Source organism: Epinephelus lanceolatus, chromosome 8 (genome assembly GCF_041903045.1).
Source record: "Epinephelus lanceolatus isolate andai-2023 chromosome 8, ASM4190304v1, whole genome shotgun sequence".
NCBI classification, from domain to species: Eukaryota; Metazoa; Chordata; class Actinopteri; order Perciformes; family Serranidae; genus Epinephelus; species Epinephelus lanceolatus.
Genome location: NC_135741.1, coordinates 42,875,037 through 42,947,125, shown reverse-complemented (window position 1 = coordinate 42,947,125; position 72,089 = coordinate 42,875,037). Strand labels below are relative to the sequence as shown.

The following is a 72,089-nucleotide window of genomic DNA, read 5'->3' as shown; positions in this document are numbered from 1 at the left end:
ATTTTCCAATGTTTTTGTGTCTAAGTCACTCATGCGAACAACACACAAACCAAATGTCAATCACTGTGTTTTAATAATGATGAACTACGCTCATTTGTATAGCATCCTTTGCTACTCATATAATGTATATCATATGATATATGTACATCACATACACTTGACTATGCTCCCATAAGCATTTAATTGAATAATTACTGGAGGTACTTTAACTAAATATTTATAAGAGCATCTTGTATGATCTTTTGTCCAGCATCTCGTTTTTTTATCGTCGGATCATTGGATGTGTGTGCTTTTCTTAAATGTTTCTAAACCTACTCATGTGCTTTTGTTGCCCAAAAGTAAAGTAGTTAAGGAAGTAAACCTAAAAAAAAGTTGTTGTTACTGATGTTTTAAGTTTATTGTGAAAAAGACTGTATGCATTTAACAAGCAGAAACTGTATATTGCCTGCGAAAACAGTAGTTTGTTTTGAAAAGAGACAATGCATGTAACAAGTGTACATTGACGAACCGCCCCTGAACACCGTCCACACAGGAGGACGCAGGAGAATACCTAGTGTGTCATATTTTGACATAACCGGCCACTGACTAGCGTTGGTATTTGATGAGTTGGGAGTGAGAATGTGTTGTAACCTGTGAGCTGCAGTGTAATCTTCAGGGCAATAGCACACCAGTGTACGTACACTAACAGTTCTTGTTTGTGTTTGCCACTGTCAGGTTCAGATTGTTATTGTAAATGTTGGAAATAAAATATTTTTCTTTACTTGTCATGTGATCTGGTCTGTTTGTTATCGTATCGTAAGTCTCGCTGAAGTAGTAGTCTCATTCTAAAGTCTCACAAATTGTTGCAGGAAGACAATAAGAAACAGACCAGATAAAGCGAAAAGTAAAGGAAAACATATTTTCTTTGTTAAACACTTATAATATATTGGGCCTGTCAGTGGCAAAAACAAACACGCACTTAATAGAGGATGTAGACTGGTTCACTACTGCCCTGAAGATTAGCCTACATTGCAGCCTGTTTCACAGCGGTTGACTACAGCACTCTCTCTATACTTGACCAATTTCAAAAACTAAAAATACCTAAGTTTCACTGAAGTGCTTTCATTACATACTCAACTACATGCTAACATATTACCTCTGTATTGCCTCACAAGAAATGCTTTCTTCTCCTCTGGCTAGACAGAGGGACTGTTAAAGTGTATTACGGTAAACAGAATGACAAAAATTATGTGTTTTGAACATTAAATTATGTTTTAGTAGAAACCCAAAATACAAACTGAAACTGAAAATTAGCATAATATGGCTCCTTTAAAGTCACTATGTGCAGAGTTGGAAATAAGTCCACTTTGGGCCTACTGGTAGAAGTATGAAAAAAGACAAAACAAAACTTAATATTCATCCCCACCCACAACAAAACATAAATTGCTATTAGAATAAGACACTATAATTACATACAACTCCACACTGAGAGACTTTGAATGAATGAAATCCTACTGTACGCACAAAAAATACCTGATAGGCTGAGAAAAAAAATCATGTTTTGGCCTAAATAACCTGGTTTTAGGGTCAAGCAAGAAATATTACAACATCTTGTTAAAAAAAAACAGTCACTGATGTTGGTCTCAAGCAGAGTGCTGCTGCTGTCTGCTGCTGGTGTCACACCATCCACACCCTCCACCCCCTGATGAGAAACTCAGTTCACCCACATATAATTTGAATTAGAACTAGAAACATTGCTATGACACATATGAAATGTACAAATGGAGCGTATCCATAGGTTGGCAGAAAAGTACAATTCCAGCATTTTATTCTGGTGACTGGGCTGTGGCCAGTGGAGTGCGCTTAGACCTGTACACGCTTGTCCTTCCTCTGGCTTATCATTCACTTCAAAGAACAGATGGCCTCTGAGGCTATAGTGACCACACCTTAGTACACAATACATGAGGTGATTGGTTTAATGACTCCAGCAGACACATATATTTATGACAAAATTGCAGTCTTTCTTTAGCTTATCTCATCAACTTCAATAAAGTAAGGTCATTGTATGCTCTGCTGTATTAACTACCTTCCAAGGGTGAAAACTCTCTTAATGTTCTTAATTTAACTTAACTGTAATAAGTTTCAGCTATCGAATGTTTCATTTTGTATTCTGCATTTTTCAGCACCAAGGCTGGATTCCAACCTGTCAAAGCAAATAAGTGCCAGTGCTGTAACAAATATCAATAAATGCACAGGCTCCATTTTTCTGCAGTACTTTTACCTAAATTATATAATAAATATAATTGCACCTAAGTAAAAATTTGAATGCAGGACTTTTACTTGTAACAGTATTGCATCAATATATTGGTACTTGTGAGATTAATAAGTAAATATTCTGAGTTCATCTTTGACTGCTGAAAACTGCCAAGGGGCCCCTGAGCCTCGGGGGTCTAAAGTCTCCAGGTTCACTATGTAAGTAATTTAAGATTTGTATGCTAATACTTTTTGTAACACTAAAAGCACAATAAGTGGAGGTTGAATGCAGATCATTTATTTCAAAAAATTCAGAAAAGATAGGTGGAGCTGAGGGGGGGCAGGCGAGCGGCTGAGGAAGGGGGCGGAGTGAAGATTGTCCCTCGCTGCGGGGAGAGAGGAGAGGGCTTCCCCGGAGGTCGGCCTTTCCCCCTGTTCACCCTTCTCCCCATCTCCACACTTTGGGCTCTAGTTTCGCAGACCGGGCGAGGCGGAGGCGCAGCGCACAATCAAATGAGCCCCTCTCCTCGCCCTTAAATGTGCCACACGAAGGCGTGATGAGAGTTTACTCAATTCGCCATGGCAGAAGAGAGCAGCAGCGTCAGACGGCCAAACTTCTCCCAGGAGGAAACTGATGTTTTGGTCCGGGAGGTCCAAGCTTGCAGTGTCCGAATATATGAAACTGCGAGCAGACGTCCACGGGCTGATGATGCAAAGGTAGCCTGGGAGGAGGTCACCACAATTGTAAATCAATGTTGCGTTTCTCTCGTGGGCGCGCGCTCTCTCTTTCTCTCTCGCAGTCTCACTCTATTTCTTTTCTTTTGACTTTTCTAAGATGACAGATGCTGAATATATACTCCCTATCTGATGCTGTGGCTGTTTGTGGTTGGCTGAGAGGGATGTGAACTCATTAGTTTGCAGCTGTTTAATCAAATCAGGTTGGGTTTCCATTACGCGTGCCAAACGGTGCCAATCCCCTTTGTTCTGACATCAGATGTGACGGGACAGTCGATATAGAGATACATTTATGTGCTAATTGCAGATAGTTGCAATGAATAGTGGTTTTTGTGGGTATTTATTGCATGGTTAATGTGCCTGATATTCTGGAAACCTGCCTGTGAGGTTTTGGTGACGTGTGCGCACTGTCCGCCGGTCAGCCAAACTTCGGCTTACACCGGCTGCGCCCCCCCCTGCGTTGACAGTAGACCTGGTTTCAGATGGTGAGCTTTTAGCGCACCTTCGGCGAAGCCTTTTGGCACTAAACTGTCACTGCGCCAAGCTGGATCTGTCGACACCTCCCCCTGCTGCGCTGCCACACCCATCTCAGCGCACCTCGGTCTGCCAAACTACCAAACTGAGTGCGCCTCGGGTTGCGCTGCTCAAAACTAGCTCTGCGCGGGGTTTGCCACCCTGCGCTGCGCCGGGAAACTAGAGCCCTTAGACTTTTTTTCACCCTGCCGACAGTGGAGCTTATATCCATTGTGCCGCTAACTGTGTCACACGGGCAGAAGGGAAGGCGGCCGGAGCTCAGCCGGTCCCCTTCTCCACACTTTGACTTATTTTATCCTACTTGGTTCTATTTCTCCCTTTCTGGGAGCCTGGGCTCACCGCGCAGCAGCCCACCGCATCCATCCATCCACCCCTCTCTCCCTCGCGGCCCCGCACATATACCCCCGAGGCTCGGCTCTCTCTCACCGCACAGCGGCCCTCCACATCCCTCCCTCGCTGCCCCGCACACATACTCCCGAGCCTCGGCGCCTCTCCTTGACCAACTGACCTAAATACTATAAACACACTACTCACTGTAAACCTACACTAAAATACACTATGCTAACAATACAGTTCGACAAATTACTAGCTATTCTCTCTGCTCTGATCCAACCTACTCGTTATCAGTTTGATAACTGCGGACAGGATGGTTTTATAGTAAGGGGAGAAGGAGTAAAGGGAGGAGGGCAGGCTTAAGCATGGACGGTTAGTGACGTCACTTGCCCCGAAAAAGAGTCATTCGCCTCCAATGTAATGTAATGTAAATTCAAATGTAGTAACCAGGTTTCAAGCTGTAGATGGCACTCCATAGCACAGTTTTAATATAAAATGTAGATTTTCAACAGTTTGCACTAAACTGTCAAGATTTTGAGCAGGATCAGTCAGTAACACCACTATACAACCAGAAACAATGATTATCAGCTGAAAAAAATGGTTTCAGGGTTTAGTTACTCTTTAAGTAAACTTTACTGCACTTATTATTTATGTGTTATTTTTGTCTTTTGGTCAAAAGTAAAAAAGAAAGGGGTGGCAGCTTCTTCTGTAACAGATGTTAATAAGATAATTTGTTTCATATTGATCACAAGCCCCTAAATCACATTGAATTGAAATTGTATTGTGGCAGACTTTGTAATATCAGCAAATATCATAACATTGTCCAAAGACTCAATATAATATTGTAATGTGATGAAAGTGGTGATGCTCAGTACTTCCCAAACACATGCATTTTCACTAAAACTTTACTATTGAAAACTGAACTAGAAGTGGAACTTATCTCTACTCTCTGAGACTTGGATTATACTGCATGAGTTGCGTGAGAGTTTGTAAAGAGATGTTTTATATAGTTTTGGTTTTATTAAACATGGTCTCCGATCAATCAATAAATCAATATGGTCGCCATTTTCTGTGGAGGCCTGCAAGAAAAGGTAACATGGTGTGGCTAAGTGATATACTAATGGCCATTTTTGTGGGAGAAGTGTTCCTTTTAGGAATATTTTCACTGAAAGATCATATTTAATCAGCATTTTTGGAACTGATTAAATAATCTTCGTACCAGAGTTTTCTGCAAAAACTGACAATTTCAACTTGTTTAAATATAAATGTTGAAAAAAAAAGTCCTAGCCAGTGTCTGCATCCTGAAAGAACAAAATAAAGAAAGTTGCAGTACTAAACTTTTGAACATGGATCATTTACATTAAGCTTGAAAGGCTGAAATATTCCTACTAGATCTTTTTCTCATGAGCTCCATTTGTTTTGCATGGAAAAATAATCAGCAAAACATGCAAAGAAGCCAGTATCTACAGCTGTCAGGAAAAAAATGTAGTGGAGTAAACCTTCAATATTTCTTACTAAATGTAGGGTAGAAGTACAAAGTAGCAGAAAATGGGGGAAAAAGTACAATAAGTAAAGTACAAAAAAAAGAAGAAGATATACTTTATTAATTCCCAGGGGCAAATTCAATTTTTTTCACTGTGTCATGTACACACAGGCCCGAAATACACACACATGCACAAACAGGACATACACATGCATTAAATGGAGAGATATCAGAGCGAGGGGGCTGCCTTAGACAGATGCCCTGAGCAACTGATGGTTCAGTGCCTTGCTCAAGGGCACCTCTCTAGCTTCCAGTCCACACCCCAAAATTGTAAAAAGGTACAGTAGTTGATAAATATACTTTGTTACATTCCACCATTGAAAAGCACATCCCCTCCATCGGGATTATTTGCATTATACTGAGATTATTGATATAAAGTTGAGGGGCCCAGAATTGAAACTTAGTTTGCTTAACTAAGTTATCACAAATTCATTGTACCTGCTCTGATACCAGTAGTAAGTGATATACCAAGTTGTGAAAACATAAGTACCCTGATGGAAATATAACACCTTGTTTTTGTTTTGCCTATAAAGCAATGGTGTGATGTAGAAAGAAATTAAATGAAGATAGAACATGTGAACATGTGCCATTGAGATCTGGCTGCAGCACTTTTGTACTAACTTTGATCTAGGAAGCCTTTGCTAGCTTTGGCAGGTGTGCAGGAAGTTGCAATAGCTACTGGTTGAGGTTATTTTTTGGATACATTTCATGTCCTCACACATGACGGGCCTCAATTAACCCCCCACCCCTTCCCTAGGCTCAACATCATAATGGTGTGCACTTGTAATGTAAATCTTATGACAGGAAGTAAAAGTGAAGTTGCTTAGATCAAAGTTCTCTGTTCCTCCTGTCATGTGATATTCACAGGAAATGTCACTAACGTCTTTAAAATTCATGCTGCAGTTTTTGGTTCTGGTTTCCCAAGTGCCAGTGACTGTATAGGGCATTGCACCGTGATTTATGATATTTTTCAAATACTGATATCAATGAATCCAATGTAAAGTGAGCATTAAAATGTTAAGTGAATCACAGTTGAGCCTACTCAAATGTGTGGAGCAGCATTGAACTCAAAACAGAAAGAGTATGGTTTATGGAAGGAACACACTCACCACCTGTGCTTGCTGTGGCGTTTTGTCCATTTGTCTTGGTGTAGCAGATGAAATAAGGTATTTATCCTCTGGATCCAGTTTGAATGTTATGAATCTGTCATAACTTTGAGCTTATTCCTTCATCAATAAATTCCAGCTGAAGATGTTCTCTCCTGTAGCACATACAGGCAGTATTAACAACTGTTATCAGTGACGGTGAAAGAGCAAGTGCACATAAGGAAGTGCACTTGCTGAAATGTGCGGTTGACGGACTTCAGTCTCAGGCTGGGATTTCCTCTTTCAATGTTGAACCAAAGTACAGTGACGCAGGCATGGCTGTGGGTGTGTGTATGTGTCTGAGTGAGTGTGTGTGTGTATATATATCTATGTGTTGTTAACTGAAACCTGTTCGTCAGCTTTTGGAACCAGTTAGTACATGGACTACTTGGACTAGGATAACAATCAATATTGTATATTCACTCTACAAACAAGATTCTGCTTATGAATACTTAACATAAATAGGAAGTCATGCTGACACTGAGATCTCACTTACAAGTGAGATGTGAGTACAGGGTAAATAAATAGTTACAAAAATTAAAAATAAAAACGCCAAAATTAAATGGAGCAGCTGCGGCTCAGAGGTAGAGGTCATCTATTTATTGGAAGATCAGTGGTTTGGTCCCAAGCTCTTCCAGTGTTTGTGTCAAAGTATCCTTGGACAAGATACTGAACCCCAAATTGCTCCTGATCAATGTATGATTGTCTGTGGATGTTTAACTGAGCAGAAGGTGGCTCCTTGTACAGTAGCCTCAGGCACCAGTGTGTGAACAGTCCTGGGAATTAATCGATGCCGTACCTACAGTGCTGTAACCTACAAACTTTGTGTTGCTCTGCAGTTACACCTCCAAAACACTAGTTGTCGGTGGGGTTTCTGTGAAGTGCTGTGAAGTTAGCTTATTCAATCCTATGGCATTTTACATTGTATAAACTAGCCTAGCAGCTAGTGGAGATTTCCTCTACTCATATGAAGCCAGGATAAGTCACACCCAAGACTTAAAATATAATAATTTGGGGGCTTTATTGTTTTCACAATTTATTGTTTCTTATCTGTGAAATAAAAGTAAGTAAAAGCTTTGTTTCCACTGAGGGAAATGGTTTCAGCTTACAAAAACAGACAGAAGATGTGCGTCAGGGGAGATACACGCCATACCTACAGCATAGGTTACAGCGTAGACTCTGCGTCGACGCAAAGCCTGCGCCATACCCTATGGCTTAGGTACAGCGTCAATTTTGATGCAGAGGTATAAATCCCGCTTAACTACATGTTGCAGACAAGACAAGAAAATCCCTTAATTGTTGACTACAGGCGGATTTATACTTGTGTGTCAGCTCTTTGCCGAGCATATGCAGAATGCTTTTGGCATATTTCAGACAAGTGTGTCAACAAAACCTTCGGGACAATTCTGATTGCAATATCAAAGCGCTTTTGTTTTTCCGGGAGTTTTCGGCTTTATTGCCCAGTTTAAAACATGTATAACATTTATTTGTAATAAGTTATATTACTTTGATTAAAAAAGCTACGTGACTTTTTACAGGGTAACTAATAATCTGTAATCTATTACATTTTAAAACTTTCGTTCCTAATACTGTGTGTGAATAGGTGAATGTGACAAGTAGCGTAAAAGCACTTTAAGTGGTCAGAAGACTAGAAAGGCGCTATACAAGTGCAGTCCATTTACCATCCATTTACATTCTTAAATATCAATGTCGTAGGTATGAAAAAGGAGTAAAAATACAAGCATATCATATAGAAATATAGAAAAATTCTGTATATGTAGATGTAAATTCACATAGATAAGAGCATACAAAATTATACAATATTTTTGGCATACGAATAAAAATGGAATAAAAATACTAGCATATATATGTAAATATACAATCACATAGACAACAAAATATAAAAATCTAAATAGATCCACTCTAAAATATTATGCCGTAGGTATAAAAAGGAATGAAAATACAAGCATATTATGCAAAACAGTAACCCCTAAAATTAATAGAACCTCTAACAACATTTTTGAATTTTCCTATCAATATCAACATGTAAAGTTTCAGTCTACTCTGTAAATTATTCCAGACAAAAAGGGGCAAAATAAGTCTGAAAGCTGTCTTTTCAAGATAACTATTTATTGCAAGAACATATAGTGTAAGCCAGTCATGGTTTTATGACTGTCCAGACAGATTGAGCATAGCATTAGTTCAGGCAGGCCATGGTGTCAAGCTCAGCTCAAATCCCAGCTGCATCAGCTGATCTCAAGCGGACCAATCAGCTGATTGATAGAGGGGAGTCAGCTAATGGATCACATGATTCCTTTCTACACAACCAATTGGCAAATCTTATTCAGGGCACCCTATTCAAACTGCTTTAGCCTGCCTACTGCTGCTGCCTTTTCTGCAAGCCTCTTTGCAATTCCCCTCCACCCCAGCTCCTCCAGCTGTGTCTGACTAATGTCATTTCTGATTTTTATTGATGGTGGCTCTGTTCTGTATTGGGAGGGTCTTTGCTACTGCTCTTCCTGCCTTACTGTGGATTCCCACCAATAGCTTCATAGTTGCCTGCAGGGGCTCTGGTCGCTCTTACATCACTCACACTGCCAGCTCCAGCAGGCGCTTGCAGCGGCCAAAGGGCGGGGCCGGGCGCTGCAGATGTGCCCATCTAGGCTGACCGGCTGTGCACTTTACAAGGATTAACAAATATACTATCATTTTTGTCTTCACTATGTATTATTAATGACTTTCATTACACAATTAAAATAATGCTAATAAACACAGTCATATAGTCTTCATGAGTCTTTTATTATTATGATTTCACCATGGATCACACTTTCGGAAGCCTCCTTTGTACTGCATCGGCATATTTGCGAGGAAACACAGGGCCCGGAGCCATCTGTCCGTCTGGGTCCACAGAGTCCTGCAAACCCAGCAACTCCACGGGGAATTTCACCGGATGGTACAGCTCCGGGAAAGCCCCTACTGTGCTGATAAGTTTCTCCTCCATATTCGTCTTCTCTTTCAATGTTGCCTGGCTTCGCCTTGAGAATCCTGGTCTGCAATTGGCTGCTGCTTCGGCGGCTGTGCTGCTCATTTGCATAAAGTTCAGCTTCTCTCAACTTCTACTTGGCGCTCTGGTCGCTGGCATCGTGCCGCTCGCAGCCAACGCCCCTGATGCCCTTTGCCGCCAGCGTGCATTGAAAATTAATGGCTGCTAGCCGCTTATGATGCTCATGAAGCTTTTGGTGGGAATCCACGGTAAGGCTTCCATGCAGGCTTGTGGGAGGGCAGAGAGGTGTGCTCTCTCCGCCTTAACCTTTCCACGTAGGCTCGTGGAAGGGCAGAGAGGTCAGAGAATAGAGTTTTACCGCCAAATATCAAACTGCAAATAGAAAAAAGTTTTCTTTGACTAAATGACTGAAATGTGTTACTGGTAGAAAAGTGGTAATGCACTTATTAAGTAGGTATTCACTGATTTATTTTTATGCCTAAAAACCAAATAGAGAGCCTAAAAGAGTCTGACAAGAAACAAAATAAAACGTGTGAATATAGGTTTCAGAGATGGAGAGAAAATGTTAGTTTAGCCTTCTGCTAACCAGAGCTAAATATGTGCCTTCAATTTTATGTAACTAATATTAGAGCCTCAAATCACAGTATGTCTTCAGCCTCACTCCCTGCTGCTACAGACCACCTCAACAGGAGGAAAGTGGGCAGCAGCTCTGGAGACTGACACCCAGTCAGCACCCACAGCAGCCCAAATCCAGCCAGCACAAACCCCAGCTCCGGGGAATGAACAGCCTTTACTCCCTGCTAGATCAGCCAACATTCTGCTGCTGCCATTACACAGGTATGGGAATAGGAATATCGATTGACAATCACTCCAGGGACTGATGATGATGTGGTGTATTTCATTCGCTTAAAAAAAGAAAAAGATCACCTCTTCTCTGGCAAGCGTTTCGGGAGCCCACAGCCGGAACATGGAAGTGGTTCTCTGTCATGGATGAGGCAATAGGTGGCAGGTCATCTATTCAGCCTCTGTGCCTCATTGCCTCAGCCTGAGGAGAGAACCCTTCCATTTCTGGATCAGCATCCCCTGATACAGTACAATCTGAGCAAGAGAGCGTGTCAGGGTCAGAGGAGCTAGGACACATCGTGACACTATCCTGGAACTACTTGAGAGGGAAGAGGAGAGGGCCAGGCAAGACGAGGCCAGGGAGGAGACGCTCTTAAATTTATTGGAGAAAATTGTTGAAAAAATGTGGGGGGAAAAAAGTGAGAAAGAAATTCGAAATTTGTTGTTTAGGATTAATAAAATTGTTTTTCCAACAACTGACAAGTACTGATTGATGTAAACCAATATTTACAAAGCAAATTTCAACATATCAACAGTTCTTTAGTTACAGATTTAAGACAACAAGCTATGACCTTCACTGCAAATACAGGCAGCACTTCCAGAGCCTTGAAGAATATTGAGCAGCACCTGCTCCTCATAATGTGAAATGCCTTTCCAATGATGGAGCGGGCCTTTTCATGGTGCCTGTTGAACCTGGATTCAGCTACACTTTTCACTGGCTCCCTGTAGGGTGTTATGAGTGCGATGGGTCTGGACATACAGGGATAGCCACCATCCCCGAGAATACAGTAGCTTTCTGGTGGGTATAAGCTTTGAACATATAAAGGAATGTTTTAAAGAACCCTGGCATCATGGACTGAGCCTGGATAACCCAAAAAATGTCAAGAAACTGACACTGATGGTCGCACACTGCTTGCATTTGGACTGAATAAAACAACTTCCTGTTCAAATAGCACTGAGCATCTGCACTTGGGGGCATGATTCTCACGACAGCCGTCAATGCTGCTGACAACACTTAAAATTGCTGCAATCCAGCCAATACTGAGATGATTGTTTACACTGTAAATAAAAATATTAAAAATAATGACAGTTGCACAAAATGAAATATGTTACGAAAAGCTATGTGACAACACGTGACAACCACCATATGTGATGTGAAAACAACTGTGCCATGTCAAAGTTTCCCCAGGAGGGGGTGTAGTCTGACATTATATAAAAGTTATATGTTCACACTGAAAGTTCAGAAAAAATAAATGTACAGCTATATTGTGAGTGTGAAGACCTAACACCATCTTCATCCCTTTACATACAAGTTGACAATGTCTTTCCAGTGTAGTAAGAACAGCACGTCTCAGTCGTTTCTGTCTAATGAGTCTGTTTCTTCTCCTTAACAAAAAACAATCGATAGAAGGTGAAAACAACCAAACAAGGATTGAACGTGGATGGCATTTCCACAAAAAAAGCTCTTTTATAAAAAGTATTAGGATATTGTTGATTGGAGTAAGCCTAGGCTTTAGTTTATTTTTCCTGTTTTTTTCCTTATAAAAACACGCACAACATGAATCATTGAGTTCGACTGTGAAAAAAACATAACACAATACAACACAAAAGGACACAAACTACTTTCTATTTATTAATATGGAAAGTACGGTCAAGTATCAGTATAATATAATTCTATAATTATTTATCACAAGAATGCATGTCACTGTTCATTATGAATTGTCCACCAACCAGCATTAATCCTGTACATTTTACTTGTTTGACAGCGATGACATCATTAGCGGCGCTGAGCCAAGGACCCGAGTAGTGTCCGAAAGTATCTTTTTACTTCTACTGATGAGCCTAGATAGTGAGTAGGGAGTGCTGAATGAGTGAATGATTTCAGACACAGCCATAGTCTTTTTTTCCATTGTTAACATACATGCCTCATATTTTTTTACATTCATGCTTGTACCTAAAAAAAGAACATTTACTGTAAGAGTCTGTACACAGTGAAACACTCACAAAACTGCAGCTGCAACTATTTAAGATAGGCTTTGCTAAAAGAGAGTGTACCAGCGCATGCAGCCTATATAGTATGTAGTCATGTGCGCACATTTATATGCAGCACCTCCCAGCAAAAACATGTTCCATCATGCATGGTAGAAAGAGCTTTGTACTGTTTATTCATCAAATTATTTGAAAAGGGAGTGGTGAATGAGTGAATGAGCATTATTGCAGTAAACAGAGAAGTGTTTTTCACTAACCCTGAAAGCAAAACCTGAGTTGCCACTAAAACAATGTCCTTAGAAAACGACAACATGATCCTTCAGTGAGAACAGAGAGATACCACAATTTGCCACCGGCAATCAGTAAAATATTGTAATTCTGATTCTGACCCTGACAGCTGAAGACCCTGCACCTCTAAACTCACAGGATCAGGAGAAAGGTTAACAGCTGGGAAAGTTGGACTGACAGATACCAGGCAGTAAAGGCAGAGGAAAAAGCTACAATTCAGAAATGTGTCTCCATGCAGAGAGAAGTGCGGGAGCTCACTGAAAGTTTGAAATCACAAAAAGCTTGACACACTCTCCAAAGAAATAAAAGCCTCAAATGAGGAAATAAACCTTCAGTGTCAAGCTTTCAAACAACAACTGCAGGACCTCAAGAAGAAGCAGAACAACTCTGATGACATCAAAGAAAAATATGACGCTGCAAGACACGAGCATGACAAACTCATGAAGGAAATTAGGCACCTGCAGAAAGAATTTATAAAGGAAATCACTCTGGACTGTAAGAGAAAGACGCAATTAGCCTCCAAAATGATACTTTGCGATGTGAGATTCAGAAGCTCTACCAAGAGCTCCAGAATGAAAAAGCTTAGCGTGACATGAACAATGCAACGAAAGAAAAAGATGCTGTCAGCCGTGAAAATGAGGCCCTGCTAAATGAACTACTGGGGCTCAAAGAGAGACATCAGCAACTCCAGGGGCAAAAGTCCCATTTCATAGTTGGGGGGACAATAAACAGTAAAATTTTAGAGAATAATTCCAGGGGGGGACAAGGAAAAAAAGTTGTAGCCTGTCTTTTATACAGCATCTTTTACCACAATTTGACGCTTTAATCTTCTCTCTATCTCTCCAACAGACAGAATGAATGTCTATACTTATGAGAAATGGCTTAACAACTAAACATTTCCTGCAATTAAACTGGTAAACTGGTTTATAAACAGTGTGCTGTGAGATCTGCCGCTGCGCACCTCACAACCGTGCGTAATAGTTGCGCGTAATGACCGCTCCTCATCAGTTAAACTGCACGTCATTCATGTTTGTCTCACTGACAGGTGGAGAGCCCACAGACAGGTACCCATTAGCTACGAGCCGCTCCGCCACTGACTGCTCTTGTCCTGTCCTCTCCCTCTTCTTTCTCTCCTGTCCTCTCTATCACTAAACTCTGAGCTTAATCATTAGCTTTTAGCTTAGCAGCACTCGTAATTGAGTAGGCTTTTGAACAATACAGGAGAAATGTAACAGACAGTTTATATTATCAGCCTGGGCCTGGGGCTTGTTGTAACAGTAAATGGGATGCGTTGTAACTTGTGTAAGTTAAACTATGTCTGTGTGAGTGTACATCTTACCCTGCGATGCGTGATGTGGGCAGCGGGTCCAGCCACATGCTGCTAGTGCTGCCAAGTAGCCCCGCCCGTTGGAAAGAGTGTGGGATATACCACTACTAGGAATGGGAGGTGGGGACTAAATCTTTTAAGATTTAAATAGCACATTATTGTGCGATTATAATGAGCACCGCTTACATTGTGCTTTCAATAAATACTACTGCATTGTTCAAAAATTATTAATTGTGTCTCAAATAATTCTAGGGGGGTACAGCTTTACTGAAGGGGAAGTCATGTCCCCCCCCCGGGATTTCCGCCCCTGAGCAACTCAAAGCTTTGCCTGAAATGGATGCAATGAAAGAGTGCCATGATGCCTTGTACCTGGAAAATGACACCCTGCAGAAGGAACTCCAGGATCTCAAAAAACAAACTGATGATTTAAACACTTTGTATAATGTGTGCAGGGAAACACTGGAACGCATGGATGCTTTGGAGAGAGACACCAACAATTTGAAACAACAAAGTGAGGTTGTCAATGAGCAGCTCCAGATTAGAAAGTAATTTAAGGACAAATACTGTACATACAACTGGAAGATGAAGAGAAAGCCCTGTTGGCAGAAAAAAAGTCCTGACTAAAACATATTGTAAGGACTACAGGATGCTTCTGAATGAAGCTGAGTTTTCTCAGGATGCTCCCATTCCCACACCAACAAAATGTCTTGATTTTACAAGATTTATTTTACTCCTTATCATATACTGTCAAAGGTAATCTTTAACAGCTCAAAAACACATTTAATTGTTTTATCATCTTAATACTTAATGAACTTTTTTCCTGAGAATCGCATACAGTTCACTACAGAAAGTGACTCCTTACCCTTGTTTGGGTTGTTACCCAGAGTACCCAGCTGTAAAACATAGTTAAGCACATAATAAATCAATTTGCATTTCTGTAATTGGAGTTTTGCCATGTTGTTTTTTTTTCAGAAGAGTTTGTATAAGGGGGGATTAGAAATCTAAGTATTGTCACTATGCAGGATAACAAACTGTACATTTTTTTTAATCTGTGAATTGCGTTTGGCAAAGAAAATTTGTTTTTTATTTCAGTCATAGCACATATACACACATATATACATACATATATAGTCCCTGAGAGGCTTCAAATCTAAGGTATGTTTCTGTAACAGTAAATGGCCATGATTAAATATGTAACATCAAAGCTAAAGATATCTTAAGGTATTATTTGTTCAGACTTTAACACTCAGCTAATCTACATCATCAAGACTGTGCAGATGTGGTCGATCTTTAATCTTTAGGTTAACACAGATAAGCGTAAAGACAAAATGGTTATCAGAGGCATGACACCACCACCACCAAAATTCACAAAATTTATTGTTTTAATAGCTATTAAGATTTTGTATAAAATAGCAGTTTATTATTAAAAAAAAAATGCAAACCCAGGTGATCAGATTCAAAACAGCAGTATTTTGATCCAAGATGTAATGCCGGGTCTGGACTCTGTTACTCTGCTAAAAAAAAAAAGTAATAAATAAAACAGGCTGCCTTTTTGTGACCTGGTCTGTATCTAACTCTACCACATGCCCCGCAAATCATGCACACACCCAAATACACACACTGTTGTGGGATACTTATTAGCATGCAGGTGCACAACTATGGCAAGCCGTTTTAACATTTAGCTAGATAGCTAGACTGGATATTCATTACTAATATCTGCAACATAATTTTGTCTAGTCAAAACTCTTATTAAAGATATCTGTAATTAGATTTTGACTAGTCAAAACTGTAATTTAAGATATCTGTAATTCAGTTTTGACTAGTAAGATTCAAACTACTTTTGCCATTCATGTGTATGGGGTTTGTCATTATAGATATCTCCAATGTAGTTGTGGATATCTGCAATTCTTATTGCGGATATCTGCAACTGAATTGGAGATATCTCTAATTCCAGTTTGAGATATCTACAATTTAATTTTGACTAGTCATAATTCAAGTTCAAGATATCTACAACTTCATTCTGACTGTTGACAGAGTAGTTCTACACAACGTTAAACGTGGCACATAACACACGATCAAGTTGTTCAATGCTGAGCGAATACCCGCACGCACGGGCTCACCTGTTTTATTGATTAGAGACAGCATACCTGTGGGCAGTTCCCTAATCAGGGTCACGTGACATGAAACGCCAAAATGAACAAAAAATCACAACATATCTTAAACAAACAAAATGAAATGAGAGCACATCAACACCCCCACTTGCTCACATTTTACAGAAATCATGTCAACACAAACTTCACAGGTTTTTTTTTTTTTTTTTTTCCAATGCTCACACAATAATCATAAGTTCAGAGTTCATTAGTTGTTCATAGTTCATGGTTCATTCACCAAACATAAAGGTCTCAAAGTTCATTAACTTCAGCTTACTAGCTGGTTTCGTTAGGATGTCTGCAACCATTTCATTAGTTGGACAGTACTCCATTGTCACATCATCAGTCTGTAAAGTCGATCTCACAAAGTGGTATTTAATGTCCACATGCTTACATCTTTGCCTATGTACAGGGTTTTTGGCTAGAGCTATAGCGCCCTGGTTGTCCTCGTACACTAAACACCTGTATACCCGTTCATCAAAATACTTCAGAAGCTGTTTTAAGTACAGGCATTCCTGCATGGTCGCAGCTAAAGCCATGTACTCAGCCTCACAAGTAGAGAGTGCAACTGTAGGTTGTCTTTTAGTTTTCCATGAAACAAATGGCCCATTTTTGTTCAGGCTGATACAGTAACCTGTCGTGCTTTTTCGATCAATATCAGCGGCCCAGTTGGCATCACTATAAGCATGGATTATGTTTTCACCTTTGTGCTTTTTGAAACAAAGTTCTTTGTTTTGAGTACCTTTTAAGTATCTCAACACATGCTTTACCGTTGTCCATTGATCAGTAGTCGGTCTAGTGAAGTACTGAGATAGTTTACTCACTATAAACCTCAGGTCTGGCCTTGTACAGGTTGCTAGGTATATTAAGCTCCCAACTGCCTCTCTGTATTTCTTCACATCATCCATTAATTCAGCATCATCGCTGTAGTCAAGTTTCTGTTCACAAGGGGTAGCTCTGGCCTTACAGTTTGACATGTCAAATCTCTTCAGTAACTTCTGTACATATTTGCATTGTGACATCTTAACACAATCTGCAGACTGTTCAAAGTCAATACCCAGGAAATGTGTTAGTTTACCTAGGTCTTTCATTCTGAACTTGGATTTCAACATTTCTTTAACACGTTGTAAGACATCGTCATCATTGGCAGCAATAATCAAATCATCGACCCATATGATCATGTGCACTTTTTCTTGTTCAGTAATTTTGCTATAAACACAATGGTCAGCCGGGTTCTGTACGAACTGCATCTCACACAAATAATCATGCAACATCTTATTCCAGTTGCGTCCTGACTGTTTTAGACCGTACAGGGATTTTTCTAGTTTGCACACTAGTTTGTCACCTTCTTTTGATGCAACTTCGTAACCTTCAGGTTGTTCAATGTAGATTTCACACTCGATTGGTGCATGAAGATAAGCAGTTTTTACATCCATCTGGTGGACAACTAGATTCTCTTGTGCTGCTTTCTGTGCTAATACCCGGATACTGGTCATATTAGCTGTAGGGGAGAAAGTCTCATCGTAGTTTACACCTTTCTTTTGGCTAAACCCTTTGGCTACGTATCGGGCTTTGTATTTGTCTGATCCATCAGTGTTCTTTTTCATTGCATAAACCCATTTACCCCCCACTACATCTTTGCCCTTGGGAAGAGTGGTCAAGGTAAAAGTTACATTGTCTTGTAGTGACTGCATTTCTTCATCCATAGCATCAACCCATTGTTTCGCATTGACTGAGGTGATTGCTTCTGTGTATGTTTGAGGAACATTACACAGGAGTCTGTAACAGTAGTCAATATTGGTAATATCCTCCTCAAAACCACATGCATGATCACCATAATAATCAGGCTTTCTTCTCTCCCTGTCAGGATAACGTTTCTCAGCAGGTTTGTATTTTTCCTGTCTACCTACTTCATTTTCTGACTTCACTGTTTGAGCATTTTGCTCGTCTTTCACATCTGCCTCATTGTTTGTGAACACTTCCTGGCTCCCTATCACTTGTGGGTTAGCTAGTGGGATTGTCACAGATTTTCTCTCATTTTGAATGTCAAAATCATCTTCTGCATCCAGTACCTCCTCCTTCTTTTTAACTACAAACTCTACAAGTCTGTGTTTTTGTACTTTTCTGGTGCTGGGATAGTACACCATGTAGGCAGGACTATTTTTATCATATCCAATGAAGATGCCCCTTTCGCATTTAGAGTCCAACTTTCCTTTTTGTTGTTTGTAAGCGTAACACACTTGTCCAAATTTCTGCATTCTGGCAATGTTTGGCTGCCTGCCCGTTAACATGTAGTAAGGTGTCTGTTTTGTGCGATTATTAAAGCACCTATTCCTCACCACAGCAGCTGTCTGGACAGCATAGGTCCACAGCATCTTTGGCAGCTCGCTCTCTATTAGCATACATCTGGCCATCTCAAACAGGGTTCTCCAATTGCGTTCTGCTGTACCATTTTGGTGTGGAGAATATGGGGCGGAAGTCTCATGCCTAATACCCATCCTGCACATTAATGCCTGGTACTCTTTGCATGTGTACTCTGTGCCATTGTCAGATCGCATACATTTTATTTTGCCATAGGGCGCCACATCAGCAATGAATTTTTCTGTAGCTTGTACAGTGTCACTTTTGTGTTTCAAAAAGTAAACGAAAACCGCACTAGAGTAATCATCTGTGAAAGAAAGCGCATATTTATGACCATCTTTAGACACTGGATCTATAGGACCAGCTAGGTCAGTGTGTACCATGTCCAGAGGTGCTTTAGCCCTCACATCTGGCCCTCTGTTCCTAGTTTGGACAAACTTCCCCTGAGTGCATACTTCACACTGTGAAACAGGTTTGTTACCTTCATTCTTAATTTCCATTCCATCTACAACATTTTTCAGTTTCATTATATCTGCATAATTGCAATGTCCTAAGATTTCATGCCAGCTCTGCAAATCGAGGCTTTTCTTACACTGGTCATTAGTCTTACACATGTTTTCTGATGTGTGCAGATAATAAAGCTTGTTGTGTACGTGTATGGGAAATTTGGTACCGTCTCTGTGCAGCAGCACATTTTTCTTCTCACTGAAGGTCACAGTGGCTCCGCTGGAAGTGGCAGCTTTCACAGAAAAGATATCCTGTGGGTACGTTGGGATGTACAGGGCACCCCTCAGCGTTGTTCGGAAGCTCCTGCCCCCGCTGTCGATGAGCCACACCTCCGCGTCACCTCTGCGCTTGGCCACTCCTTTGCACCTGGAGCCGTCTGCCAGCTCCACGCAGTGCGTCCCGGCTTGGAAACTGCTGTCAAACTTCTTGAACTTTGCGATGTCAGTGATTATGTGAGACGTCGCACCTGCATCCACCATCAGGCCCTTCCTCTTGACATCCAGCACTGGTTCCTCAGAGTCGCATATCTGAAATGCATACTCCTTGCCCCCAGTCTCGTCGGCTGCTTTACGCGCGTCATCCCGCTGCTTGTTCCGTCTGCAGCTTGCACTGTTGTGTGTGTTGCTTTTGCAGTGATGGCACCATCGCCTGCGTGAACAGGATCTGGCTATGTGTCCACTTGCACCACACTTGTAACACACAATGTCCGTATAACTGCTGTCCTTAGCTCCGGCGGGCGCGCGCTTTGTGCCACACTGTGTTCTTGCCTTCATGACATTGTTCTCAGACACAGTTGCGCGCATGTTTTCAACATCCTCATAACTTCGGAGCTTTGTCTTAAACTCAGCAAAAGTCATTTTGGCTTCAGCCTCGCTCTGGGTTACATGTATGGCAAAAGGTTTAAATGTCTCTGGTAACCCTTTCAGCACCATTGCTATTAAAAGTCCATCACTGAGCGCTTCACCTGCGTTTCTCAGGGCTGTAATCGCAGTCTCTGCTCTGATGACATACTCTGTGACATCCTCGGTGGGCGACTTTTGCAGTGAGGTCAACTCTGTGTACAAGTTAATTATTCTGGGCTTTCCTTTTCCAGCATAGTACTCACGGAGAATCTTCAGCGCACCGCGTCCATCATCTGCGGCTTCACGCATCACCAGTGACAGGCTTTTGTCATCCAAAAACTGAATGAGCTCCGCGTAGGCCTCGGCGTTTTTCCCATCCTCTTCATCGTCTGCATCGTCGGGCTCGTTTAGGATTGTGTCTTTTAATCCTTGAAGACACATATGGCCCAAAAACTTCGTTTCCCATATCTCGTAATTCTTCTCGTCACCATCAAAAACGAGCCTCGCCCAGCGGCTACTTGTTGTCTCCCTTTCCTTTCTGCTCATACTTTCAGCTCTCAGGTGCACGCAGTTGCGACTTTCACCTGGCAGGTCACTCAAACTTTGCGTTATGGGATTATCCTGGGCCCATAACCTGTTGACAGAGTAGTTCTACACAACGTTAAACGTGGCACATAACACACGATCAAGTTGTTCAATGCTGAGCGAATACCCGCACGCACGGGCTCACCTGTTTTATTGATTAGAGACAGCATACCTGTGGGCAGTTCCCTAATCAGGGCCACGTGACATGAAACGCCAAAATGAACAAAAAATCACAACATATCTTAAACAAACAAAATGAAATGAGAGCACATCAACACTGACTATCTGAAACTTCATTCAAGATATCTAGAAAGGACCATATAGATATCTTCAATTGATGATAATTAAAGATATCTTGAACTTGAATTATGACTAGTCAAAATTAAATTGTAGATATCTCAAACTGGAATTATAGATATCTCCAATTCAGTTGCAGATATCCGCAATAACAATTGCAGATATCCACAACTACATTGGAGATATCTATAATGACAAACCCCATACACATGAATGGCAAAAGTAGTTTGAATCTTACAAGTCAAAACTGGATTACACATATCTTAAATTAGAGTTTTGACTAGTCAAAATCTAATTACAGATATCTGTAACTGTAGTTTTGACTAGTCAGAATGACGTTATAGATATCTTCAATTAAAATTCATACTAGTCACAATGACATTACTACTAGTCAAAATGATGTTGTTGATATCTATAATGGTAATTCCGGATCGTCAAACTTAGCGATTAAATGTTAAAATGGCTTGCCATAGCACAACAAACCAGGGGACCAGCCACAGTGACAGTACAGCCTGAATAAAAACAAACAAACAACAACAGCATTAAAAATATTCGGAATAAGAGGCACAGCAGGTTCGTCTTACACAATTTACCAAAATTAATACTACTAAATATGTTTATAGGTATACAGTAAGTATACTTTACAAAGTAGTCTGTAAGTATGTACAGTATGCTTAGAGTGGACAATAGCGAACACTGGGCCCCCTAGTGGATGAATCTTCTTCTCAAAGGAAGTGCGGCAGAGGAACTAAATCATTACTTACTTCACCGTCACATGATTGGAGTATACAGATCTGCAGCTGTTGTTCACGTCACTCTTCAGGCTTTCTATAAACCAACACAGATACTGGATATGAGGATTCTTCAGGTTTCATGACTCACTTAGAGTAAGCTTCAATACTTTGAATATAAATGTAGTCATTTCACTTTTTATTTTTGAAAAAAGAGCAGAAGAAAAAGGAGGGTGTAGACAACATGTGAGAATGGGCAAAAGAACACCAGAAATTAAAGACCATCTCAGTCGTCATTTGGTCTCTATTTGGTTGTGTTGTTTATTATCTCAGTGGACAAAAGTAAATATGATGTAGCAAAGTACATTTACTCAGTACAACTTTAAGATACTTGTACTTTACTTGACTATTTCCATTTTATGTTAATTTCAACGTTATACCATTACATTTCACAGGAAAATATTGTACTTTTTACTCCACTACATTTATTTGAAAGCTTTTGTTACCAATTCTTATATATTATTACAGGTTTATCTCCCCTACAGTCTATACAGTAAAGTAGTTTAAATTAGCTCCACCTTTACCTGCTTCAATATTAAAGTCATGCTTACTTGGCACCATGGATGGATTATTCACCAGACCTACCAGGCACATGTAGGAGCAATACCTTTAGAAAATGTTTGCAATGTTAATAAAGTTTGGGGCACCACCCTCCTATGGAGGGAAGCGACTAATCAAATTAATAACTCCGGAAACCAATATTAATTCGTCAGTACACATATATGAATGAATCAATCTCAATACCTGGGTTATGAATTCTCTGTACAGTGATCTTAGTTCCTGCTCAAAAGAAATATCCACAGACACCGACTTGGCGATACATGAAGAATTATTTAGGCTAAATGTTTTACAGCTGAGTAAATGAATAGTAAATGAGGATGATATGAAATAACACAAAATCAACAGTATGCATAAATGGATTAAGACAAGAGGTAACACTTTTGTGAGTTATTTAGTTTGGTGATAGTGAGAGAGAGTATGTGACTATAGATAAATTGGGGACGCAGGGATGCGCAAAATAATTTACCTAACGAAACCTAAATTACGATCAGAATAACAAAGTCTTGACATCAACTCTTATCACAACACAGCGGCTGCATCAGGTGAGGGACAATCTTTGCCTACTTTCTCAGCAGCGTTGATTCAGGCGGACGTTTCTCTTGGAGGGCCCCCGGACTGTCACTTTGTGGCTCCCGGACTTCCCAGCAAAATGAAATCGGCTGGAACACAGTGATGGAGGAGCGGTTGAGCCTTACTGCGACGTCCTTCAGGTGGCCCTCAAACGTTGGTTCTCTTAGACTGCAGAAAGTCTCTGGGTTTGGCAAAAGAACCACTGTGGCAAGTGTCTGGCAGCGCTGGATCCGATGAATCTTTGATGGAGTTGCAGGTCGAACAGAAGCTCATCTATTTAGCTGTGGCTACTCGCTTATAATAAAGTTGAAACAATCTTGTTGGCCGTTCGATATTATTATCAAAGTTATTATCAGTGTGTAGAAAAAATGTTGCAATCGGCTGGCTTTGTCGCTTAAGGTATAATGATACTGAAGGCACAGACAAAAAGAAAGAAACCTCAGGATAGACAAAACAATCCTGGATGTGTCGAGCAAAACTTTAAGTTTAAAATAATTTCGATCATAAGAAAAGAAAGAGTTACGCTGGAACCGAGTTTAAGAGCGTAACGGGTTCAGGCATAAAGAGTATAACTAGAAGGAGGGACGGCAAAAGAAAGAAGAAGAAAAAGTAAAAAATAAAGTAAAAGAGAGAAGAAAAAGTAAAGTAAAAAGTAAAAGAAAAGTGCGGAGATGCGTCAAGCTCAATAGTTTAATCCGACCATCTTGAGGACGCGCGTTTGAGGTAAGGCGGGTCTCTTAGTCTAGACATTACTTTATTTCGGAGAAAAATGAATTAACTTTAATGAAACTTTATTTTGTGAGAATATACTTTAACTTGTTACGAGCAATAGACACATACTCTTCCCATTATGGTCAAAATCGGCTTTTAACATCACATTAAATTTAATATGATTATTATACTGCATATATCAGTGGTATAAATGTAGTATAAGTATAAATGTTTAGTGCACAAACGCTACAAACTAGTCTGCATTTGCATCAACATACTAAATGAGAAAGCAAGTATTAATAAAGACAAGTTGATTAATCAATCCAACTATATTTTAACTCAGCATATAATATGGGATTCCTTACGGGAACCCTTCTTAACTATCATCACAAGATGGCAGTATGACTCTATGTTAAATGAGGGATTAAACACATGAATTATAATTTGCTCATACTGTGACCTACAAGAATGAAAAAAAACATCATTCAACCAACAAACAAGGATTGCGCAGAGAGTCTTTGTAGACGCATGCGCGATGACGGTCGGATGGGTGGTAAGTAGCTCCTAAACATGCACTGATCAAAATCACTATAAACTACCAAAAAAACAGAGAAACAACTCCAGAACATTAATATAAACAATTTCTAAATCTTGGTGATTCTACCAAACGAAAAAAAAGTAGTGTAAGAGCCAAAACGAATGTCAGATCTTGAGAGAGTATCCGAACAAAGGAACAATGACCACAAGGAAAGGAAATAAATATACAGATCAAATCGGAGGTGAACAAGCAGAAATGCACGCAAAACTAGACAGAATATTAGAAACAAACGAAGAAACTAAAACCATACTGCAAGCTATACAAAAAAGATTAGATTCTACAGACATTGCAATCCGATCCATAACAGCGGATCTGCACGAACAAGGAGTGCAAATAAACAAACATGATGTCAAGACTAAACAGCTGGAACGAAAACGTTCACATTTCCAACCGCTTTTCCCCACTCAGCGACACACCCGCTGAGGATAAAACTCTGGTTATTGGCAGCTCTATTCTGAGGAACGTGAAGTTAGCAACACCAGCGGCCATAGTCAAATGTATCCCTTGGGCCAGAGCGGGCAACATTGAATCAAATTTAAAACTGCTGGCTAAAGCTAAATGTAGATTCAGTAAGATTGTTATTCACGTTGGCGGCAATGACACCCGGTTACGCCAATCGGAGGTCACTAAAATTAATATTGCCTCGGTGTGTGAATATGCAAAAACGATGTCGGACTCCGTAGTTTTCTCTGGACCCCTCCCAAATCTGACCAGTGATGACATGTTTAGCCGCATGTCATCATTTAACCGCTGGCTGTCCAGGTGGTGTCCAGCAAACGATGTGGGTTTTGTTAATAATTGGCAAACTTTCTGGGGAAAACCTGGTCTTATTAGGAGAGACGGCATTCACCCCACTTTGGATGGAGCTGCTCTCATTTCTAGGAACCTGGCAAATTTTATTAGTAATTTAAATCCCTGACAACCCAGAGTTGAGACCAGGACAGAGAGTTGCAGTCCTAAACGCCTCTCTGAGCTTCTAGTTCAGTTACCCAGCCATAGTTTTCATAGTTTTATACAAACGGTGTCTGTCCCCCGACCACCTAAATTATTTAAATCTAAAATTAAACAAAGAGGAGTTGTGCATAACAACCTCATAAAAATTAAAACCTCTTCTGTGACAGAAAGACAAAACAGGAGAATTAAATGCGGACTGTTAAATATCAGGTCTCTATCGTCTAAAGCAGTGTTAGTAAACGAATTAATATCAGATAATCATATTGATTTACTCAGTCTCACTGAAACCTGGCTGTGTCCAGATGAATATGTTAGTCTGAATGAGTCCACTCCTCCCAGTCATAATAATACCCACATTCCTCGAGGCAGCGGCCGAGGAGGGGGAGTTGCAGCCATTTTTAACTCTAGTCTGTTAATCAGCCCTAAACCTAAACTAGATTATAATTCATTTGAAAGCCTCGTTCTTAGTCTTTTACATCCGACCTGGAAAACCTCGCAGCCACTTTTATTTGTTATAGTGTACCGTGCTCCTGGCCCATATTCTGAATTTGTATCTGAATTCTCAGAGTTTTTATCCAGTTTAGTTCTTAAATCAGATAAAGTTATTATTGTAGGCGATTTTAACATTCATGTCGACGTTGATAATGACTCCCTGGCTACCGCGTTTATCTCATTAATAGACTCCATTGGCTTCAGTCAGGGTGTACATGAACCCACTCACTGTTTTAACCATACCCTCGATCTAGTTCTGACGTATGGAATTGAAATTGATAACCTAAAAGTCTTTCCACAGAATCCCTTGCTATCAGATCATTATCTGATTTCTTTTGATTTCTTTTTACTCGATTACACGCCACTCAGCAACAGTTACTATACTAGATGTTTATCAGATAGTGCTGTCGCAAAATTTAAGGAAAAGATTACTTCGTCGTTAAATTCAATACCAATACCTTCAGTAACAGAGGTTTCCCGTGCCGACTTTAACCTCTCCCAAATTGATCATTTTGTTGATAGCGCCGTAGGCTCGCTGCGAACAACGCTCGACTCTGTAGCTCCTCTTAAAAAGAAGTTAACAAAGCAAAGAAAGTTTGCTCCTTGGTATAACTCTCAAACCCGTAGGTTAAAACAAATATCGCGAAAATTTGAAAGGAATTGGCGATTAACCAAACTGGAAGAATCTCGTTTAATCTGGACAGACAGTCTCAAAACTTATAAGAGGGGCCTCCGCAATGCCAGAGCAAACTATTACTCAGCATTAATAGAAGAAAACAAGAACAACCCCAGGTTTCTTTTCAGCACTGTAGCCAGGCTGACTGAGAGTCAAAGCTCTATTGAGCCTTGTATTCCTTTAGCCCTTAGCAGTAATGATTTTATGAGCTTTTTTAATGAAAAATTCTAACTATTAGAGGCAAAATTCATGACCTCCTGCCCTCAGATGGTAGGCCTACCTATCTAACCTCAAACACAGCTGTAGAACCTAATATATATTTAGATTGCTTCTCCCCAATTTCTCTTCAAGAATTGACAGCAGTGATTTCTTCATCTAAATCATCAACGTGTCTCTTAGACCCCATCCCAACTAGGCTACTTAAGGAGGTCTTTCCTTTAGTTAACACTCATATATTAGATATGATCAATATATCCTTATTAACAGGCTATGTACCACAGTCTTTTAAGGTAGCTGTAATTAAACCTCGCCTAAAAAAGCCCACCCTGGATCCAGAGGTGTTAGCCAACTATAGACCAATATCTAATCTTCCCTTTATGTCAAAGATCCTTGAGAAAGTAGTCGCAGACCAGCTGTGTGATTTTCTCCATGATAATAATTTATTTGAGGAATTTCAGTCAGGATTTAGAGTGCATCATAGCACTGAGACAGCTCTAGTTAAAATTACAAATGACCTTCTGATTGCTTCAGACAAAGGACTCGTCTCTGTTCTTGTTTTATTAGATCTTAGTGCGGCGTTTGACACAATTGACCATCAAATTCTACTGCAGAGACTGGATCACTTAATTGGCCTAAAAGGTTCAGCACTAAGCTGGTTTAAATCTTATTTATCTGATCGTTTTCAATTTGTTGACGTTCGTAATGAATCATCCTTACGTACCAAAGTTTGTTTTGGAGTTCCGCAAGGTTCTGTGCTCGGACCAATCCTATTTACTCTATATATGCTTCCTTTAGGTAACATCATTAGAAATCACTCTATAAATTTCCATTGTTATGCGGATGATACACAGTTGTATTTATAGATGAAGCCAGAAGAAAGTAATCAATTAACTAAACTCCATAACTGCCTTAAAGACATAAAAAATTGGATGAGCACCAATTTCCTGATGTTAAATTCAGACAAAACTGAAGTTATTGTTCTTGGCCCCAAACAACTCAGAGACTCTTTATCTGATGACATAGTTTCTCTAGATGGCATTGCTCTGGCCTCTACCACTACCGTAAGAAACCTCGGAGTAATATTTGATCAAGATTTGTCTTTTAATTCTCATTTAAAGCAAACCTCACGGACTGCATTTTTTCATATGCGTAATATTGCGAAAATTAGGCTTATCCTGACCCGAAAAGATGCAGAAAAATTGGTCCACGCTTTTGTTACCTCAAGGCTGGATTACTGTAACTCTCTATTATCAGGTAGCTCTAGTAAGTCCTTAAAAACTCTCCAGCTAATTCAGAATGCAGCAGCACGTGTACTAACAGGAACTAAGAAACGAGATCATATTTCTCCTGTTTTAGCTTCTCTGCACTGGCTCCCTGTAAAATCCAGAATTGAATTTAAAATCCTACTGTTAACTTATAAAGCTCTAAATGGTCAAGCTCCGTCATATCTTAGAGAGCTCATAGTGCCATATTATCCCACCAGAACACTGCGCTCTGAGAACGCAGGGTTACTCGTGGTCCCTAAAGTCTCCAAAAGCAGATCAGGAGCCAGAGCCTTCAGCTATCAGGCTCCTCTCCTGTGGAATCATCTTCCTGTTACGGTCCGGGAGGCAGACACCGTCTCCACATTTAAGACTAGACTTAAGACTTTCCTCTTTGATAAAGCTTATAGTTAGGGCTGGCTCAGGCTTGCCCTGTACCAGCCCCTAGTTAGGCTGACTTAGGCCTAGTCTGCCGGAGGACCCCCTATAATACACCGGGCTCCCTCTCTCTCCCTCTCTCTCTCTCTCTCTCTCTCTCTCTCTCGTATCCTATTACTGCATCTTGCTAACTCGGCCATTCTGGATGTCACTAACTCGGCTTCTTCTCCGGAGCCTTTGTGCTCCACTGTCTCTCAGATTAACTCATACCGCAGCGGTGCCTGGACAGCGTGACGTGTGTGGTTGTGCTGCTGCCGTGGTCCTGCCAGATGCCTCCTGCTGCTGCTGCCATCATTAGTCATTAGTCATACTTCTATTGTTATTATACACATATGACTATTGTCACACAAGTATACTGTCAGATATTAATACATACTTTCAACATATTGTACCACAGTAGCCAGAACTATAACTATAATATTATTACTTTCAATAATGTTGTTGTAAGCTACTGTCATTACCTGCATCTCTCTCTCTCTGTCTCTCTCTCTCTCTCTCTGCCTCATTGTGTCATATGGATTACTGTTAATTTATTATGCTGATCTGTTCTGTACGACATCTATTGCACGTCTGTCCATCCTGGAAGAGGGATCCCTCCTCAGTTGCTCTTCCTGAGGTTTCTACCGTTTTTTTTCCCCGTTAAAGGGTTTTTTTTTGGGGGAGTTTTTCCTTATCCACTGTGAGGGTCTTAAGGACAGAGGGATGTCGTATGCTGTAAAGCCCTGTGAGGCAAATTGTGATTTGTGATATTGGGCTTTATAAATAAAATTGATTGACTGATTGATTGAAAACTAGAAGAAGCAATGAATGAAATAGACCAACTTGAAAACAGATCCAGACGAGACAACCTGTTGATTCTTAACCTGCCAGAAGGTATAGAAGGTGAGGTTATGATTGAGTGTGTAATAAATATAATATCAGTTAAAGGGACATTGTGTAACATTTTCAGTTGTTTATTGGCAAAAATTGATGTCTGCATTCATAAATATGTCATCACTGGTGTACTATTACCTCCACCAATAATCTCACTTATTCTCGTAAAAGGAGAATTTCGGATTTGTTTGTACATTGTGCGGGTAAGTCGTCTGTGGGATTCCATTACATTTCGCCATCTTGAGAATACACCCGCCAGCAAGGGACATACAGCACCGCCTTCGGCATTTTCATTGAGAGCCAGGCCAGCACTGTGTGACTGAGGAGCTGAAGGAGAGGAGCAAGAGGCACTTCCCTACTACCCTGGCAAATTTGAAACAAAGTCCCACTCTTTGAGCATAATGCAGGATCATGCATATGCAGCATCATGTGAGACAGAATCCTTGTCGCCAAGAAAGCGCAAAAGGGAATAGAAAAGGCAGCGTGACGTTAAAAAAACGAAGGCCCACATCGGGGTAGCCTTTCCCAGGTAGAGAGAGCTGCTGAGGGAGAATGGTAATGCAATCACAGGCCAGTGCCGCTGTTGGCTGTTAGCCGCTGTTAGCGGCCAGTTGCCAACAGCCTCATCCCTCTCCTCGCATCACTGCGCCGCTGTTAGCTGTTAGCCGCTAGCCGCTAGCCGCTAGCCGCTGTTAGCGCTGGCCTGTGATTGTATTACCTTTCTCCTTCAGCAGCTTTCTCCACCTGGGAAAGGCTACCCCAATGCTGACCCTTGTTTTTTTAATTTGCAGGTCACGCTGCCTTTTTTATTCCCTTTTGCACTTTCTTGCCGACGAGGATTCCGTCTCCCGTGATGCTGCATAATACATGATCCTGCATTATGCTCAAAGAGTGGGACTTTGTTATGCGGCAGTAGTGCCGCTGGCCACTAACAGCTGTTAGCAGCGCAGTAATGTGGGGAGAGGGATGAGGTGTATGACGTTGAGCCACTTGTCAGTTGTCAAAGGACAAGACGTGATTGGTTTGTTTCAATTTACATCCGCCCCAACAGTCCTACGTTGTAAACACAGCCAGCATGGTGAGGAGGGGGTTTGTCAACTCGCATCACGTGTGTCTGTGTAGGAGCCTGAATGAATACTCCATGTAGTATCGGATGACATGGTTTCATCAGTGTTATCATAGCTTTTTGGTACACAGCGGCTACAGTTGTTGCAAAACGTGTTTGAAACAGTGAGGCGCTAGAGCGCGCCATCTGTTTGAATACAATATATGATTTCATTGTTAGATGGGAGAAATTCCTACACACTGTGGCTTTAAAATACCACTAGAACTTGTAAACCTCACCAGAACACTGTACAAAAAGCCACAGGCAAGAGTTTATACCAATGGAACACTATCTAACCCATTCCAGCTTACACGAGGAACCAAACAAGGTTGCCCACTGTCTCCATTATTATTTGCCCTCTTTATTGAGTCATTAGCAACAAGGATTAGACAGAACAAGAATATATCAGGAGTAACTATAAACAACAAAGAATATAAATTAAATCTATTTGCGGATGATTTGATTCTGTATTTAACACAGTACGATAAAACTATACCCAAACTATTAGATTTGATATCCAAATTCTCACAAGTATCAGGTTATAAGATCAATATAGAGAAAACAGAGATAATGCCCGTTAACGAAACAATAGAAGATATTCCAGACTCTCTTTAATCCTTTAAATGGTCAAAGAAAGGTTTTAAATATTTAGGTTGTAACATAAGATTATCCAAAAACCAACTATACAAAGACAATTTAGAAACAGTATTAAAAGAGATAACAAATGACCTAGCAAAATGGAGAAATCTCCCAATTAATTTAGTAGGTCGAATACATTTATTTAGAATGGTAAGCCTTCCTAAACTTTTATTTATCTTTTCAATTACCCCAATACTACCACCGAAGAAATTTAAATTTAAATTTTAAAACAATTTACTCAAAAATATCTGAATTCATATGGCAAGGTAAACCCTCCAGAATAAATAAATCAATCTTACAACTACAAAAAGAAAAAGGAGGTTTTAACTTACAGACTAATACTACCTAGCAACTCAAAGCTTCTATATATACCACATAGTACAAAACTCTCCTGAACAAGCATGGATTCAAATTGAAAATGCAGACATAAGCCCTAGTAACTTGTTGCTTAAACTTATTGCAAAAAATGAAAACACAACATCAGCTAATTTTATCATAAAAAACACAATAAAGACGTGGAGAACCATAAAAGAAATTTTGAAAGAACCTATTTCATTAACATCAAATCAAATTATGGAATAATGAATACATAACGATCAACAATAAACCAATTAGATGGATGGAATGGGAAAAAAATGGGATATATTTCATTACAGACTTGGTAGAAGACAATAAATTATTAAAATTCGACCAATTCATAATAAAATATAGCTTCACCAAGAAAGATTATTTCAAATACATACAGATAACTAATTTTATCAATAAAACATTTGACTTAGCTATAGGTAGCAAAACAGAAAATATACTCTTTAAAACTGAAAATAGTTCAAAACTTACTCAAAAAATCTATAAAGAATTACAAAACTCAAATAACTCAGAAATAACATTAAACAGGATAATAAGCACCTGGGAAAAAGATGTAGGTAGTAATCTCATAAACAACTGGCTAGAAGCATGGAAAGTCACACGTGAACTAACAAATAATGAAAACCTACGCCTATACAATATAAAGTGATCCAAAGGGCTGGATTGTTCTACTTTCATCACTGGTTTTAAAAATAATTAATACTGTTGCACTGGAAAGACACTAGACCTCCCTCCATTAACCACTGAAAGCGGTATATGTTGCACACACTAAGAATGGAATATAATGTGGCTAAGGAGAGAAGAAAAGCACAACAATTCAGCCAAATCTGGAATACAATAATAACAGCTCTTGAAATTCAATAAGAAGATCCACTCACCTTGTCTTCTCTCTTTCCCTCTTCCCGTCCCCTTTAAGGTCAGGTGGGAGAGAAAAGGAGGACAGGACTCATCTACTATTCTCCACTATGACATTTCTGTGTCTGAATGTCAATATGTATAAGTGAAAAGTCTTTGTCTTTGTCTTAAGTGTCTGTTTGTATTTTGTTTCTATGTTTTATGTATGTATTGTGGATACTTGTAAATATGAAAACCAATAAAAATAATTCTAAAAAAAAAAAAGATTGTGCAGAGTTACAATGTTAGAGCATGGATAAAATGTATAGTTTTACTTTCAAGAGACATGTTGGTTACAAGATAAACTACAGCAAAAGCATACTGAATTTACGACTCATACATCTGTTTTTCTTATCTCAGTTTCACCCGGGTGAGAGCCAGGGTGACACCCATAGATGTGACAAAAAGGGGAGAGGATGTGGTGAACTTAAAAGCATAGTTAATGGATTGGCAGTTAATCTGGCTGTGTTGTCAACAGCCCTGGATTTTTCCAGGATGTTAATCAGAACTTAAATCTGGAGTATTTCCAATTGACACCTTTACCACCCTTGACATCTGGATGATGTCAAATGAGTTCCTTAGGAATGAGGTGAAACGGCCAAAGCAATAAACATTTGACATCAGAGTGACCCATCTCACCCCTGTTCAGTTACTTTAGGTTTTGGGAGAGTTCAAAAGGGGTGTTCCTCCTACACACAGGCCCAGGGCTGTCCTTCACTTGCAAAATGTTGATCAAATTAACACGTTCCTACTGTACCAGTAAAAAAGTCAAAATGAGAACTAAGGGACACAAAAAGACCCAAAAAGTATGCAAAGGCACTGCAAAGAGACACAAAATAACTGAAAGGGCCAAAACAACTACAAACAGATACAAAATGACTCCAAAGAGACACAAAACCAGAAGACGTTGCATAACCACTACAAGAGACAAAACAGTAAAGAAGAGGTAAAACCACCACACAGTCTGTGTGTCTCGCTCTTTTGTAGGAGAGGTGGTGGGGCCTTTTTCATTTCTGCCCCCAGGGACACATTATTTCATATGTATGGCATGCACTCCTAAATACTGTTACAAAAATCACATTGATTGAGATTGAGTGATTGAGGCAGCCCTGGTATTTTTCTCTAGTTTCAATAAAAAAAAAAAACTTTCTTCTTTCTGATACAAACAGAAAAGGAGATCCACAATGATGTACTTCCATCCATCCTTCCAGCCTCTTATCCTCTTAATTGGATTAGTTAGTTAGTTAAAGAAAGGGTGCAGCGTGGCCAATCTTGACCTTTTGCTTTATTTGTTTTCAGGGGGGAGAGATCCTGGGTGGGGGGTTCAGGGTGTCACCATTGGGAGGGTGGGAGGGAACACAGGGTTTTCTTTATTGTTACCTCCCTGCAAATATATAAATGTTTTTGTGGCTGTATGACTGAACAATGCTGTTAGGGTGAAAAAAACAAAGAAAAATATGTATATAAAGTATGATTGTTTTTTACGTATATGCTTTCTAATAATAAAAAATTGATCAAAAAAAAAAAGGAGTAACGGAGCTGATCCCAGATGACATTGGCTGAGAGGCGGGTTACATCCTGGACAAGTCACACTGATGTACTTCTCATCAATAAATCAAATCTAAACAGATTCACAGCAAACATTTTTCAAAGTTGACATGGTTTTCTCCCTTAAGTTCAGTGATCTGAACATATCATGTCCTTTCTGATAAGCCTCACAAACTGGAGTAGGTTACATTAGATAATATAATCTTTAACATACAGTATGTTACTTGATGGCCAGCCTGATATCAACTCTCTGTTGGATATGATTTATTTTTCTTACCCAAAGATACACACAGACCTTCAGAATGATAATAGCTGTGAGTGCCTCAGCGTTCCAGCCAAGGTAATCAGACTGATTCATATTAATAAGTGAATGAGTAAATGAGTTTTCAGTAGTAAAGTATTATTGAGTAGCAGCTGTTGTATGGGGCTACTTCTGCCACTATATTAAAGTGAATCTTACTGTAGATAAGTGCAAAGGAAGCAAGAACCAAACTGAAGACACTGAAGTCTGTGGTGATAGTCACATTTTAATCCATACTTATTTCTGTTCTGTATATGACACAAAGCTCTCACATTAGTCACTGAGAAGAGACAGGGTATTCCACTGATTGGGAGGTGCAGCCATTATTCAATATGTTACATACATATATGAGTGGATGTAGAACATTTGCATGCCATGTAGAGCATCACAACTGCACTGTAAAAAATTAAATACATAGTTCATGCTCACTAACAAAATGGACTGCTTCCACAATCCATGCGTTTCTCCTACAATAGAAGCCTGGTTGAAAGAGTGTTCATACATAAACAGAAATTTATTTGGCACAATCCAAATTTTACAGTCAATAAGAAATCTGGCATGGTGGGTGCAGTGGTTAGCATCGTCACTTAACAGCAAGAGGGTTTCTGGTTTGAACCCGGGAGGGGGAGCCCTTCTGTGTGGAGTTTGCATGTTCTTACCGTGTCAGAGTGGGTTTTCTCTGGCTTCCTCCCACAGTCCAAAGACATGCAATTTAGGTTAATTGGTGACTCTAAGGGCACACTCACACTAGGCAATCGTACCGTGCCCAAGCATGTTTGCCCCCTAAAGTCCAGATTATTTGGCTAGTGTGAGTGCAAGTGTACTGCTTGAGTACGGTACACTTCCCTGGCCTGGTACGATTGGAAGAGGTGTGCTAAGCACGATACACTTGGTCATGAACCACGCAAACATCCCTCCACAACAACAATAGCAATGGCGGCGTGGAAGGGTTCATGTTGGTCAGATGAAGAGGTGGAAAGTTTAATTGAAATTTGGGCACAGGACGGCATACAACAACAACTGGACAAAACGCACAAAAATGCCAAAGTCTTCGGCAAAATCTGCGACCATCTTGGCAGTCGTGGATATCAAAGGTCCATTGAACAGTGCCGGGACAAACTAAAAAAACTCAGGATTCAGTACCAGAAAGTACGTGATGCTCTGAGAAAATCAGGCTCCTCTTCCAATGAAAAGGACAAATTTCAGTGGTATGACACTATTGACCAAATCATCGGCCACAAACCGAGCAGCCAGCCCGTGGTTTTGGAGTCCACTTCTCCATTGGAAGGACCCTTGACCAACAATAGCCCTGTAACACCGAACATTAAGTTCATTATGCTAACTCTTGTCATGAAAAATAGCCGTTCAAGATTCAAAATTGACCATTTGTGAGGTACATGTAACGTGAAAATTTGTTGGTCACACTGATTCCCTCTTTTGTTTCTGTGTTTTCCACTTTAAATGGTAATTGGATTATATGGCAACAAGATACTGATAAACTAGGTTTTGTGTCCAGAGTAGACCAGATTTACACGTCTGCTAAATTCTGAGCTCCTGACTCATATGCTCATATTGGTGTTTACATTGTTTTCTCCCTCTTTTTTTTTGAAAGGCACACCAGAGGAGTCCAATAACGACCAGCAGCCAGATACAAACACCTCTGATGCCACCACCTCTGCCTCAGAAACCTCCACCAGAGCCTTGACTACATGCATCTCTGTGGGAGCATCATCATCATTTAGTCGGAAGAGGAAGAGGAGGACTGACATGACTGACATGATGGAGGCCTTCATGGAGATGCAAAGAAAACAGCATGATGACTCCATGCAGGCAGAGCAGATCCATCACCGTCAGGAGTTGGAGATGTTCAGTGACTGGATGAGGGCACAGTGGGAAATGGAGGAGCGTCGGCAGCAACAAACTCACATGATGTTTCAGCAGTTGCTTACTTCTCTGCAGAGGCCCTCACATCCACATTCCACGCCTCTGCACTACTCCTTCTCTGCCCATGATGACACCCTACAGCCAGACAGGTAGCCAGACTACCAACACCTCTGACTTTGCCATTCTATTTTGTTTGTAATATTTTAATACTAATATTTATACTTCTTTATGTTTGAGCTCTATTTTTGTTCTACTTTTGTACATTTTGTTTGGTTTTGCACACTCTGCATGTTTGGTTAATAAAAGATTTTTGCTAACCTCTTTGGTTGAATCTGTTCATTTGAAGGCAGGGTTCATGGTTCAATATGAGACATTTTGGATTTTTTGGTTTGAGGGCAGCAAATAAATAATATTTGAATATCTGTCTTCAGTATTATGTAGATATGCCTAGTTTTCCTCCTGTCTTGTTGTTGAGTGCTTCATTGAAAAGTTTCCCTGCTGAGCCATAGTAAGGGAATACATCCAGGCAGTCACATGTAGGTTTGTTACTGGAACAAAACAGTACTATTTTTAAACTTCAGCAACTTCAGTAATACACCAACCTTGTTTGACATAAAGCAATAAAAGGAAATAAAAGATATAGCCACACTTTTTTGTCCCACATGTTTGTATCTGCTGTGCATAAATTAACACTTAAAACTATCTGACTAGCTTGAAGACCCAGGGTGTAGGAGTTGCAGTGACTTGCTTTGATATGTTTTCTTTACTAATCATGTTTTTTCTAGACAAAAATGTCCCAGGAAAGTAACAGTTACTCTTCATTTTTATTTTTATTTTCCTGTGAAACGACAAAGACAATAAGCACAAGAACTTTCAGGGCTCTATTTTCGTGCGTCTTGGCACACTGTGTGATGGAATACTCAGTGCACAGAGACATGACGGCAAGTGCATGGCAAGGTGCAACTGGTACACTTGGGAATTTGGTGGGATTAAAATGAATTAATATTCAGAGGGTGTGTGAGGGGCTGGGCCGGTGTCCAAAATCAACCTTTTGACTCACCCACTAAGCATATTGGTAAAAAAATAAAACTACACACAACTGGCTTTAGATTGCAGTTTTACTTACATAACAGCACAGTAAACCCATATCTCTAAAAAGAAAACCTATATAAAATATATGAAGATATAAAACAGGGTTTTATGAACAGTTTACAAACATGTTGTGACACAGGTTGTTGAAGTAACCCATATGAAAGTATATGAGGAAAGTTTCCAAATTATATGATTATGTCAGAGTCATATCCTCACCCTGATGTGTTCCTGCCTGTCACTCATCCTGTGCTGTTAGATGTGATAATGGACAGACTGGATCAGGACGTCACTCAGAGCCACACAGTCTGGACATGTTAGACAAACAGGTCACAGACAAGGACTAATCACTAAGTCCTTGTCCCGCTTATTCGTGTTGCATGTTGATGTTTCCAGCCCAGCAGCACGATACTGAGCACATCAAAGATAAAACTGTTACATAATGCCTGTCCGAGGTTCTCACATCAGATCCCATCAGACAGCAGAGCTACACTTATACTTAGACAGCTGCAGATTGTTTTTCACTTTATGAGATATTTTCTACATGTCACATTCTCTTAATAATGGATACAGCGCCGCCACTCAGCCTTAATTTGTCCCAGTGGCCACTTGCCACATTCCAACAAAATAAAATCCACTGCAGCCCGACAAGCATTTTGCCCATAGTCAACACTGGAAAAAGGAGGAGAGAGGGAGGACTCTTTCAGGAAGTAACTTGAAACAACTACAGTGGTGGGTAGCTTTAGCCCCAGTTAGATTCTGACAGGCAGTGCCTCTCGAGGCACAAAACACCTTAAGTTAAGATTTCCCTTGAAGTCCAAGTTAAGGCTTCCTTGAAAAAAAAAAAAAATCAGTTGCTCAAAACATCCTCAAGTCTTCTCCTTAAAGGATAACTTCATTATTTTTCAACCTGGGCTCTATTTCCCCATGTGTATGTGTGCGTATGATTCATAGGTACAACTCATTTTAAAATTGGTTCAGTATTGAGGGAGGCAGATGCAGCCGGCAGCCGCAAGGTATATATGGGGGCAAATGCGTCCCGTATAAATTTGTACATTAAAAGTGCTTTTTTTTGCCACTGACCGGTTCAGATCGCCAGTGCTATCTCTGTAAATAGCATACTAAGCGTTTCCCTGACCCTTCACCTCCTCCTGGCTGTGACGTCATCTCGCAACGCAGGCATTCTTCCTCTATGGGCATGGAGTCACAGCAAGGAGCAACACCAGTCCTCAGAGATTCGCGTTCGTGCAGCCGCTGCTTCACCCTCGTCTGCTCGTTGGCCCCCTCTCTCTATCCTCGTCTGCTCTTCAGTTTGTAGGAGCTCCTCGTCCGTATACTAGGGCTCAAATAAGTACGGGCGGCCATCGTAATAAAAGGGCTCATTCTCATTCTTGAAATCAGGTAAATATGCAGCCATGATACCGATGCAGTAAAACTCTCAACTGTACTCCGGGACAACCAGCGCCACTCTGAGCAACGTTCAGCATGGCAAATAATATGCTATTTACAGAGATAGCACTGGCGATCTGAACCGGGCAGTGGCAAAAAAAAAAGCACTTTTAATGCGCAAACTTATACGGGACGCATTTGCCCCCATATCTAAGTCCTGAGGGTTGAGGTTGAGAAGATAATAGTTGTACAAAATGAGGGTACAAACATTTGCACCAAGGTGGGTAAAAACAGCACACATCACTATAATCCAGGGTATGAATAGAATCCACTTCTAATTGTACAGGGGTGCAAATTTTGCACCCGGGTGGGTGTAAATAGCATACACTGCTATACACCAGGGTACAAATAGCATCCACTTCTAATTGTACCCCGGTACTATAGAAATATGTTGATATTTGCACCAGGGTGAAAATAGCCCTTACCTTAAGTTTTTCACCCTATTTTTGTCTTATACTTAAGGAAGTGCTTAAAGTTTGTGAAACCATTGCACAAAGAACCTTCGTAACCAAAGTAAGAACAAAAACATAAAGTACCTCTGACTCCATCTTAACTGCAACATGGTTGAGTTTATGGAGATGAATAAATTAAGGCATCCCGAGAAGAGTGTTCTGAGACAAGGAGATCTCGATGGACACACTTGATGATGAGCAAATGATTTTGCACCTGAAATTTTACAGGAAGTCAGTTTACATTGTGACTAACATTGTAACTTACAATGTAACTTTCCAAAGCTGTGCTCTTCCAGCCCCTTTATGATTAATGATTGCTCTGCAGTTTTAAGCAACAAGATCTTTCCAGTCAGTTATTGGTGAGGTATTTCATGTAAGCCTTAAGTGTCATACTTAGGAGCAAACTTAAGGTGCTTTGTGCAACTGGCCCCAGAGTCTCAGGATGATTGGTAATCTGTTTTATAATCTGTAACGAAAAAGATCTTGTGTCTCTAATTATCTGATAACTAATTAATTCTAAATCAAACAATGAGCCTCATTAAAGAACAGATTTGTTCTTCATTGGATTGCACTCGAGATTTTAAGAGAACTTTCAACAGTTTTCTCGTATTTTGAACTTTTTTCCTTGGGAATAAAACAAAATTCACGAGTGATCTAGACCTGTGGCCCGTGGGGACTGACCTCCTTAGAAAAACTACAGATCATTTCAGCAAATGCACCAAAACATCTGTATTCGTTCAAGTGGCAGCACCAACTATTGGCTGAAGCTGTTTTAGTAAGAGCAAATGAGTAAGTAAGATGACGTTGTTACAGAGCAACAAAGTTTGCACATGGGAAAAAAGCTTTTAGGGCAAATCTTTTTGTTTGAACCCAAACCATGGACTTTTTCCAAAACCTAACCAAGAAAGGCAGAAAGCCCTGCCCAAAAAAAGCCAAACATATTGAACATGCTAACATTACAAGTAGGATAAGCCTATGAAATTTTCTATTGCATAAATTAGCCTAGCAGCCAGTGGACTTTTTCTCTATTCATATTAAGCCAGGCTTAATCATACATAAGACTTCAAATGCTATTTTGTAGGGATATTATTGTCTTCACAATTTATTTATTTATTTATGTTTCTTATCTATGAAATAAAAGTAAACAAAACCTATATTTCAATTGAAAATGGTTTTCAAATAAACAGGTCTGTATTGCTGTGATGTGTAGCTACATTTCTGGGAAGGTACACATTAGGCTACAGCGCCTGTGAAATTTTCTATTGAAATTAAGAAGGGTTTATTAATCTGCATCAAATTGACGCCCTACCTAACATATAGGCTCTGAGGAGAAGCATACCCTTCTACCTCTCCTCAGAGCCTATAGGGCGTCAATTCAATGCAGATTAATAAACCCTTCTGAATTGTACATTTATGTGTAGGACATGTAAAAAGTCCTGTTAGCATGGTTAGAGCCAGCACTACTTTGATCATGTCCACCACTAAATTAAGCTTTTGTTTCCATTTTATTTTACAGAGATGTCTGCCAGAGGTTATGATAGCAACAGATAAAAGAAAGGTCAAAAAACTAAGCGATTAACTACTGAATAAAAAATGCTTACAAGGACCTGGTTGCGCTCAGTAATCATCTGTCTGTTTACATCCTTACTTATCTTAACTGTGTACCCAAACACTTAAAACAATTTACTGTACACTTGTTTCATATTCACTCCAACACTGAGCAGCACAACAAAAGGAGATCAGGAGACACTGAAAAGCTTGATAAGGAAAGTTTGTTGGAGGTGAATGAACTCATACGTACTGTACAAATCTAATTATCAATGCAGTGATGCCTGTCACGCAACAAAGCTGAGCAGGTGGTTGGTGGTTGGTGGCCAGTTTTCGCCCACAAGCTGAGTCAAACATGAACGCTGCAGATAAGGAATCTCAGACCTGACAAAAGATCTGTGTACACTGTAGTCTCACTGTGAGGAACAGAATGTGAAATAAGATCAGACTGGCTTTTTTGTTTAAATGTTCACTGCAGCATTGTCACAAATTGGCTCAGGAGGTGTGACAAGGCAAGCCAGTTTCACTCCGAAGTTGCTTAAAACTACTGTTTGGTCAGTGACTTCAGGTATCAGATACTCGAAACATGGCAGGACAACAATGAAGGTTTAAAGCAGCAGAAGTCTGAGTAGGGCAGGTGGGAGGGGTAGTAGATAGTAGATATTGTAAAGCCAAACACTGTCCTTTTTTCCTAAACCCAACCATGTGCTTTTGTTACCTGAACCCAACCATGTGCATGTGCTGGCTAAATGTAACCATGTGCGTTTGTTGTTGAAGGAACAAAAAAACGTTAATTTGCGGTGTTGTACCGACATAGTGCGTTTATTTTGAAAGAGTCTAATAATAATAATAATAATGATAATAATAATAATAATAATAACTTTATTTATATAGCACCTTTCAAAACAACTTTTACAAAGTGCTTCACACATAAAACAATTATAAGAAGCAACAATCAACGAGCAAAACAACAATTATCAAGCAAAATCACAATCAGGAGTCAACAATTTAAACAAAGGCCATGCGCTAAAAGTAAGTTTTGAGAGCTGATTTGAAAATAAGAGGTGAATTTTCATGTCTGAGTTCCTCAGGTAAGCTGTTCCAAAGGGTTGGAGCTCTCACAGCAAAGGCCCTGTCACCCCTGGTCCTTAGCCTAGAGCGAGGGATAACTAACTGGGCCTTGTCAGAGGATCGCAAGCTACGAGCAGGTGAGTAATGTATTAAAAGCTCAGCCAGGTAGCTTGGTGCCAAACCATGCAGGGCCTTAAAGGCGCTGTATGTAAGAATGTGGCCAAAACAGTTACTGCACTCAAATTCAAAATACTGCCGCGAGTTGTGTCCGCCCCCCCTCCCCTACAGATTCGAGGCTGCTGGACAGCGGCACGCTGGAGACCGATTTGTTTGCCCACGGGCGGCTGCCATGGCAGGGCTGCGTCGCCGCGTCCTTGATCTTTGGTTTTCCAGCAGACCGTTTGAGCAAGTCCAGCTTCTCTGCTGCTAACGCTGCTGCCAGGATACAGCGGAGGAGGAGACTGCTGCTAATGCTATGTACCGGGACACTGCTAATGCTGGTTGCCGTGCTGCTAACGTTTGTTTCTCAAAAAAATCAGTCGGGTCGATGACCCACCTGCACATGGGCTACAATGTATGATCGAAAATAAATAACAGTTGAAAGTATTCGAAATGTCCATCCCTGTCTAATTATGATGCTAATTAGCCAACTTAGGCTAAAGCTTACCTGTCGAGGAGAAGAGTAGCCACTTCGACATCCGATTTCAAATTCTTCTCCGCTTTAAACCGTCTCCACCGTTCAAAAGCATCGCCTATATAGACCCTCGCTTTGCCTCGAGTTTTGTCTTGGCGTCTTTGGGAATCATAACGAGGTCGTTTGGGTTTAGTCGCACGGTCAGCCATTGTAGCTCAGTCGTAACTGTAACTGATGCTGAGACTCTACTGACTGCGTGACTGGTAGACGGCGGTGGGTGGTGCAACAGGCCAAAACACAAATTCAAAATATAAACATGATTTGCGTACTGTAAAAAATTTTTTTAAATGCGAATATTCTGGCTGTACTATTGTTGTCGGTGAGATCAGTATGTTATATGAACATTATTCCTTAGTGTCTGTGACATATTAGGATGATTTTACGACTATTTGCTTTAGATTTCTTACATATAGCTCCTTTAAAAGTCAAGAGTAAAATTTTTAAATCAATTCTAAAACGTACAGGTAACCAGTGAAGGGAAGCTAAAATAGGTGAGATGTGATCATGTTTTCGTGCTCTAGTTAAAAGTCTGGCTGCAGCTTTTTGGACACCCTGAAGCCACTGAATCACGTTTTGTCCCAGGCAAGTTAACACAACATTACAATAGTCCAGAAGAGATGTTATAAAAGCATGAATAACTTTTTGAAGATCATTAAAAGAAATAAAAGATCTGATTCTAGAGATGTTTCTCAAATGAAAAAAGCACAACTGGGTTAGCCTTTTAACATGGGACTCGAGAATGAGGTTCTGATCGAAAATAACTCCACGCTCTTAACAGTGGGAATGATGCATTGGGCTAAAGAGCCAAGAGCAGGCAGAACTTGGCTGTGAGAGTGCTCAGGGCTTATAATAAGGACCTCTGTTTTAGAAGCGTTAAGCTGGATAAAATTCACTGCCATCCAGTCCTTAACCGCAGCTAAGCAATTATGCAGGGCAGATAATTTAGCTGATTCTGATGGTTTGCAGGACAAGTACAGCTGAGTATCATCAGCGCAACAATGAAATGAAATATCATACTGTCTAATAATGTAGCCCAAGGGAAGCAAATACAGAGAAAATAAAATTGGACCAAGAATGGATCCCTGTGGCACTCCAAACTTAGACCGGGCTTGAGATGATGTGAAACCATTGACAGACACAGAAAATTTTCTATCTGAAAAATATGAAGTGAACCATTGGAGGGCAGTTCCAGAGATACCAACCCAAGTTCTCAACCTTTCAATAATGATGCTATGGTCCACCGTGTCAAATGCCGCGCTAAGATCAAGTAGAGCCAGAACTGAGGATTCACCAGTGTCTGCCTTCATCAATATATCATTAATGACTCTCACAAGGGCGGTTTCTGTGCTATGATGCTGTCGGAAACCTGATTGAATTTTTTTAAATATGTTATTGTTGACCAGTACCTCTAATAATTGATTAGCAGCAACTTTCTCCAGGATTTTTGAGATAAAAGGAATCTTAGAAATTGGTCTGTAGTTGGTGTAATCAGAAGGATCAGAGTCGTGTTTTTTAGGAAGTGGCTGGATACTGTCAGTCTTAAAATAATCTGGGACACAACCTGAAGACAGAGAACAGTTGATAATTGAAAGCAAACAGGGAGCAACTGTATCAAAAACCTCTAAAAGGAATTTGGAGGGTATTAAGTCCAGTGGGCTAGATGATGGTGACGTGTGAAATGGTTTCGGTTAATTCTTGATAGGTAATTTCCTTAAAGGAACAAAATGTATCCAGCTGGGGACAGGCTAAATTGGGCACAGAAGTAGGAGGCTTAATCTTAAAACGAATGTCTTCAATCTTATTAATGAAAAAAGTAAAAACCTTTCACAGTCTGTATTAGAGGAAATAGGGACACCAGGAGACCGAGGGTTAACTAATTGATCGATGGTCTTAAATAAGAATCTCGGATTGTGCTGGTTGGAGGTGATGAGGTCTGAAAAATATTTTGCTCTTGCATCTTTAATTTCATTGTTGTAAGACTGCAATAAAAATTTCATCTGCTCATAATGTACTGAGAGTTTTGTTTTTTTCCACAGTCTCTCAGTTTTCCTACACTCCCTTTTTAAGTCACAGATTTTTTCAGTAATCCAGGGAGTGACTATAGGTGGATTAGATTTAGGTGCAAATTTTACCGGAGCAGCCTTATCTAAAGCAGCATTGCATATTGTGTTGAAGCCGTTTACTGTGTCATTTAAATTAGATGACAACTGCAGGGAATCAACGGACTCCACATACAGTGCCCTCCAAAAGTATTGGAACAGTGAGTCCAATTCGTTTACTTTTGTTGTAGACTGAAAACATTTGGGTTTGACATCAAAAGATGAATATGAGACAAGAGATCAACATTTCAGCTTTTATTTCCAGGTATTTACATCTGGGTCTGATACACAACTTAGAAGATAGCATTATTTGTAATGGAACACAAAATTTTTAGGTGAGCAAAAGTATTGGAACATATAAACTTAAAATAGATTAAAGTGAATGAGACTTAATATTTAGTTGCAAATCCTTTGCTTTCAATAACTGCATCAAGCCTGTGACCCATTGACATCACCAAACTTTTGCATTCTTCTTTTGTGATGCTTTTCCAGGCTTTCACCGCAGTCTCTTTCAGTTGTTGTTGTTTGTTTTGGGGGGTTACTCCCTTCAGTCTCCTCTTCAGCAGGTAAAATGCATGCTCTATTGGGTTTAAGTCTGGAGACTAACTTGGCCAGTCTAAAACCTTCCACTTCTTGCCCCTGATGAACTCCTTTGTTGTTTTGGCAGTGTGTTTTGGGTCGTTATCTTGCTGCATGATGAAGGATCTCCCAATCAGTTTGGTTGCATCTTTCTTTAAATTAGCAGACAAAATGTTTCTGTAGACTTTTGAGTTCATTTTGCTGCTGCCATCATGTGTTACATCATCAATGAAGATGAAAGAGCCCGTCCCAGAAGAAGCCATGCAAGCCCAAGCCATGACATTACCTCCACCGTGTTTCACAGATGAGCTTGTATGTTTGGGATCATGAGCAGATCCTTTCTTTCTCCAAACTTTCGCCATTCCATCACTTTGGAAAAAGTTAATCTTTGTCTCATCAGTCCATAAAACTTTTTCCCAGAATTTTTGAGGCTCATCTCTGTACCTTTTGGCAAATTCCAGCCTGGCCTTCCTATACTTCTTGCTAATGAGTGGTTTGCATCTTCTGGTGTAGCCTCTGTACTTTTGTTCATGAAGTCTTCTGCGAACAGTAGATTGTGATACCTTCACTCCTGCCCTCTGGAGGTTGTTGCTGATGTCACTAACAGTTGTTTTAAGGTCTTTCTTTACAGCTCTCACAATGTTTCTGTCATCAACTGCTGATGTTTTCCTTGGTCTACCTGTTCGACGTCTGTTGCTTAGTACACCAGTGGTTTCTTTCTTCTTCAGGACATTCCAAATGGTTGTACTGGCTATGGCCAATGTTTGTGCAATGGCTCTGATTGATTGTCCATCTTCTCTCAGATTCACAATTGCTTCTTTTTCAACCATAGATAGCTCTCTGGTTTTCATGTTGGTTCCACCTCTAAATGCAGTCTGCACAGGCAAAACCTATCGTACCCAATCTGAAACTGAGCTCAGACATCCAGTGCTATTTATTGTTTGAATAATCAATGTAAATGGGAGACACCTGGGCAACAAAACACACCTGTCAGTCACATGTTCCAATACTTTTGCTCTCATGAAAAATGGGTGGGTTCAAACAAAAGGTGCTATCTTCTAAGTTGTGTATCAGATCCAGATGTAAATACCTGGAAATGAAAGCTGAAATGTTGATCTCTTGTCCCATATTCATCTTTTGATGTCAAACCCAAATATTTTCAGTCTACAACAAAAATAAAGGAATTGGCCTCACTGTTCCAATACTTTTGGAGGGCACTGTATATTGAGAATAATCTTTGAGGACTGTTACTATTAAAAATGCATGAGCAAGTTACTCGCATATAAGAATTCCTATTTACATAAAACCCTGACTTAAAAACAAGGCAAAGACGATCAGAAATAAAAATGTCCCTTAAAACCAAGGAAGATAAAACCAGACCCAAAGTGAAAATTAAATCCAACGTATGGCCACTTTTAAGAGTAGGGCCTGACACATGCTATGTAAAATTAAAAGACTGATATTTAAAAATTCAGTGGCAAAGTTGTCAGAACAGCATGTATATTAAAATAGCCAGCAATTAGGACTTTGTCATGGCAGAGGATGACGGAGGATAAAAATTCTGACAGTTCAGACAAAAATATGGAATGGCTGGGTTTTGGAGGATGGTAGATAACAATAATGAGGACAGGGTCTGTGCAATATTTTTTTAGGACAAGGGCCTCAAAGCTAGAGAGATTACCAGAGGGTAACAATCTTTCTAGGAGCAGTTAAAAGTCTATCAGTTATTAAAACAGGGATTTTAGCAGCTAATTGTATTGTGTCCAGGTCGGGTTCAGAGATTGTTGACTGTTGCTGGGGAATAACAATTAAGTTTGATCTGCCATGCATGGCACAACGTCTCAACCGGGATAAGGTCCTGTCTGTGATGATAGTCTGGATACTGAAGTGAACCGGTGAGGGAGTTAGATCCAAGGAAGGACAGTAGGGGGGGGCTAGTGCTGGAGACAGTGTCCTGGGCTGAGGCAGGAGAGGAAGGAGGGGGTTTCGGAGTCATGTAAATAGTCACTCACGTGGAGAGGACTGGACTGCAAGCTGAATATTGGCTGACAGCATCTGGCTAACTTGTTTGGATAGATCCTGTCTCTTTTTAGGAAGGTGCCATGGTTCCAAAACAAGTTAAAATTATCAATAAAGATGAAGTTGAAAGACCTACATGTGAACTGCAGCCAGGTGTGCAAATACAGGATGTGGCTAAAATGTTCAGCTCCGCGACCAAAGGTTGGACCAGAAATAAAAACAGACTTTCCACAGTCTTTTAGAACATTAAACAGAACATTAAAATCACTTTTGGTGCATTGAGACTTCTGATTACATGTGTCATTTGACCCGACATTTAAAACTAATCTTGTGATGGATGTCGGGAGAGTAGGCAGTAGCTCCAGAAGCTTATTCAAATTCATGTCGGGGACTGTGGCACTAGGCAGACAGTGTGTGATGGCGTTAAAAAAGCAGATACCCCTTATTTTGGAGTTGCCAATGATTAAAGTGGTGGGGGGAAGAGAGGGCGAGGAGATGGTGGGTGTGGACTGCTTGAATGAGTGACTGAGTGCTCTCCCAACTCCTTCTGCATTGAGGACGACGGTTCAGGCTGGTGGGACTGCATAGGCAGCTGGGGACCGGTGGTCTCGGCCCGGGGAACACCAGAGCGTCTGGCAACTACCTCCTGCAGCATCCTGCTGCAGTTGTTCCTCATAGAGGAGTGATGAGTTGCTCGACCAGTTGCTGGCCACAGGTGGAGGAGATGCAGTGGCAACATGAAGAGCCGCGAGAGCTGGGACAGCAGGTGCATGGCCAGGATGAACCAGAGCCTCAGCGGTTGGAGAGAGCCACAGGTGAGACTTGCCTCCCACCTGGATCTCCTTTTCGGCCGCGGGATGCCACCTCTGTCCAGGACAGCTCAGACAGCTTTGGAGTGGAGCTGTACATCGGGACCATAGGCACAGTTCCTGTGCCGACCTCCGGCCCAGCTGATGGCGGCGTTGTGATGTCTTGGTCTGCGGCAGCAGCAGTGTTGATAATGCCCGGTGCTCCTACGTCCAGCTGTCCTTTGGTGGAGAGCCCACGATCTCAGCTGCTGCATCCTCTGGACGAACTGAGGCAGTGTCAGCATAGAGCGAGGGCAGCTAGGGAAGAGTGGGTGCAAAGGCCGCGGCCATCACTGACACGGAGGAGGAGCGTGAATGGGCTGCTGTCAAAGCAAGACCGGATGACCGGAGAAAAGAGATTTGTTTTGACTGGGCAGCAGCCACGGATATGTATCCCTCGATCATCCTGTCCTTTTTCCGAAGCTCTGATTTCAGCCTCTGGATATCCTCCCATAACTGTGAGTACTGACGAGTGCAATCCATGCACATAGACATTATGATTGAGTTCAGTTCATAAATAAGTCATAAAACAGCACAATCGTTAAAAATAGAAAACTTAAAACAGCAAATTAAAAGTAATCCCATGATCGGTAAAAGAATAGTGTTAAAATCAGGTTTTTAAAAAGGCCCGGACCTGTGTGCTCGCTCTTCCATGTTAGCACTTGCAGATGACAGGTCTGAAAATAACTTACAATCTTCATCCAGTGACTAAGATCCTTTATCCAGTTGCAGGATATGGATCAAAAAGCCAAGATACAAACATGTACCAACAAGATATGGGCAATACGTGGATAAAACCAATTAAAAGTTAAAAATCACAGAGCCTCTGACACGAGGCTCACCTCCCTCTCTGGCGACAGAACACTGGACAAAAGAGGAAGCTCATGTCTATGCAAACTGTACATTTCCTGTGAAAACAGATGTTGAAAACAGACTATGCATGTAAGGCAGAAGTTGACATAGCCTCCTAACATCGACAACCAACGCACCTTGGGTACCTTGCATGTCATATCTCGACGTGGAAAGTCCATGACCAAATGCTAATACGTGACGACGTCAGAGTGAGAATGTGATGGACAAGGAGGGAGTCCATGTGAGAGACTCACATAAAAGAAATGTCATTTATTAAAACTACAAGAAAGCAAACCCTTTTTAAACTAGATGTTGATGTAGGGCCCATCAAAAGGACCAGACCACAGCATTAGGTAAGAATGCAGCCTTAGTTACTTTTGTACATTACTGACAGCACTAACTCCAAATTTGAAAACAATTGACAACTGGTGATGCTGGGACTTTTGGGTCCCATGGGGCTGTTGCTGTCTTTGATTGGTTGGTATGGGCTATGATCACACCCCAGATCCCTGCAGGTTGGACACCTCGAGCAATCTTTGCATCCTTTAATTTCCACCTGTTATTAACATGTAATCTATGCCTGGATATATAATTTCTATCAGGAAAACCCCATGTTAAAATCAGATGAGCCAGACTGCTAGGGTGTGTTAAAAAAAAAAAAAAAAGGTCACATAAGCTATTTTGCACTGGACTATTTGCACTATTGCACGCCATATAGGGCTACCTTAGCAATGCTGCTGCTGCTGTTTGCTGTTGTTTGTTTGCACAACTCAAAGTATGCTGCTACCTGTGCAAGTTTTTCATTGTCACTTTATGTGCCCTTATTACCTGTTATATTTGCCTTCTTACTTATCTTTTTAGATAGATAGATATATTTCTTTTTTTTTGGGGGGGGGGAGGCATTTTTAGCCTTTAATGGACAGGACAGACAAGCGTGAAAAGAGGCGACATGCAGCAAAGGGCCACGGGCTGGAGTCGAACCCGGGCCGCTGCGGCAACAGCCTTGTACATGGGGCGTCTGCTCTACCACTAAGCCATCGACGCCCCCTTACTTATTTTTTTATATTTCTTACTTATCTTTTTATATTTTATGACTTATCTTTTTATATTTTCTTCATATTTTTATATTTATTGTATTTGTATTGTGTACAACTTTTACATGGGCTATACCAGGACCTGAGAATCAAAATTTCATTCCACTGCATGTAAATGTGATGTGAATGACAATAAAAATCCTTGAATCCTTGAATAAGCACATACAGCGAGCAGCAGCAGCAACCCACCATCCAACACCAGTGCAACGTGAGAACAGAAACAGAGGGCTGGGTGGGGACAGAGAATCTGTCGCAGCAAGCAAATACACCATTTGCGGTCATTTTGTTATGACCAGCAGACTTCACCCGACTGGAGTCGACCTCAGACCAGCCAGTTCACACCGCTGCAACTTTTCTCTGCAGTGTTCGAAAACGGTTTTGTCTTGTTGCGAATCTTTGGTCTGAACTGGGCTTAACCAATGTTGTTGCCGTGGCAGCAAGTTGTCAACAGACAGCACCCACTGAAAGCAACCATGCCATTTAGTATGTGTAACCTTAAGCCTTAATAAGATTTAAAAAGGTGAGTTCTAAAAAAAAAGAAAAAGTCATGCCAGTTGTTACGAAGGGGGAATTAAGCTATAGAGACCAAACTGTTTTATTCTACCAGCCTGTTAACTGTGTTTGTTTCTACTGTAAAGTTGGACATTTTAACATGGAGCTCTATGTGGATTGACTGGCTTTGGGAACCAGCCTCAAGTGGCCATTAGAGAAACTGCAGTTTTTGTCACTTCCTCATTGGCTTCATGTTTGGTCAGTGACCAAAGGAAAATGAACTCATAGGTACTGTCTGTACTGTCTATGTACATATTAGGGCTGTCAATTTAACGCGTTCATTAGATTAATTAATTATGCAAAAAATTAAGGCGTTAAAAAAATCAACACAAATTAATCGCACTGATCGATTTCACCCACTTGGAGGCACAAATGCCTCGCCATTGCCTGATTTAACTTAACCGAAGCGGCAGGAATGTTCTTGCCTTTGACCTATGAATGACCCCGTAGACTACGTCACTGTCTCTCGCTCTGCCCCAACTTGTTGCAAGATGGAACCTGCTGAGGCCGATGACCAAACTTTGCTGGGCCCTCTAAACGGACAATTTACATTTTAAAAAACTCAGAGACGGGACAGTTAATAAGGCCGTGGTCATATGCAACGTCTGCAAGAAAGAATTTTCATACCATCAGAGCACTTCTAGTCTAACTTATCATCTCAATGCAAAACATGTTAAGAGCTCCACAACTGTCGGACCCAGTAGCATTGCTACTAGTACTAGCGTGCTTCGCCAAACCACGCTTACCGGGGGAAAGCGCCTGAGCAAGAATACCACTGAAAAGCTGACAAACGCCATTGCAAAATGGATTGCTGTCGACTGCAGGCTGATTTCTACCGTAGAAGACAAGGGCCTAATGGTGAGTGGGGACCTGTTTATGCTGACAGTTGACACATTGAGTTCTCTGACTTTACAAGGAGGCGAGTGCTATATCACCATTGTTGTGCACACTCTCAGGGATATTCTTGTTTACTGTAAATTTGTCTGCTAGGGGCATTTGCAACATGGTAGTCTGTTCTGTCTTCCATTTGGGCACTTGTTGTTACCATGTCATGGTTCACTGAGACTTTTGCAGTGTCAGATGTACAGTTTAGGGCCCAAGTGAGAGGCTTATTTATTTTTTTAGCCTAAGTGGTAGGCTTATTGGGGCGTCAGTGGCTTGGTGGTGGAGCGGGCGCCCTGTGTGCAGGGCTGTTGCCGCAGCGGTCCGGGTTCGGCTCCAGCCTGTGGCCCTTTGCTGCGTGTCTCTCCCTCTCTCTCTCCCTTTCACACTTCAGTGTCCTGTCGATTAAAGGCAAAAAATGCCCATAAAAATAAGTATGCCAAGTATTTGAACATGTGACAGGGCAAAACGATACAGTAGCTAGTTTAGGCGCAAAATCTTTCAAGACTGACAAGCTGAGCACATCTACAGGTCCGGTGAGCAGTCAAACCTTTTAAACAGAAAAGTTACAGTAAGAAAGAACAAGAGTGAAATGAACAAGAGGAAAAAGTAGAATAGCTCCCTACATTAAATTCCTTTGGCTTTTTTATAAACTGTTGTCAGTGGTGTGTGTGCGTGCCTTATAACTTGTACCTAGCATACACTAGGGCCCGTCACAATAGCATGCACTGGGGCCTGTTGTTGTAACTACCTTATGCCACTGCATATGACCTTAGCATTCCATGTCTCAGCAGCCCTGTAGGAGTTTAGTCTTTGCGTCTGCTGACCTAAGAAGCACCATGTTTGCTCTGCCTACAGTATTTGCATATTGAAATCTCATCACATTGCAGAATCAAAATAACAAGAACAAATAGCAGGTATAAATGCAGAGACTCGTGATCAGATGTCATTACCGAAAATAAGATCACATGTAAATAGGTGGAAACACTGTCTTTCATCATTTGTTCATGAGGATTTTGTTTTTTACTACTTGTTAAAATTGCATCTAGTCAACACTCTTCTCTTTATCTGAACATTTGATTTTCTTCCTCTACAATCAGTATAATTTTAGTATAATTGTTATCTGTAAAAGCTGTCACTAGTAAACATCATTCACTGTTGATGATGTCATTTAGATTAAATGGCACTGTAGTAATGAAATCCGTGCAGTCCCACCTAAGCCTATGCCTGTACTATGTCCTCACCAGGTAACAGCTTAACAAATGGAAAGCAAGTGAAACAATTCAACACAACATGATAAAAGCCTACAAGCAGAGAAGAAGCAGAGATAGGGAAAACAACAGAGGAAATACAAGGTAAAATTATGAAACAGTCCCATTAGGAAACTGGTAGTCGAGCCAGGATGTGTCAGCAGGTTCAGCTGTTGTGGCACAGTTAAGTAGTTTATACTGGAGCTCATGGACCAAAGCTGAGGCACCTTTACTCTGTCACCTCGTTTGATGGCAGATGCTGTTAGCTGTGGATGCTTTCAGATAATGTTTCATCATTGGTCCAGGCTGAGTGCTAGCTGTTAGCTTGACAGCTTGTCATTGTGTTTCCAGCTACTCTGCTGCTGATATAAGGCTGCTGATAGGGCAGCAGGAAAAAGAGAGCATCCAGATCCTTCAGCAGCCTTGACAGAGAGATACTGCCTGTGAACTCCTGTAGATAAAGGCAGGGGGACCTGTTGACAGTCTATTCAAATAACAGGCTCTGTATAAACACACACGCAAATCAGGCTGGCATTTTTATGGACGTCTCTATTGGACTTTATTATTTGTAACCCCCACAAGACAATCTACAAATGTGTACCATGATCCCCAAACATCTTACTATCCAGAAACATGTCTTTTTACATTTGTGTTGTGTAAAGTCATGTCCACAAAAATACAGCATGATTTGCAATTGTGCTTACTCTCTAAATGCGTACTTTAATTTCACATATTTACCCATTTGTGGATCCATTTTTAGTCATGAAACTGGTTTTGCACATTTGTGGATTGTTTCCTGTGAGTTCTTGGGTCATGTAACATTTGTGACTTTCCTCCTGTGTATTTGCATAATTTTGTCCAATTCCTACCACAGCAGGATCTGTAAAAAAATATCTGCAGATACTCGCCACATCAGCAGGTGGCGACATTCTCTCACATGCGATAACTGTACCAAGAAGGCTTAAACAAAGAGACGATCTAGTATTCGCATTCTTAACATTAACAGCAACTGGACACAGGGACAGAAGTTCCTTTCCAGAGAGCATGGGGAAATTATGCCTTTAGGTATCAGCACATATTTCTTTTATGTTCATTGATCATTAGTAAGGATAATATATTACTGCGATGCTAATTTTCAGTTGCGCGTTATCAGTAATCCTGTCTTGTGTTAGCATGGAGCTGTTGGCCTAATTTGACATAGGGTTGCAGTGGTGGAAGAAGTACTCAGATCTTTTACTCAGGTAAAAGTACAAGAGAAACAAAAAGTTAAAGTACTCATCATGCAGAACGGTCCATTTCAGATCAAATAAAACTACTGATGTATAAATGTATTTATCACTTTAATGTTGAGGCTGGTAAATGTGGGGCTTATTTTGCAGGTAGCAGTCAAGTCATATGTTTATCCATCATAATTTATTTGTTCATTATTTTTATAAATTATTATTTTAAATCTGTAGTTTGCAATGGTGGTGGTGGTGGAAGTTAAAAAACTAGATTTACTCAATTTCTGTACTTAAGTATAATTTTAACGTACTGGTACTTGAGTATTTCCATGTTGGGCTACTTTATTCTTCTACTCCATTACATCTGAGAAGGAAATATTTTACTTTTCACTACCCTGCATTTATTTGATACATTTAAATACTACTTAAACTGCACTGCACAAATGTAAAAAGACATGTTTGTGGACAGTAAAATATTTGTGGATCACGGTACACATTTGTAGATTGTTTTGTGTGGGTTACAAATAATAAAGTCCAATCAAATCTTCCAAACATTTCGTGCCAATTTTGTACATGCACTGCAAAAATGCATGAACTCACAGTGGAATAGAGTAACTTGTAACTTCAAGCCTTGTAAACATAAAATATAACCATCATGACTTCACTTCAATAAGGCACAGATCAAGGTGTGAACATTAATGTATGAAATATAAATATGAATCTTCAGTCAGTTACAGTAACAAATCATACAAACTAAAGTGCATGCTGACTATGGCTCTACCACTCTAAATTATTGAGATCACTCAAAGCCTCGTTGTAAAGACATTAACCTTTCCTGCTTCAGCTTCCAGGACACTGATGCTCATTGTGACTGAACTTGGTCTTGATGAGCTGCAGCATTTACTCAGTGACAAACTGAAACCTAAACTATCTCAAGGCAATTGAATCGAATGCAACTGGACTTGGTTTTGAAACCTAAACTGTACATTTACTACCATTCAACTACTGCTAGTCTCCCCTCTGCTCTGAGAGCTTCCACCGTCACTCTTTCTCTCGCTTGTCGCTTGCTGTGGCATTTTACAAGTTGTTTTCTTCATCTACTCTCATTCCAACCTGTTCTTATCCCAACTCACTTCATATCACTGCTTGGTCCGTGCTGTTCACGTCTACATATTACTCTATTGTTATCCTCCTGCGTTTACTGCTGAAGTTCCGGGATAGCGTATCAATTTATGCTGTGCAACACAAGCACACAGTTAAGTTTAGAAAAAAACATCATGGTATGGCTCTACACTCACATAGGAAGTGAATACCTGGCTCCCAGGTGAAAGTCTGGGGTTTGTTGGACCCATACACCATAAGTTCAATGTTATTTATACAAAATTATGCAAACATTAAAGTTTTAGGTTCAACACCCAGATGGTAATCTGGCCTTGCATAGTGGCATCAGATCAGAAAACACTCATATGAATCTTTATTATATGTCATGTGTAACAGTTTGGGGTCTGGTACTAGGAAATAATGCTCTGAAGATTAAGGCTAAAGGCCAGAAAACACTCATACGGGTTATTAGAGGGGAAAATGATACGTAACTTATTTTGTCCATTAGGTTGGAGGACTTGTTACATACTGTACAGTGCATCCTGAGATTTTACATCTTCATATTGCATGTGGTGTCATGTATTTGATATATTATCCCAAAATCACAAGTTAGAAGACACAGATAAACACGGGAAAGAGTTGCTGCTGATGACAGAAGGATACTGTAGGATACTGTAAAGTAATTGTTTCTGACCGATGACGGCACACAGGAAAGTTACAGTGTTCCTTCACCATTGACTTGTTAAAAAATTGTCAAAAATATAATCTGTACAAACTGTTCCCAGTCTGACATTTACCAATTTGGGCTGACTACAACAGCTGACTCATGGCTATGAGAATCAAATGAAAGTGGGGGCTTTATTACAATAGCTCTGCATGGGAAGAGATGGGAGTACATAACACTATCTGTCTGTGACGCATGCAGCTACAAGGAGAAAGCTCTCCTCTCCTGCCTTATCAAGCCGACAGTGAACAGCTGTTACTATGTTGTGGAGACAGAAACACCTTCCTGCCTGAGAAGAGACCTTTCAAAGAGCTTGTCAAGTTTAAACCAGATCAAGCCTAGCCAGAGGTGTAGGTTAGATTCAGTGGGGGTCAAAGTCAGGGGGGTTCGACTGGCAGAAAAAGAAATCCTGCAATCCTACCTATTTAAAATGTTATTAACAAATAGGTCATCATGACTTGTTTAGTTATCTTTGAATTAAAGTTGCAACAGGAAACATCTGCCACGGCATGCCTGCAGCAGAGCACATCCATTCTAATCAACTGAAGCTGCTACACTGACTACAGAAGCCACACTTGCCCATGCAGGCACCGCACTGCTTAATTTTTATGTAGCTGGTCTATTTATCCTCTGTGTGTGTGGCTCTGCAGCCCTCCAACAGGTAAAAACTATACAGAACTGTTTAAACAATGAGTACAATTTCTTTAAAAATGAATACCTCATTGTACCAGAGGCAATGTGAAGCAGCAGAGCAGCCTCGTGTGTTTTTGCATTTCACATTAAGAATCATCAGTCGAATCAATGCAAACTGGACTACATGTAATTGAAAAGTTCAAGTTTTGTAGATTGTAACCTTTATTTTAGTGGCATTTGAGGACTATATCTTCAACGCCTAACTGGTTCTACAGGATCTGCTGCACACATTTTTTTTTGGCAAATTGCTTCGCATACATTATAGTGTCATATGCAGATTTACAGCTGAGGGGCCACCACAGTGACGGAACAACCTAAATTTGTCTACCTCAGGGAAAGCAAGAGAAATCTTTCCAAATTCCAGTTGTGTTTGATATTCACTTACAGCACTGTTTGGTTTACCTTATATTAATATCCCTTTTAACTGATAGGCTGTACATGTGAAGATGTCCAAATAACTGCACCTGATCAAAAATAAACCACAATACTCCTTTAACATCAAGACTGTGTACAAATGTACTGACTAATCACAGAATAAGAAGAGCCATTTGTTTTTTCAGGCTGCTCTACGCAGAGAGCTGAGGTGGCCTTCAGAACTCTTGGAAAGGTCTTGCAAAGAGATAACTGAAGTCATGTCAAAGTAAAATGAGTCAGCTGTTTATGATTGTACTGAAACTGAACGTCAAAACAAAAGGTCCATTTGTGTATAGTTTAAAAATCTTATGAAATTCAAAACGTGCATGTGAGCAACATTCATTCATTCATTCATTCATTCATTCATCTTCTAACCGCTTCATCCTCTTGAGGGTCGCGGGGGGGCTGGAGCCTATCCCAGCTGACATCGGGCAAAAGGCAAGGTACACCCTGGACAGGTCGCCAGACTATCGCAGGGCTGACACATAGAGACAAAGAACCACTCACGCTCACATTCACACCTACGGACAATTTAGAGTTATCAGTTAACCTAGTCCCCAATCTGCATGTCTTTGGACTGTGGGAGGAAGCCGGACTGCCTGGAGAGAACCCACGCTGACACGGGGAGAACATGCAAACTCCACACGGAAGGGCTCACACACCCGGGATCGAACCGGCAACCCTCTTGCTGTGAGGCGACAGTGCTAACCACCACACCACCGTGCCACCCTGTGTGAGCAACATGCTCCGTGAAACATACCAGAGGAAGGATGGCATGGTGAAACCTCAAACAACCTTCTTCTGCAAATCAAGTTATAAATCACAAAGAATTGTAAAGTTTTAATATTTATCAGTCTTATTTTGTCAAAGTGAAATAAATAATGAATGCATTAAAAGTCTTCTACATAAAACACAAAATAATAAACATGATAATCTCAGAAAAAGAAAAAATAAAACTCAGCACAAGTTCTATCAGACCCATTCAGTCAGACCACAAACTTCCCTGGTACATTATAATGTCTGCACCCCAAACACACAGTAAAGCTACATACTGTAATTCAGTCAAAAGTGCTATAAAACAGCGTTACAGTACATGTGAACAGATGCTCTGCACTATATTCCACATGACACAGAGTTTGGTGTGTCACATATATGTTATAAATCACTTATGATAATTAGTGTGTTTTAAAAAAGACAAACCAGAAAGCATTGTTAGCTACCATAACTAACAAGCTAACATCTCAGTGTCATGATTAATCTGCGCACTCTTCAAACAGCACATCTAAGTAGACACATTATCAGCTGATGCAACAAAACTCTTTTCCATTGCAGGAATGTAACATTACACATAAACACCCCACTGTACACTACCTGCTCAGCATGAATGTGTGTCACTATTTGCTAACACATTTATCGCAATAACTGTAAAGGTGATAAAACAAAAATCCAAAACAACAATTACAGGTTTAATTACAGTGGAAACACTAGGGTTTTAACAGTTCAGGTTATTGGAAGCCTCAGCTGCTGCAGTGGAAAAGGTCTAATAGAGCAACCCAATGGCCAGGAAAAAAACGTGGCATACTACATTTCTACAAAACCACAGATATGTGACATTCATGTTCGATACTTCAGCTCCGTGACGCATCGCAAAGAACCGATGGGATCACTCCAAAGGGGCCCACTTGCTTCTCAAACCTACCACACCGCGCTGGCAACTCTTCTCTGCAATCGGGCTTTCCCCCTCCACCAAGACTCTCACATTTTTGGTGTTCAGTATAGACTTCTCTTTTGTTTTTGTTTTTCAGTACAGTATAGTAGACATGTATATGTTTATTTTTGATAATCTGCATGGAGCACAACCACCTCAAGGCCACAATACATCAGCTACACTGCCTGTTTCTCCCCTGTTTTTTTTTTTCGTTTGTTTGTTTATTTGTTTGTTTGTTTTTCCTCCTTCTTCTCCGCATGCACTGTCACTATATAACTCAGGACTTAAGCACCTGCCCCCTCCCCCTTGCTTGTTTCCTTACTTTCCCCTTGACACACTTTGGTGTATCACGGCCCTCTCTGACTCATATTAGGAAGTTTTTCCAATAAAGGCTGTTAGGCTAGTCTCCAGGGAGGGTGGGTGACGGTCACAACCACGCATTATGGGTATAAAATACTTGACTGCAAGATTAACAGTGCATCAATCTTCACAAGAAGCTTACACCCTTTAGTTGCGCTAAGCTATGAAGACCAATGCAGACAAGTAGGAAGAAAAAAAAAAAAAAAAAAAGATATGTGACATTCACACGTTATCATGTAGGGCAGTGGTTCTGAACTGCTCCAGCCACAGGGTCAAGTGGGGTTGGGCGGATCCATACCAAAATATCAATACCCTTGATACTATGTTTTCATTTTGAAGATTGATCCAAGCGCCAATAAAATCGAAACCAAAAAGGGATCAGTTTCTCTCTTCTGTGTTGTAAATATTTGTATTTCAACAGTTACTGTCTGTGAAACAATGTTCTGTTGTCATGAACACATTTAGTGCATGCACTCTTTGTTTCTCTACTGCTTTTTTGTTGTCCACACTCAATCAACTTACTACAGACCCTGCAGCATCTTCTCAGTTTCACTTTCACCCAATGTTGGCAGTAGGAGGACGGTAAGCTCACCTCCCCATCTGTTCCATTTACTGCTGAGGACTGATACGGACCCTCAGTTGTACTAGGAATAAAACTGTGTGCGCATCTGTGCTTCCATGGATGTTCGCGAACATTTGATAAGGAAGGTGTGTCCGAGCATGACTAGTGTAATCCGACACCAGTAGCAGTCATGGCTTAATGACAGAGGTAAAAATAGGGGAAGAGAACTCAGAGCTGCAACCCAAAAGAAGGGAGGGAGTGGAAAACACCTCAACATTCAGACCCCCGATACAGAGACAGAGTTCACTAGCTGAGTCTGTTCAGAGAAGCTCATACAGGTATATAGCAGCTTAGTGAAAATAATATTTTAGTCAAATCAGATCTTCAGTATTGGTTCATTTTACACTTTCAACTGTAATTGATCATCATTAGCTGTTACTTAAACAGATTGATTATTCACCCCATACATCAAGATACACTGCTTTTCCCTTCAGAAAAAAAATCTGCCATTTTAAATAATAAAAAGTATTGTATTGGTATTGATATCGGCAATTCTGGCCCTGTTTCACTTGGTATTGGATTGAAAGCAAATTTTGTGGTATTGTCCACCACTAGGGTCCAGATTGCTCCTTAGTCATTAGTTTAATAGATAGTTATCTATAGAATAGATTAGCTATTCAGTCATTCTACAGCAGAAAACAGCACTTCAAAATAAAAGCTCTGTGCTGGAAATTGACTGTTCAATTCACTGTTAAAAAACTGTGTTTTTTTTAGTAGGTTGACACATCTCAAGTTACTTGCAGCCCATTCAGAATGGAACCATGATCCACTTTTGGACTGCGACCCACCAGTTGGGAACCACTGATGTAGTAGATGCGTCAAAATTTAACATTTCAATAATGCAGTGGTTAACTTGTGGTTAGATTTTGGCACAAAAACCATTTGGTTATGACTAGGAAGAGATTATGTTTTGGATTAAAATACCTATTTTGGGGGGCACAATCCCCATTATTTGTCTGGGTGAAAAACAGCTGCTGTTCATGCCTAAAATGACTCGCTAAATAACAACTGGTTTTGTTGGTCTTGAACAGTGGTCTACACTTTATAGGCGTCTCGCCTAAGTGACACCATCCAACAACCCTTTCACCTCCCGATGACAAATTCAGCTCATATACTACGTCCCTGTAGAAACGTTGATATGATACATATAAAACATACATTTGTAACATATCTGTGGTTTGCAGAAATGAACAATGCCAATATTTTCTTCTGGTGACTGGGCTGAATAAAGAGCCAAAGTAAAAGTGACACTACTGGGTTCTGAAGGAGAAGGAAGAAAACCTCCTACACAATCACACTTGAAACGAGGAAATTTCTTTGAAAATAAATAGTGCATCATGTGGCACACTCCATTTGTCCAGACAGGGATGGTAAACCATGTTGTTTGTTTAACATTGAGCAGCCTTCATGGTCCAACAAACCCTAGACTTTCCCGGGGAACCCGTTATTTTTTTCCTGTATCAATGTAGAGCCAAATGATGTTTCTTTTTTAAACCTGACCACATTCTTTTGTTGACATCCCAGCATTGGTTGCAATGTCTGGGAAAGTCAACAGCAGAAGCAAGAGAACCTCTAAGGCGTAATACGTAGGCGTGAAAGGCCAGTGACAAAGCTGCGATATATCACGACTTGGAATGAGAACGTGTCCAGCCATGTAGAGAGCTATCAGGATGAATTTGTCAAGCTCCCTAGTCCAGACATGTCTGTTACAGTACTGCACACAAGCTGAAAACACTAGACAGTAACATTAGAAAAGAGTGTATAATATATACAATGACATTTTGCTCCACAACAGATGAAAGAGAAAGAAAATTCCACTGAGTTCCAAAGGCTAGCAAAATAGCAGGTAGCCCAGAGATGGTGTCAGGACTTCAGCTGTCTATTTTTTCCTGGCGCTGAAGACCTCCAGTATGGGTATGTTATGTTACCTGGTAACCCTGTGGTCCCCTCCTAATCTCTCTCTGATTTTGACCACTGTGAACCCTACTTAGTAGAGAATTTTTATCTTATTACAACAGTCAGCATCAGTCTTTTAAACTTGCTGGGTCCAATCTAGTAACTATAAATATTTAGTTTTTCATGAGGTTAAGGGTCATGATTCAAATGTTGTCATTCTATGAAGGGGACGCCTAGAGGTTAAGGGAGGCCTGTTGGTGGTGCTTCTTGTTTTAACCCTCCTGCGGGATGATGAAACTTTGTTTTTCCGTCTGAGAGAAGGCTGTGTTCTCCTTCTGTAAGCTTCCCTCTTTGGTCCGTTGGGGGGCCCCAGGTGTTCAGAAAGTCTTTTTTGAAATACTACTTGGAACTGCTGTGCCTGCAAGACAAAGATAAGAAAAAGGAGTTGATTCAAGGACATGTAGCTTGGCTGTTCTTGGCCCTGTGTGAGGCCTGTACTGATCTGCTGGGATTTACCACCGATACCAACTTTATTATGCTGGGGGTTTTTTAAAGTCACTATTCATGCACTCTTCATTTTTGCTCACATTCTGATTTGACCTTATGTTTGTAATATATATTAAACTCTGCAATCAGCCAACAACACCAATGTATAAATGGATACTTTTCTTAAACTATTCTTAAAAAAAATTTCTTTCTCTTCTTCATGCTAAGTGTAGGACAAAGTTGCGTTGTATTTTACTTCAGACAGCAGAAGAGCTTGACAAAATATTCTTATCTTGAGAGTGTACTTCGTTGTCATTACATCCAGCTTTGGTCAAGAGTACAAGTGTCCTTAATTTAGGGGAGATCTTTGTCATTGGATGTGACTGGCCTCTTTGCAGAGGTCCATAAGGGTCCACATGGGTCCCAGACCCAATTGGGGCTGGGTCCCAATTATTCTGAGTCAGGTTGGGTCGGGTCCCTTTGTATTGCTGTAGGTCTTTTTTGGATCAGGTCTACTGATACCCTGGTCTACTTGGACTGGGTCAGACCATCCTCTGTCTCCTTTCAGATTTGGTCTCTCTTTGTTTTAAAATGTATTAATGCATGTCGGCTTTGGGTAGGCTTTCTATGGGTGTGTCTCAAATTGTGCCCAGATTTTGGCATTCATGCTGACCTCTACCTATTCAGCTCATGACAAAGCATCGGTATTTAACAACTTTAGAATGAGAATTGGTTGACCTACTTGATCTTTCTGATCCCACCCTGTGACCCCCCAACTACCTTGAACAGAGACAGGCGAGACACCTGTTATCTTATGACCAAAGTTCCATACTTAGGTCACATGACAACACCTGAGCCAACTCCAGTCACTGCTGAGCACCATGAGATGCAACAGCACTGGGAAAAGCAAGTAAGTGCACCTTGAGGTCAGACTGAAATATCATGCTCAAGCAGTAGAGGTCTTACCGTGTCTGCCAGTGTAGTGGTAGGCAGTGCTGTGGTTGTGGCTGGGTAAGCTGTGGTGTGCTGCTGGCTCTTTGGTTTGGCACAGTACATCTCCAGATGCTGAAGTTCACAGCCAGCTGGCCGACAGCACTGGTCAACAATACCCTTCCCTCTGGGCCGAGTGCCGTAACCAGACCACGTACCTTTACCTGCAGAGAGACAAATGTCCAATGTGAGATTCCTGTTGTTCTCCTGAGCCTTCCTTACTTTATATAAGAAAACAGGCCAGCATAGATGTCCTCAGGAAGTCACTAAAGGCAAAACATTCATGGTAGCAATAGATACATAAACCTTTTGAATGTTTGCATGCCTGACAAAGTCTTTTGCTTCTACCGATTGCAGTAGTCATTACACCTTACACATATGTATTGGACATGTGCATAGTTTGCCCTGATGGTTTAGCCATTGCATTTCAAAAAAATTACATGGTCTTGCTTGAGGGGGGAAATGGAAAGTTTAAAAATACCATTTTTATACTCCTTTGGGAGTATAGAAATACCATTTCATGTCAATTTCGCTAGTAGGTGTAAGTTATCTTCCTCTAGACAAAAGTGACAGGCAGGAAAAACATTGTCATTGTAAAGTGTCACATGTGAAAACCCATTTAAATGTAATGATGTTGTCTTATAAATAGGGTTGCAGTGGTATACCGGTTTTAAGGTATGATCTGACAGGTAACAGTTATCATACTGTGTACAATATTGAAAACAAACACGACTGGACAGAGAATCACAACTTTATTTTTGTAACTGTCAAAAGGGAGACTTTTTACACTAACTTCTATTTTTACAAAATGGTTTCCAGTAGGGTTGTAGCAGTCAATCTCAATTTTATGTTTTACTCAAACTTCCATCAGAAAATGGTTTCAGGTTTTTTATAGTAATAAAATGTTTGTTCAACACAAAAATAACCCTCTGTTTTCACTCCATCAAGTGTCATTTTGTCTTATGATGATGATAATAATGATTCTGTAATGCTGTGATACAGTGAAACTGTGATATTTTCTGAGACAATCATCGTACTGTAAACATCTCATACTGTTGCTACTCTGCTTACAAGATAATAGGTTAGCATTGCTTGTGTTTTTAGTCAAGCCAGCAGGGTGTTCTATGGACAGCAGTGCCTATGTTGGTTGGTCCATTATCTTGATACAGATTCAAATAGCTCAACAATTACTGAGCAGTTTGTCATACAATTTTATGCAGACATTTATGGTTCTCAGAAGATGAATCCTCATTACTTTGGTGATTTATTTCCTCTAGCCCCACCATTTTGATTTAATGTGAAATATCTCCACAACTATTGTGTAGAAAGCTGTGAAATGTAATTCAGACATTCATGTTCCCCTCAGGTTGAACTGTATTTATTTTAATGGTCTTCTGATGTTTCCTCAAGCAATATCATCAGGTCCTGATTTTTATGTGTCCCATACTTGGTTTCTGACCAAATACCTGCAAAACTATCAGCTTCAGTTCTACTTTGGGTTTAGTGTTAAAGACCCAGTGTGCAGAATTTTGAAGGATGCACTGGCAAAAATGGAATGTAATATTAATATTAATAAACTATGTTTTCATCAATATATAATTACCTACCTATAACTAATAATTGTTGTGTTTTTATTATCTTAGATTGATCCGCTTATATCGACATGCAGAGCGGGAACTTTTCCACAGAGTCCACCATGGTGTTCTTACAGTAGCCCAGGGTGGATACCTCAAACACTGGCCCTCGCCATTTGCATTCTCGCATCAGCCACCATAGTTCTCCTACACACTTGGAACATGGAAGTTTCACTTGGTTGCAATCTGCAACTTCATTGCTAGATGCCACTAAATCCTACACACTGGACCTTTAATTAGCAAATGTTAGCATGCTAGCACACTGGTAAACTAACTACAATGGTGGACGTGGTAAACATTACCTGCTTAACATTAGCATGTTAACAATGTGTCAATGTGAGCATTTTAGCATGCAGATGTTAGCACTTAGCTCAAAGCACTTAACTACATTAATGAAATATTTCGTTTTAGTATCTGTCTGAAATGGAGATCTCATTCAGCACACTATCCTCTACAAAGTAAATTCTGTGAGTTGTCTATTTTGCTCCGTCACCGTGTCCTCTAAACCATTTCAGTTTAAGAGGCTCTGTGCTCCTCACTGCTGTCTACACCTTTCTTTGTCATGAGTGTGAAAGCGGTGCTGCCCTCAGATAACAAGTGTTTTAACAACAAAGCTATCACACATTGAGGCACAGTGTTCTGGTGAGTATGCTGCCACTTTGGTGGATTGCCACCACCCTGATAACATATGGAGAGAGTGGCCTTGGCCAGAGCAGGGTAAAGGTAATCGAGTGAAAGGGCCTGTGGTTGATTTTCTGTGTGCAGTGGGAAAGATTATATTCTAATAATAATAAACTTGATTTAAATTAAATGCTGCAACATGCCTCACAGTATAAGGTCCACTGTGAAGTGGCTGCTGTCAATTCAACCCATGTTGTACCAGTCAGCTCATTCTGTCAGAATGAGCTGACTGGTGAGCAGAGTCAGATGTCTTTCAGTTGTATCTAATGATGAAGCAGTACTATATAAAACTATGTAAACAAATTTGGCCCAAAGAACAGAAGAATCATAAGATAATAAATTGCATAACAAGTTGAGTTTATGATTGTTTTATAATAATTGAATTTACAGCTAATGTTTTTAATCATTTTCCTTTCATCTGCAAACAGCAGAGTCTGACATTTGCAAAACACACACACACACACACACACACACACACACACACACACACACACACAAAACCACAATAGTTACAAAGCTTATTAGGCCATAATGCATAATTGATCATTTTGTGCATACTGTGGGAGGAAGCAGAGATAAAGTAAAGTTGGTTTGAAGTGTGCATGACATGAAAATTTAAAAACCTTTCAACAAAGATTGGAGGAGCTTTTTGGTCATTTTGCATGCACTTTTAGGACAGTCCCTAACTTCAGCTTGTCATCAAAAAGGCACAAGCTTAAATACTGATTTTTGTCCAAAAAAATTATCTGTTTATATCTAAAAAGTGTACTTGCATTTACTTGCATCTCAGTTTCCAGAGAATGAATCTTAATAATATTGGTGACCTAACCTCTACGGCCACAATAGGGCTGCAGTAGCTCAGGGACTTGGGTTGGGAACCAGAAGGTCTGCAGTTCAAAACCCTGTATGGTCCAAGTATGGAGTGTGTACAGGATAGGTGCCCTTGAGCAAGGCACTGAATCACCAACTGATCAGGGTGCCTGTCAATAGGCAGCCCCCACACTCTGACATCTCTCCATTTCTGGTGTCATTAGATAGTTGTGCAAAACATATGGATAACATAAATTCAGACTTACCTAAATAGATTCCACGATCCCCACACACAAATATGAGGTCACTAAGGAGATCAGAACCACAGCGGAGTTTGGCTGCCTCTGAGGACAGCGGCCAGGCTGCCAGACACATAGTGGAGTAGAACATACACACCCAAACACAGAACACCTGGAGACAAGAGGAAAATCTTTTAATACATAACTTAAACAAAAGCAAAAGCGTGGATGAATTTTCTGTCCAAGTTCTTGATGAAAACAGATTGAAATCCATGTGCTGGGTGTGCCATGGTGTTCTGAAGGGTTAAGGTGCCAGCCATGAAACCTGGAAGAGATAGTTCGGATTTTTTTTTAAGTGGGGTTGTATGGGGTACTTATCCATGGTCAGTGTATTACATAGAGTAGATGTCAATCGGCACACCCCCAGTTTGGAGAAACAGGCTGGAATCTGACATGGGAGCTAAGCAATGTGCTGCTGTGGAGGGGTCAGCAACAAAATGTATTTTAGCCACCTAAAAAAAAAAAAAACAAAAAAAAACAAAACACCTAAAACAATTGAAATCATGTAAGTTTACACTATAATGTGAGTATTTTCACAGCTTTACTTTTCAGTAGACACCTGTTTTGATAGGTAAGTCTAAACGGCTTCAGTGCTCCATCTATGCTCTTTTCAAAGCCACCAAACTCCATCGATAACAACAGTGATTTAACATTGTTTAACACACAGGATCTGCTGCTTCTACTGCTGCTTCAGTCAGTTAAGCAATGTGTCTTACTGTGACTTTGGTGAATCTGAACTAACCCTTTTAAGTGTCAAAGTCACCTTATAACATAAACATACAGCATATGCTTAAACTGATTTTTTTAGGTGTCTAAAATATGTTTTGTTGCTGACCCCTCCACAGCAGTCCATTGCTTATCTTCCATGTCAGACTCCAGCCTGTTTCTCCCAACTTGAGGTGTGTTGACTGACATCTACTCTATGTAACATACTGTTGATGGATAAGTGCCCCATACAACCCCACTGAAGTATCCCTTGAACTTCCCTAGTTTGGTTTCCCTTGTGCTGTAGTCATTCCTCATCTCTGTCTCCTTATGCCCTGTCATCTCTTTACTGTTGGCTGTCTACTGAAGGCATAAAGGCCAAACAATGCCTGTAAAAATCACATGCTCATGGTAACTCTTCTTTCTCTAGCTTTTTTGTCACTTGTCAGACAATGGAAGAGAAAATTTGACTGAGCCTAAAATGCAAACGTGAAAACTATTATTGATGGCAGTGGCAACTTACTTTATATTGGCTAAAGTTGTAATAAAAGGCTTTTGTTTAGTACGCAGCTGCTTTATTTAGAGACCCTGTTAACAACACTCAGGTCATGTCCTTTGCATTATTGTTTCAGGGGGACACATGAATTACACGTGATGAGTGATTTTTAATGGATGAGTGATTTCTGTCATTTTCCTTCAATTTAATAAGATAATAATTTAAAAAAAAAACTAAATGAAAACTATTCTACTAAATGAAACAAGATACATTAAAAAGACATAATTCTGAGAGATAACACAAACAACACTGAGACCTGAGACATGCTCAGTTGCCAATTCTTAAAGTCAAACATTCTGAAAATTGACTGTTGAAAAAAGATTTTTCAGAAGTATATTTCTCACATTGGGGGTATTTATAGGTTTTGAATCAGTGTTCAGACAATCGTCCATAATATTCAGAGAAGATATATTTGAAAATAATGTGGACAAAGGAAATTGGACAGTACAGTTAACCAGGAGTGCTAAAATGCTAACTCATTTCAGGGTTTATACTCATTCCTGCAGCACTCTATAACAGCCTGTGGCTGTTGTCTATGTAAAACACTCAAGACCAATTTTACAGGACCAATCATTGCTGACTGCCAGGGGCGGACTGGGACACAAATTCAGCCCGGCCCAAGGCCCACACACCAGCCCACACACCGGCCCACACACCAGCCCACACACCAGCCCACACACTGGCCCACACACCGGCCCACACGTTTCTACCTATAATCCTCTATATGCTTGTACACAGTACACAAACGCTGTCCTCAGAATAAACTGCATAAGAAAACAGCAGTTATTGTTTAATTCCAGACTATAAAATAAATGCAATAATGAATTGGCCACAAATGGCTATGTGTTTATTATTTAACTTAAAATAAGAGCATATGACTCTATCCAAATGCATCTAATTTTATGCACAATATAACTGCAATAGGCCCTATAGTCAACTTTTAGTCAACTTATTACTACAACAAATAAATCCCACTTAATACTACTAAAAAGGTTTTCCTCTGACTACAATGTAATGAATAGTAGGCTATGCCTTCTCATTGCACCTGTCATATTTCTGGTCTCATCCTCCTTCTCCTCACGACTAGGGTTAGTCTGTCCCTCAGCTTCATTATCCTTGGGACTGGGAGCACCACCTAACGTTAATTGCATGATGCATCCACAGGAAAAAAGCAAGCACATATTTTCTTTTAGTACAGGTTTAAATTATAATGACTTAATGCAATACCTAGTAGGCTAGTCAGCCTCTTGAACCAGACACCTAGAAGAAATACGCAATTTGCCAAAGCCAACCTTGCACATTACACACTCACAAACGTTAGCTAATGTTAATGCACTTGCTATAATGGCACTGTCGGCTCCAGCTCCATCTCCGTCATTAGCAACACCAGCAGCCTCAGCCCATCAACCAATGCCGTGGCCAAACAGGTCGGTTATTTTGGAGAACTTTGCTGCCTCGTCTTGTAAAGATTTAAGTTTTTTTATTTGAGTTTTTTTCCACGCCACCCTTTCTTTTTTTACCAGCTATATCCGGTTCGGTCAAACTAACTTAGCCTGGTCTGCCATGAGTAATGACTGATGACTGCAGCTGAGCCAATCAGAATTCAAGAAAAACGAGGGCCTCTTTCGTATTGGAAGAGGCTGCCCTTATCTTATCTATATTTACACCTACGTTCCCTCTGAACCTCTCACAGGAAACAAACAACATGGGAGGAGCGCGCATTGCAGTACTGTCAGCTAGCAACTAGCTTGACATTCACTAGTCTTTTTTTTTTCTTTTCTGTTTTTTGACCACCTGGCCCCACCGGCCCCACCAGGCCACACCAGCCCAGTTGGTGACCGCCCCATCTGGATTTGTCCTGAATGTCCTGATGGCCAATCCGCCATTGCTGACTGCAGTTCACTTAACAGCCTCAGAGACAGGTGTCAAGGATTTTCTGAAAGGTACATACAGAACCTTTAAGATTCAGAACCTCAAGTAGTGTTGTAGCAGCTGAAGAAATTAGTACACTATGAATATGTATGATTTGATTTCTTATTGAATGATATTGTTTCAGTGTAGATATACACTGCCTGGCCAAAAAAAAAGTCACCACCAAAAAAAAAGGTCATACACTCTAATATTTCGTTGGACCGCCTTTAGCTTTGATTACGGCACGCATTCGCTGTGGCATTGTTTCGATAAGCTTCTGCAATGTCACAAGATTTATTTCCATCCAGTGTTGCATTAATTTTTCACCAAGATCTTGCATTGATGATGGTAGAGTCTGACCGCTGTGCAAAGCATTCTCCAGCACATCCCAAAGATTCTCAATGGGGTTAAGGTCTGGACTCTGTGGTGGCCAATCCATGTGTGAAAATGATGTCTCATGCTCCCTGAACCAGTCTTTCACAATTTGAGCCCGATGAATCCTGGCATTGTCATCTTGGAATATGCCCGTGCATACAGGGTAAATCTGGACTCATAAGACCACATGACCTTCTTCCATTGCTCCAGAGTCCAATCTTTATGCTCCCTAGCAAATTGAAGCCTTTTTTTCCGGTTAGCCTCACTGATTAGTGGTTTTCTTAGGGCTACACAGCTGTTCAGTCCCAATCCCTTGAGTTCCCTTCGCATTGTGCGTGTGGAAATGCTCTTACTTTCACTATTAAACATAGCCCTGAGTTCTACTGTTGTTTTTTTTCGATTTGATCTCACCAAACGTTTAAGTGATTGCCGATCACGATCATTGAGGATTTTTTTCCGGCCACATTTCTTCCTCGAAGACGATGGGTCCCCACTATCCTTCCAGTTTTTAATAATGCGTTGGACAGTTCTTAACCCAATTTTAGTAGTTTCTGCAATCTCCTTAGATGTTTTCTCTGCTTGATGCATGCCAATGATTTGACCCTTCTCAAACAGACTAACATCTTTTCCACGACCACGGGATGTGTCTTTCGACATGGTTGTTTAGGAAATGAGAAGCAACTCATTGCACCAGTTGGGGTTAAATAACTTGTTGCCAGCTGAAAGATAATCGCCCATGCAGTAATTATCCAATAGGAGGCTCGTACCTATTTGCTTAGTTAAATCCAGGTGGCGACTTTTTTTTTGGCCAGGCAGTGTACTTGAGATATAGTGCCACAGCTAACAATGTTTTTTTTGTTGTTGTTGTTTTATCAGTGAATGCAGCAGGGTTTTCAGCCTTTTCTGCTCTTGACCCTGTTTTAGGTCCATGACCCCATCCAGCAACCAGACTGCTGTCAAGTTGTAGATTCGATTATGAATCATAATATATACTGTTGTAATGTAGTTTTATGTGTGGGGAGGAAATTCTCAGTGGATTGAATACAAGTATGCAAGTGTGCAAACCATTATGACACCATTCACTAAGATGGACGAAAAATTAAAAAAAAAAAATTAAAAATTAAAAGTCCTTGTCAATATAAATGAAACTTGAAAGTTGCTGCGCCAATTCATTTTCTCTTAGAACTGTATCAGCTCTAACAACCACTCCCATCAGCATATCATGTAAACCTATAGGTGCTTCAGACCTAGATTCATTTTGGTTATAAATTATCAGAAATAGAAAAAAGTACATCAGCAGTTCCCAAAGCTAAAGTCATGTCCTTGAAGTGCTTGTTTTGTCTGATCAACAGTTCAAAATCCAAACTGCACACAAAGACATTTAGTAATACTTTATTTTATAGCTCCTTGATGTTTAATAATTTCCCAGGAAGTTTCCTGGAAATAAGAGTTATGTGGTGTTAATAACAGTTCAAACAAAGCCAAAGGGAGACAGTTTATAAGACTTGTTCATTTTCACGGAAAGAACCTTGAGGGAACCGTTTCAATTCAGTCCAAGCAAATATTCATTCATTGTTCATTTACTGTTGGCAAACTTAATTCTCCAAATATGTTGATATTTTGCAGAGTAAGCTGATGTGCTGTACTCTAAAAATAAATAATACAAGTACATTAATTCAGTTTTCCTCCACTTTTTCCTTCAGTCAGAACCTGAATGATAACCTTCCTATGAATTTACAGTACAAACCAGCTCTTCTCTGGGGAGATGCGATAAACTTTTGCACCCATAAAAAAGCTGTAGCAGAGAAGAGCAGAAACAAAAACAGCAGAGACCAACTGATCCAATTACTATGAACAATTCCTATTAACTCTTCGATAAGAAGCAGGTGCCTGCACTACAACACTGCATCAGCAACTTGTCAGTCGCAGTTGAGGGAAATCACCAGAGGGAAACTCAGTCTTACCTTCAGTGTCTGTGGAGTGGCAGCTGGGCAGCATGCAGAGCACATCCTGTCAGAGTCGACTGACTCCAGGAGACCTATAGTCTTATAGTTTGGCAGCAGGAGGGCAGGACCAGAGCACTGAGGTCTCCACCCTGCACTCCTCACACCTCTTCAAATCTCATCTCAGCCCATATCAGATGACTTAACATGCTGTCTCTGGGGATGAACTTGTTCTGCTGTGTTCTTACCAACAGGATATTCATCATAGTTAACATGATATCCATTTTTGAAAGCTGGAACTGAATTTTAACAAGTGCATACCCCAATACAACAGCGCTACAATAATTCAGTTTGAGTTGAAACTGTTGATTCAACAGTCATTTTAAAAGGATTTATTTTGTGGTGCTGTTGAATTGTATTGGATTTTATTGTGATGTGTTATGTGATTTGTTTCTCTCATTTTGTCCACCCCATTTCTGTCAGTGAGTACGATTGTCTGGTCCCATTCATTCTGTATGGGACATAGGGTGAGCCCTGGTAAAGTGGGACAAAAGAAAACAAACAACAACAACAAAAAACCACTGACCTCATCACTAAATAGAAAATAATAAACATGTCTGCGTTCAAAGAAGAACTCTCATTAAATCAAAAACAGTGCCATTTGCTATGTATGCCCTTAAAAAGGTAAACCCATCTCCATCGTGTTTTTCTTTTCTCTTGACTATTTTATCCAGAAAAAAGAAAATAAACACTTCTTTTTTCGGTAAAATAGTCAATAGCATCTATAATAAATGTATATGCTTATTCAAAAAAAAAATTACAATATACTATTAAAATTGTTAAATAAAATGAATAATTCTTCATTTTCTTTGTTATTGTTTGT

At 40.4% G+C, this 72,089-nt stretch overlaps 2 protein-coding genes across 8 annotated transcripts in view; both read right to left on the bottom strand.

The window, feature by feature from the left end:
• Positions 1–6,737, bottom strand: part of dennd2da (DENN/MADD domain containing 2Da) — a 52,268-nt gene extending 45,531 nt beyond the window's left edge. For 6 of the 7 annotated variants that reach the window (XM_078170327.1, XM_078170328.1, XM_033629734.2 and 3 more), the window contains exon 1: positions 6,487–6,736. In XM_078170327.1, the coding sequence (XP_078026453.1) occupies positions 6,487–6,516 (30 nt within the window). In that variant the 5' untranslated portion in view covers positions 6,517–6,736. Of the gene's footprint in view, positions 1–6,486 lie in introns of all 7 variants that reach the window. The other variant, XM_078170329.1, reaches the window with a different exon arrangement.
• A 50,409-nt stretch (positions 6,738–57,146) lies between these two features.
• igf3 (insulin-like growth factor 3) lies at positions 57,147–71,469 on the bottom strand. Its single transcript, XM_033630125.2, has 5 exons — positions 71,455–71,469; positions 71,228–71,308; positions 65,684–65,828; positions 62,269–62,456; positions 57,147–61,234 (listed from the first exon to the last, which is right to left on the bottom strand). Exons 1-5 carry the CDS (start codon positions 71,467–71,469, stop codon positions 61,013–61,015), a joined length of 651 nt encoding a protein of 216 aa, XP_033486016.2. The 3' UTR covers positions 57,147–61,012.
• Positions 71,470–72,089: the final 620 nt, after the last annotated feature.

What these genes read in the sequence shown, in the direction of transcription:
- igf3 (XM_033630125.2), bottom strand. An exon ending in CCACTCCACAGACACTGAAG is followed by an intron (nt 65,829 to 71,227) that starts GTAAGACTGAGT and finishes TCTTGTCTCCAG; the next exon opens with GTGTTCTGTGTTTGGGTGTG. An exon ending in GGATCGTGGAATCTATTTAG is followed by an intron (nt 62,457 to 65,683) that starts GTAAGTCTGAAT and finishes GTCTCTCTGCAG; the next exon opens with GTAAAGGTACGTGGTCTGGT.